This window comes from Chinchilla lanigera, unplaced genomic scaffold (genome assembly GCF_000276665.1).
Source record: "Chinchilla lanigera isolate Chin_1 unplaced genomic scaffold, ChiLan1.0 scaffold00091, whole genome shotgun sequence".
In the NCBI taxonomy this organism is placed as follows: domain Eukaryota; kingdom Metazoa; phylum Chordata; class Mammalia; order Rodentia; family Chinchillidae; genus Chinchilla; species Chinchilla lanigera.
This window is the reverse complement of record NW_004955492.1, coordinates 7,868,316-7,939,559: the sequence shown is the minus strand read 5'-3', so window position 1 is coordinate 7,939,559 and position 71,244 is coordinate 7,868,316. Positions and strand designations below refer to the sequence as shown.

At 44.0% G+C, this 71,244-nt stretch overlaps 2 protein-coding genes across 2 annotated transcripts in view; one reads left to right on the top strand and one right to left on the bottom strand.

Moving 5' to 3' along the window:
• Positions 1-17,364: 17,364 nt before the first annotated feature.
• Cog2 (component of oligomeric golgi complex 2) lies at positions 17,365-60,489 on the top strand. Its single transcript, XM_005404991.1, has 18 exons — positions 17,365-17,532; positions 28,574-28,735; positions 29,797-29,862; positions 32,495-32,575; positions 34,254-34,357; positions 37,351-37,459; positions 37,893-38,072; positions 39,810-39,934; positions 42,869-42,995; positions 45,736-45,875; positions 50,516-50,577; positions 51,747-51,898; positions 54,025-54,222; positions 55,036-55,108; positions 55,393-55,535; positions 56,995-57,134; positions 58,355-58,535; positions 59,911-60,489. Exons 1-18 carry the CDS (start codon positions 17,461-17,463, stop codon positions 60,010-60,012), a joined length of 2,217 nt encoding a protein of 738 aa, XP_005405048.1. The 5' UTR covers positions 17,365-17,460; the 3' UTR covers positions 60,013-60,489.
• Positions 60,490-64,696: 4,207 nt separating this feature from the next.
• Positions 64,697-71,244, bottom strand: part of Agt (angiotensinogen (serpin peptidase inhibitor, clade A, member 8)) — an 11,202-nt gene continuing 4,654 nt past the window's right edge. The window contains exons 3-5 of the mRNA XM_005404990.1: positions 68,315-68,582; positions 66,972-67,116; positions 64,697-66,394 (exon numbers count right to left, since the gene is read on the bottom strand). Coding sequence (XP_005405047.1) covers positions 66,203-66,394; positions 66,972-67,116; positions 68,315-68,582 — 605 coding nt within the window. The 3' untranslated portion in view covers positions 64,697-66,202. The remainder of the gene's footprint in view (positions 66,395-66,971; positions 67,117-68,314; positions 68,583-71,244) is intronic.

Below are 71,244 nucleotides of genomic sequence, written 5' to 3'. Positions count from 1 at the left end.
AGGAAGAATGATTTGGGTAATTAGATTGCCATAGTGCCAAGAAGAGAACCCTGCAGGACTTGTTTTTGTGAAACATAAAGAGAAGAAAATGATGTTTAATAAAATGCACAGGTTGGTAAATTATGCTGTGCTATTAATCTTGTAAACAGGCCTCTCAATCATATTATGTCATTAAAGCACAAAGTGACTTTCCTCCCTTCTCAGGTGGTATGACCTGCTACAAGTCAAGAATGCGACTTTTGGGAGATGAGACAAATGGCTCAGGAAGAGGGAATGGGTTACTGAGTCAAAATGAGAGAAAAACCTTTTCCCCTTAGGATTGTAACGTGTCCTAGTGAAAGTGAACAATGTCTGCCAGTGTCTAAGCAGCACAAGAATATACACAAAAAAATCCTGAGTAAATATTATGGATCCTTTTACTTTCTAAAATCTAAATTTATAAGGACTTTCTGAAATCTAATTTTTATAAGGTAATCTAAAATTACCTTATAAAAAGACAGAGCGTCATGTTTTCTAGATTTCTGTATATAAGTCATAAATTTTGTGGTGAGATTGATCACTATTTCATATTTTAATATTCTTGTAAACAATGTGTTTTGTTTTTGACGGTCACAATGAAGTGGAAGCACAGTTGTTTTTCAATAAACTTTATTTTATAAAAAAAAATAAAAAATAAAAAGACAAAACACTTACCTGTCAACTTTCTAATTATAAAGAAAGTGAACTAAATTGAGCAAGAATTTCTTTCTCTTAAGCCTAGCTATGAAAATGATTTTCATCTAGGAAAAATAAGCTGGCACCAGGCCAAAGAGTCTCCTTTCCAAAAAGCTGTGTACCAAGTCTCACCATGTAGACAGCCCCTTCTAGGCAAGGGACCCTTCCTTTAAGGAGGGCAGAGAGGTAAACAGGTGCCACTAGGCTAGCTGGGAAGTAGAGACAGGAATCAAACCTTTTCTGCAGACCTGTGCAGGAATCTGGGCCCATTGCCCCTTAGCCCTGGTCTCAGCATGCTGCCCAAGCAGCAACTCAGATGACTTCAACCTCAAAAGAGTGAGGTGAGAAAAGGCACTTAGTGTGGAAAGGTCAGACCCATCTCTGACTCTGAGGTGGGCAGATAGCCAGCTGGCTTCTGTATCTGCAAGAGGAAATGTTCCCAGCAAAGGCAGACAGGGCTCAGCTATTGCTGCATCTTGGCTTGGTACACCTCGGTTTGTCTCCTGTAAACCATTCCCATTCATAGTCATGTCATCTGCCACCCGAGTCTCATTGATGACCTCTTCCTAATATCTGCTCTGACTCTGAAGCACTGGGAGGTCTAACTGGCCTTGGGAGGAGGCAGCAACTTTGGTGGATTTCTGTGTTCTTGAGCCCTAGATTAATACTTAGCTGGTATAGATTTGTTACTGGTAGTGTTCATTGATCCCATGTGTATCAGTTATCTGTGGCTGTATAAAAATTATTCCAAAAGTTAGCAGCTTAAAGGAATAAATATTTAATTTTTAGCTCACAGTTTCTGAGGGCCAGGTATCTGGAAGCAGTTGAGCTGTGTGGTTCTCTCTCAAATTGTCCTACAAAGTACCATCAAATAGTCAGCTGGCACTGCGGGCATATGAGACTGGACAGTCCACATCCAGGTTCACTGATGTACTATTGAAAAGTCTCAGCTCTTTGCAGGCTGGTGGATGCAGAGCCTGTCTTCAGGGTGTGCTAACAGCCAGTATTAAGAGAGAGGGGGGGAGGGGCTTTAAAAAGTAGTCTTAGACTTGAAGTGGCCTCATTTCTGACCTACCTTTTGGTCATAGAGTGTGGAGAGCATTATACAGGTGTTTAATACAAGGATTCAGGGAGCTCTGTGGCTGGCTGCCACTCTGGGGCACACTTTTACCCTCACACTCTAGCATCTCTGAAATTATAATGCATCTTATAACAAATGGTGGGTCACAATTTAATTGGTACAATTCTCATTTAGAAGTGTGTCTTATAATTGTGCTGTCTTCAGGGAAACATTGAGGCTTTAAAGCAGCTTCCTGGCTCCTGTTTACTTGCCTGGCCACAGCTGCTTGTGGTACATGGACCATTGATTGCTGTCCACCACCCACTGCTCAATTCTTCTTTTCTCACTCCTGCACAATCCTTCTGAAGCACCTTCTTTGCAATGTAAACAACCACATCAGACCTAAGTGGGGCTTTCCCTGATACTCTAAAGCACTGCATCTCTCTTCCCTATGTTACTGCACCTTCTTTGATCCATTCACATGATACTTGCGGTTCTATCCTTGCAGTTGTTACCAATGGTTTGGTGTTCTTTCGCTCAATTTGGATAGAAATCACAAATTACAAAGTACGGCTAGCTTAATGTTTGTGGCTCCCAGCCCTTAGTCTTACAGCTCTCAGCAGCTCACAGCAACTTTCTGCAGCTCTTTTAGTAGCTTCTGCTGCCTCTCTAGGGCTCTTTTATTGGTGACCACAGGTCTCCACAGGTCAAATCCCATCTCCACTGATGTTGGGGGGTCTCCATCACTCTTAATTCATTGCTGTTCCACTGCTTTCTGAGCTCTTCAGAGTTGGCAGCCCCTCATGTTACCAACTCTTTTAATGCGTCTTGCTTTGCCCAACTATCCAAGATAGGAATCCTGAGTAGGTTTATAGAATCACCAAAGTGATGATTTACTGGAACCTATGCTGAACACAAGGAGGCATTGCACAAGAGGGGATCCTCTTCTACTGACCAACAGAGTTTGAGGGGGCACTGGTTGTAGAGAGGAGGGGCAGGCCATGCATAGGCAGTTTCCTGCATTTTGCAGTCATATTTGAGGATTTTCATAGTAGCGGCAGGGTCATCTAGAGATTATAGGGCTGAATCATCACGAGAGACTGCAGGACTGAGTCATCTGGGACAGGCTGGTGTCTGAAGCCTGTTTTGGCCAAACTAGATTCTCCAAGAGTGGCTATGGGCCTACTCTAGGATACTTCAGCTGTTGTGGGAGAAGCTCAGCCCAAATGAAGGTGAAGTGGCTGCTTGATTTACAGCCCCCTCATTTCCAGAGAACTAACATGGCTGAAATTGTGACTGTGGCAGCTTCAGAGGAATCTATGGTGCTGGGGAGGGGGGAGCATCCATCATGGCCTATTGGCATTTGAGAATTTTGGGGATATCAGCCCCATCCCTTCCCAAACTTTGCCCTGTCAGGTGTGGCCCTGCACAGCTCCTCAGAGAGGCACCAGCACCTGCAGTGGATCCTATTAGGGCTGCAGGAATGAGTATGGTGCTGAGGGAAGCCATTGGTGCAACCATAGAGGTGGCGGGAAGACAGCTGGAGCTTGTGACCCTGGGCCACCCTCGGGGCAGGAGAAGGGAGGGTTGTGCAGGCTGTCAGTGTGACTGCACCCTCTGGCTGTCAGAGGTAAAAGGAAGAGTTGGTGCTATCTTGTAGTAACAGTTTAGCGTTCTTCTGTGTGTGTTTTCATGTGCACATACCACATACATGCTCTGTGTGCACCATACATGTTGCAGTCTGCCTCTAGATGTCTGCTTTTTTAAACAAAATTTCTGAAACCAAAAGTGTGAATAAGGACCAAAATGTATAATAGATATTGTTAAAGAGGAACAAAATGTTTAAATGGGAAGGGGAACGAGGGAGGGGGAAGAGGAAAAGGAAGGAAGAAAATAGAAACAAAAATGGAAACAAAGCTTTTGTAAATAAGGAGGGGAAGAGGGGTTGAAAGGAGAGGTGGGAAAGGGGAAAGAGAAGAATCAAGGTATACCATGCACAGGTATAAATTCCCTATGATGAATGTTATCATTATGTATATCTATAATGTCCCAATAAAATTAATTTTAAAAAATAAAAATAAAAAATGTCTGACTCTCACCAAAACAGTGACCAATAAGAAACCTGTGTTCCTCAAGTAAAGTTTTCTGACCTACTGATGTGACCATCCAAAATGCACAGCTTTCTGCAAACATGCGTGACAACAGTTATGTCAAAGATGCAGCTAATGATAGAGCAGCTCAGCCTCCAGCTGTTCATCATGTTCATGATTGTTCTGTTCTCTGTGGTATCCGAGTTCTGAGATTTGGGCACAACTTCCATGTACCCCATGGCTCCATGGGGTGTAGACAGAGGGGCCTGGTTGACTTTCTTTTTTTTTAATTTAGTTTAAAAATAAAAGAAGAAAACCATATGAACAAACAGACATCCATTTACAAAATAGCATAAGAACAATACAAGCAATACAGAGTTACAAAGTGGTAGGAAATTAACAATGATTGCTCTATTACGTATTGATATCTTCAAAGTGGTTTCTCAGAAAAACAAATAGAGACATGCAAGATTGATCAGACAAGTAATCATTAACTGTTCCTTTCAGTAAAGTGATAGAAGTCAGTAGTACAACTATGTTAGCTATCCTGTATATACATACATACATAATTTCCCCTTCTTTCTTTCTTTTCTCTTTTCCCTCACCCCAGTTGCTCTTTACTTTTGAGAATTTTTCTTTCATTTCACAACGTCTGTCATACCTCCTAATTTTTATTCACTCTTTCAGGTGCTTACACTAGTGAGACAATACGTTGCTTATACATGGAGATCTGGTTTATTTCACTTATGAGTATGGTCTGTAGTTGTGACCATTTACCTGTAAAAGCCTCGAGTTTATCTTTCTTTATAGCTGAGTAGTATTCCATTATATAAAAGTACCACAATTTTTTTATCCATTCTTCAGTGGATGGGCATTTGGGTTGCTTCCACAATTTAGCAATTACAAATTGCGCTGCTATAAACATAGGTGCACATATATCCGTGTGATATGATGTTTTCAGATTGTCTGGGAAAATACTCAGAAGGGGAATAGATGGGTTGAATGGGACCTCTAGACCTAGTTTGCTGAGGAATCTCCAAACTGATTTCCACAGTGGTTTCACCAGTCTGCATTTCCACCAACAGAGGAGAAGAGTTGCTATTTCTCCACAGTCTCGCCGACATTTGTTATTGATTGATTTCTTAATGCTAGCCATTCTTACTGGGGTGAGATGAAATCTCCGTGTTGTTTTAATTTGCATTTCTTGAATGACTAATGATGTTGAACATTTTCTCATGTATTTATTTTCCATTTGTATTTCTTTATCTGAGAACTGTGTGTTCATCTCAGATGCCCATTTTTGGATTGTATCTTTGAATTTGTGGGGGCTAGTGTTTTAAAATTCTTTATATGTTCTACATAGAAGACCTTTGTCCAAGGGATAGTCAGCTAAAATTTTTCCCAATTTGTGGGCTTTCTTTGTACTCTGCTGGTGATTTCTTTAGATGTGCAGAAACCTTTCAGTAGGATGAGATCCCAGTTGTTGATTCTTTGAAATATTTCCCATGTGGTTTGGTTTTTGTTCATGAACTCTCTGCCTACCCCTATGTCTTCAAGATTTTTATCTACTTTCTCTTCCAATAGATTTAGTGTTTCTGGTTTAATATTGAGATCTGTAATACATTTTGACTTGAGTTTGGTGCATGGTGATAGACTTGGGTCTATTTTCAGTCTTTGGCAGGTATTAAGCCAATTTTTCCAGCACCATTTATTAAAGAGGCTATCATTCTTCCAGTGAGTTTGTTTGGCCTCTTTGTCAAAGATTAGGTGGCTGAGTGTGTTTGTGGTTGTGTCTGTTTCTTCCAAGTCTATTCCATTGATCCTCTGGTCTATTTTTTAGCCAGTACAAGGTTGATTTTATGACGGTAGCTTTGTAGTATAATTTCAGGGAAGGGATTGTGATTCCGCCTGACTTTTCTTTGTTGCCCAGGATTGCTTTGGCTATTCTGGGTCTCTTCTGGTTCCAGATGAATTTAAGGAATGTTTTCTCTAGATCTGTGACATATGCTAATGGTAGTTTAATGGAAATTGCAATGAATCTGTACAACAATTTTGGTAGTATGGCCATTTTCACAATGTTGGTTCTTCCTACCCAGGAGCAAGGAATGTTTTTCCATTTATTGAAACTCTCTTTGATCTCTTTTTTCAGAGTACTGTAGTTTTTACTGAAGAGATCTTTTACTTCTGTGGTTAGATCAATTCCTAAATATTTCAATTTCTTGGATGTTATTGTGAAAAGTATGGTTTCCTTAGTTTCTCTCTGAGTTTGTTTGTTGTTTAAGTATTGGAATGCTATTGATTTTTGGGTGTTGACTTTGTATCCAGCTACACTGCTGAAGTTGTTGATTAATTCAAGGAGTCTTCTTCTGGAGTTTTGGGGGTCTTCCATGTAAAGTATCATGTCATCTGCAAATGGTGATAATTGTACTTCTTCCTTTCCTATCCTTATTCCTTTTATTTCTCTGTCTTGTCTAATTGCTCTGTCTAATGCTTCCAGAACTAATTGCGTAAGAGTGGTGACAGTGGACATCCTTGTCTTGTTCCTGATTTTAAAGTAAAAGTTTTCAGTTTTTGTCCATTTAGTATGATGTTGGCTGTTGGTTTGTCATAGATAGCTTTGATCAGATAGAGGTAACAACCATCTATTCCTATTTTCTGTAAGGTTTTTATCATGAATGCATCCTTTTATCATGAATGATCCTCCTGCCTCTTGACTTTGTTGAAAGCTTTTTCTACATCTATTGAGATGATTACATGGTTTTTTTTTTTTTTTTTTTCTACATCTATTGAGATGATTACATGGTGTTTTTTTTTTTTTTTGGGTTTTCTCCGGTACCGGTAACCGAACTCACGACCTTGCGCTTGCCAGGCAGGCGCTTTTGCCGCTGAGCTAAATCCCCAGCCCCGATTACATGGTTTTTGTCTTTGGGTCCATTGATATGTTGTATAACATTTATTGATTTCCAAATATTGAACCATTCCTGCGTTCCTGGAATGAATTCGACTTGGTCGTGGTGTATGATTTTCTTGATGATTTCCTGCATTCTATTTGCTAGTATTTTACTGAGTATCTTTGTATCTATATTCATTAGGGAGATTGGTTTGTAGTTCTCTTTCTTGGTTGGATCTTTCTCTGCTTTTGGTATCAGTATAATACTTGCCTCCAGAAATGACTTAAGGAGAATTGCTTCCTTTTCAATTTCATTGAAGAGCTTGAGGAGGGTTGGTATTAAATCTTCTCTGAATTTCTTGTAAAATTCTACTGTGAATCCATCAGGGCCTGGGTTTTTCTTTGTTGGTAAGTTTTTAATCACATTTTCAATCTCATTAATTGATATTGGGTTGTTCAGGATTTTTATACCTTCTTGATTCAACTTTGGTAATTCATACATATCTAGGAATCTGTCTGTTTCTTCTGAGTTTTCTATCCTATTGGAGTAAAGATTTTCAAAGTAAGTATTAATGATTTCTTGACTTTCTGTAGGATCTGTAGTGATTTCAGCCTTTTCATTCCTTATTGCAGGAATATGAGTTTTTTCCTTTCTTTTTTTGAAGTACTTTTTTTTTTTTTTTTTTTTGTCTATTTGAGACAGGGTTTCGCTATGCAGTTCAGGCTGGCCTTGAGCTCACTTTGTAGCCCAGGCTGGTCTCGAACTTGCAACGATCCTCCTGCCTCAGCCTCCCGAGTGCTGGAATTACAGGCATGCGCCACCACACCCAGCTCCTTTCTTTTTTTGATAAGGTTGGCTAGGGGTTTATCAATTTTCTTTATTCTTTCAAAAACCAACTCTTTGAGTCATTTATTTTTTGGAGGGTTTTCTTTGTCTCAATTGCATTAATTTCTGCCCTGCTCTTTATAATCTCCTCCCTTCTTTGGGCTTAGGGCTTGACTTGTTCTTCTTTTTCTAAAAGTTTGAGGTGCAGCATTAGGCTATTTATTTGTTCTCTTTCTGTTTTCCTTACGTGTGAGTTCACCACTATAAATTTCCCTCTGAGGACTGCTTTCATTGCATCCCACAGATTCCAGTAAGTTGTACCTACATTTTCATTTGTTTGTAGGTATTTTTTAATTTCTTCTGTGACCCATTAGTTGTTCAGGAGGTTGTTATTTAATTCCTAAGTGTTTATGGAGTTTTTGCAGTTCCTTTTGTCATTAATTTCCAATTTCATTGCACTGTGGTCAGATAATATGCATGGGGTAATTTCATTTCTTTTGCATTTAGTTAGGTATGCTCTGTGGGTTAGAATGTGGTCTATTTTAGAGAAAGTCTCATGTGTAGTTGAGAAAAATGTGTATTGTGATGTTTTGGGGTGAAACACTCTGTATACATCTACTAAGTCCATTTGTTTGCAGATTTGGCTCAGCTCTGTTATTTCTTTGCTGACTTTTTGCCTAGTTGACCTATCTCTTTCTGTCAAAGGGGTATTGAGGTCCCCTTTTACAATAGTGTTATTAATTATTTGGGTTTTCATGTCTGTTAAGATTTGTCTTATATAGTCTGGTGCTCTGATATTTAGTGCATACAAGTTGATGATTGTTATCTCTTCTTCTTGCAGTTTTCCCCTAGCAAGTATGTAGTGACCTTCTTTATCTCTTTTGATTGTTCTCGATTTGAAGTTTACATCGTCTGCAAACATAATAGCTACACCTGCTTTTTTCTGGGTTCCTGTTGCATGAAGAATTGTTTTCCATCATTTGACTTTCAGTCTATGGATTTCCTTTTGATCAAAATGTGTTTCCTGTATATAGCATATCGTTGGATTTTGTTTCTTAATCCACTCTGCCAGTCTGTTTGTTTTGACTGGTGAATTGAGGCCATTTACATTTATGGTTATAACTGATATGTGTTGGCTTATCATTGTCATATTATTTACTTGCTGTTGGCTTCCTATTTTTTCTACCTGTTTAATTGCTTGCTTTGCTTGAGGGTTCCTTTCTATTGTTCTTGAAATTGCAGTCATTTTTTTTCCCTGTCTAGAATAGGCCTGGTTGATTTTCATCCACAAAAATAGGAGTTTTGCCTGCAAAGAGAGTTTGAAATTAAAAAAAAAATACTTAACAAAACTCTTGTAAGTGGTTTACTTTGTTATCTCACCATTTTTTAATTTGTCTAAGTAAAGTCATTTGATCTGCAGAAGGCAATTTAAAAACAAAGGGGATAAAATACATGAAGTGCAGTTATAACTGATTAGGGATTTTCTTTCAGTTCTTTGAATCATTTGTCACATGTCTGCCCAGAAGACATGCAGCCCTGGGCCATGACAGGAGCATGTCAGGAGATGGCAGCTGGCTCCCTCCATGTGGGGCCAGGGAGCAGCATATCTATCACTGGAGGCACCTGCAGGAAGGAGACATCACCTTTACCTCATGCCACATCCAAACACGCCCTGGAAATGGAACAAAGCAAAAACTGTAAAACTTACAGAAGAAAATCTACCTGGGGTAGGTAGAGGGCAAGCAGGGGACTGTTGCAGGGCTCCACATTTCAGTTCAGGGGCAGGGAGGAAGGAGTCTTGCTTTGGTTTTATGTCAAAGCTGGGTTGACTCACCTAACCCTAAACCCCTGACAGATCATTTAAACTCAACTGGCATCTTTTGTTTGCCTCAGTCAGCACCTGGAACAAGGGATGATTCATTGGTTTCTCCCTGGCTTCTGGAATACATGAGATTGATGTTCTTCAGTTTTTCTAGGCTGGGTAATAACTATGTCAGGAGAGACAAGGAGTAGTGTAGGACAATGTCTATAAAACGCTCTGAAGCCTCTGTAGGAAAAAAGCCTAAGATTCATTCAGGACACTGAGGGCAACCTCTCCTCCCAAGACCAGGCTCTGACTGTTGTGGCTGAGGGCCTGTCATTTATCTGTCTCAGTATGTCTCCCATCTTTCTGCTGCCATAATAGAACATCACAGACTAGGTAATTTATAATGAACAGAGATTTATTTCTCAGTTCTGTACATAAGGAAGTACAAGATAGAAATACTTCATCTGGCAAGAGGCTTCCTCCTGCATCTCCCATTGTGGAAGGCAGAGGAGTGAGGCTGGGAGGGAGAGAGAGACAATAGGAGTCAAACTTGTCCTTTTATCAGAACTCTCCACAATTAGCCCACTTATGAGGCAGAGCCCCATGACCTAACCCCCTCTCCAGCACTGTTGCACTGGGCACAAATCTTCTAGCACATGCACTGGGGGAACACAGTCAAAACATAGCATCTGTGTTAGTTCCTGTACTGGTGGGTGGCGTGGGAGGATGGCTACTGCTACCCAGTGTTTCTGCAGTCTGTGCCCTCTGTCTTCCTCCCCGCCTGTTTTCAGCTTCTAGGACATGAAATGGAGACTTTTGAATGAAGCGATGAAAGAACTCTCCTGTTAACTTGGTCCCTGGAGTGTCAAGAGAAACAGCTAAATATATGGAACAGGAAATGGAGACACATTCCCAGTTTAGGGATGTTAAGCCAGCCATGCCTGCACAGAGATGGCGGGGGCACTAATCATAGTCATTAGGGATGTGGCTGCAGAACACACATCAAAGGGGGCTACAGAAATGAGGGAAATAACTACATTTAGCAACAGAACTAAAACAATTATGTAGCCACCCACCAAGAAGAGCACTTGATCTCTGCTACCAGTAAGACAGAGAATCAACCAACAGAGAAAGTGCAGGGCAACTGGGCTGGACTTCTGCAAGATGAGTCTACTGGTATTGATCTTGAATGGAGCCTTAGAGAGCCTCTCAGTGGATCTCCTGCAAGGCTGCAGTGGGATCTTCCATTGCTTTTGAAGGTTCAGTTGGATCAGAACTGTCCCTCAGTTCTGCTGCAAACCTAGCACTGCTCTAAAATATAAATTCTCTTTCTAAAAATGAGAAAAAATTAACCAAAATCCATGACACACAACACTGAGAAAATACATTTCATTACAATAAATTTATCTTATAACCAAGCATTTATTTAGAATTTACTTTACAGGCAATGAATAAGAACTATAAGATAGTAAAAAATGTAAAATGAGGAGATATGTTTGACAATCTGAGTCAGAATCCAAATTATATCTGTTTTATGTTGTGCTCATTTGTATTTTGTTTCTTGAGAAAATTTTTATTGCAGAGATAAATACTTCAAATAAAAACTGACTCATAACGTTTTGCCTTGACATCTCCCTAATTTAAAGAGAAGGTGGTAGGAAACATTTGCTTCAAAGATGCACCATTGAGAATGTCTAGAATATGCTTACATTCCTAAAAGTCTTCTAGGAATTCCTCAAACTAACTCCACTGTGCTAGTCCCTCCTGCTGTTTTGCGGCTTCTTGTCCTGTCCTATAGGGTGTGGGAATCTGAGAGAAGATCTAGAGAGGAAGCCTGGGGCCCTGCCCATCTGTCTGAGCAAACAAGTACATATTCACACCATTGCCTGAGTTCGTGCTGGCTGGCACAGCCCTAGGCCTGCACAAAAATGAATTGATTACACGTGTCAACATGGTGTTGATCTTTAACTTCACACAATTGAGTAAATAACACATCTGAAGCCCCCCTTTTTGGCATTATTTCAACAGAAAATAATGAATGGACATGTAATAAGATATTAAAGTGGAAACTAAACCTACAGCGTCACAAGCTACGAGTACAAAGGTCCCGTATCCATTCAGTATAAATGAAAATGGCTACAAGCCCTCTCGCTTCTCTAGAAGAAATGTGAAAGCCAGCAATTCCTGGGCCGTTAGTGGGGACAGTGCTGCTGGTCCTGTATTATGGCAGCTATACATGTGTGCACAGACAGTATAGAGTTTTAGGGACAGAGACTAAAACCTGGCTGAGGGGAAGAGGCTGAAAAACTGTCAGGGAAGATTATACTATCTACACCTCTCAGTTAAGGCATCTATACTTTGACATAAGGAGCCATATTGACCTGAGGACTGTCCCTCCAAGGCTAGCTAATTCCTAGAGAGACTAAAGGGCTCACCAAGGGAGGCATCTTTCAGATGCAAACCAGCTATTGCATAGCTATGCCCCACCATCTCCTCTATAGGACTCTCTTGCTGTTCCTTTGCCCTAATCACTCCAGGGCTTGGTACCATCAACTGGGGACAGCCCCTGTGCCCAAAGCCCACTGAAATTACTCACCAATGAACCTCAAGCCTGCCTGCCCTCCCTCCCTCTTCCCCTCCCATGGAAACTATGGTTAAGGCTCTCTGTCTGTCCCTGACCAGCCCTAGTGCCCCTCAGGAGTTCCTTTTGGAGAGATAATCTTCTCAATAATAGGGCAGTTGTCTCCTCACCTGCTGGTTAGGTGGTTCTGTGTAATAATGAAATTCATCTGTCAAAATAAGACTTTCTGGAGGAGGCAGTGTAGAGATGACCCCTAAAGGGTGAGGGAAGGTGTTATCTTCTCACAGTAAACTGTATGTTAGTCACCGATAGCAGTTAAGTGTGAGCATCTGGAGGTGAGTGGAAGCAAAACCACCTGAGGATCCACAGAGTCACTGTGACCAGAGCACAGATACAAGAGACAGTGGATAAAGGAGGCACTGAGGGACTAGCACAGTTGGATCTGGATGACCTCGTACAGCATGCTTAGAGCACTGTGAAAGAAAGATGATGACCATGGTCCTGTGCCTGACCCCCATGTTCTCTCATCTCCCTGCTGGACACAGCCTACTACTTCCCAGGTAATTCCTGTAGTCTGACTGGGGACCACAATAGAAACCAAGATTGGTGCAGCGGACTCAAACAGGACCAGCCAGAGGTCTCCGTAGCATCGGTATAGATATGGTGGGAACCACCCATTTTCCTTCTACACAAGCTGCTGGTCCAGGAGGCTCTGACTTTGGATCTGGCAACAAGTATTCTCCGTCACACTGGAAGAGACCCTGATCCAACAGGAAAGTACCTAAACAGAGACAAGGAGACACAGACAAGGCTAGCAAAAGAAAAAGACTTGTGCTGACTTTGTGTCCTGAGTTCTTGGTCCCGAGATTCTAGTTCTTTGGCTCTTCTTGTGATGTTACAAACCCAATGGTACCTGACCCTTGCAAAAACAGAATTTATTGTGTTTGTGTGTGTTTCCTTTGGATCGGTTTACTTTGGGTCAATGTCACTTGTTACCAAAAGGTCTTAAAAAGATCTTTTGTTAAAGAAACATGGACAGCCTTAACAGAAACTGTTTTAAGTAAGAAAAGTACATAATAAGACACACATTTTCAAGTGATCCTTCCAGAGTCCACAGAGAGAATGACTGAAGTGGGGAGGAGAGAAGACATATGGCTGGAGGTGGGAGGCACGTCAGAAAGCTGTGTAGTCATTCTGGCAGAGATAGTGAGGGCCTAAAGCAGAAGGGAAGAATGGGCAGTGGGAAAAGCTTGGACAGATACACAAGAGGAAGATTCATGAGAATGTGATAAAATCTGACATTGTAAGGCTTCTAGTACACTTATTTTAGGATTTAGCATTGAAACATTTTTTAATTTGTCAGGGATTGGAGACCCTGAAATCTCATTCTGGCCTGAAATCTTATTCTGGCCTGGTTTGTAAACAGCCAGGACAATGAAAAGACAGTAAAGGATTTGTCATCCCGTGGATGGAGCGGGTAACCGTATTCTTTTGGTGTTTTTAAAAGACCAATATGGCTGCTGTGCAGAGAATGAATAGAATAAAGGTAAACATAGACACAAGGGAACTAGAATTTCTTCAATAGTTATGGAACTCCTACTACTTTCCAGATACGTAGAGATGGAACATCTCTAATAAGAGGCTGCTGACTCAGCCCTAGAAACATACTCACCCCATACTTCCCCTTTGTCTTGGTTACTTTTCTCTCATTGCTGGGACAAAATATCTGACACCCAGAATTAAGGAAGGAAAGGTTATTTCGCTTACAGTTTGTGGAGGTTTCAGTCCGTACTTGGCAGATTACAAGGCAGGGTGGCACATGGCAGAGAGCTATAGCTCATGGCGACAGAACACAGCAAAGCAACAAACACACACCAGGGCGGAATGGCCTCAAGCAGCCTCTTCCTCTCCCTTACATATGCAAACTATCCACCCCAGGGCGGGTGTAGCTCTCACACCCATAATCAAACTTTAAAACCTGTCCCATGGCCGCAAGAGACCTTGGGGGACACACAGACATAAACCATAACACCCTTCATGCCCCGAAGCCTGCTTTTCTTTTCTTTCAAGCACACCCCAACTTCTGAGCTACGTAGGTGAGTATGTTTCTAGGGATTGGAGACCCTGAAATCTCATTCTGGCCTGAAATCTTATTCTGGCCTGGTTTGTAAACAGCCAGGACAATGAAAAGACAGTAAAGGATGTGTCATCCCATGGATGGAGCGGGTAGCCATATTCCTTTGGTGTTTTTAAAAGACCAATATGTCTGCTGTGCAGAGAATGAATAGTGTACTTACATACATTTTATGACAGATCCAAGGAATAAGAATGGTAGGGGTAACATTGTTTTCTTTTTAGCTGTATAAAAAATACTATGCCATTGAAATGAACCCAAAAGGTCACATGTGTCCTCAAAGGAAAGACAAACATTGATTAGCACATTTTTCCAGTTATGGGATTCTGTGAGGCACTCTGGGCTTTTCTTGTCTGACCTATTTTGCAACTCTGAAAAATTGTAGATATCAGTGCAAATGACATAGTCTGTCTGGTAGTAAGTATACTACCATGATATTTACTAATTGATTAAGAAGGATGAAGTAGAATGCAGGACCCCCCTAACATCAATATATCTTCTAATTGAAATGGAAAATATTCAGGAATCAAACCAATTCAAATCCACTGTGGAACACAGCAGGGTAGAAACACAATATGGGAGATGTGGATCATAATTCCTGACTAAAGGGTGATATAATTTCCTGCCCCCTTGCTATTTAAAGTTATAAATACAGCCACTATTTTGTAAAACCTCCAAGCATATTTTCAAAATTGTTTGAGTCTGATTTCCTGGATTATACTCTTAACTAGTTACAAGTAATGTAGTGATCTTAGATCTATTGTCATAAACTGTCCAAGTCAGAACAGAGGCTGGGTCCATGGGGATGTGAGGCCATACACACCCTTCAGGGCAGGTACACAGTCCATTTAGAAATGGAAGTCCTCTTGCCCTTCAGTAGCAATCAGTCCACTCCAGTTCTGTTGGAAACTTTGGTTGCATTGGTATAACCATTCAGGTGAGGATCAGAATGATCACAGGATGATGATGACTGGAGAAAATGCCCACATGAATTTTCTGAGCATGATATTTCTCTTTGCAAGTTTTTAAGTGTTCGGTAGCAAACCTGCCAAAACGGGAGACCTATAAATAGGGGAGAGTGGGAAGAAAGATGGGATCTGTCAGCATGCCACTGAAAATAGGGAGCTAGGAATTTTCCAGAGATGCAAAGACAAAGAGGGTTAATATTTACTTACAAGTGAGGTGTTGGGTATATACTTTGTGAAGAAAGGAAGACAAGAAGGGATGAGAGCAAGGAATACAAGAGAGACTTAATGAGGTGGAAAATGTGTCAAAGTCCTCATGCAGAAAGGTGCAGATCCAAGAAGAGGAAGGCAACTACGGCATACAGCTGATCGTTTCTCCCTCTGGCTAGGTACTGTATATCCACCTTCTAATTTACACTTCCTCTAAAAACTGAGATAGGTGTCATTACTAGATGGGGCTCAAATACCTAGTAGTAGACAAATACCTGATCAGATTATGGGGAACTGGCAGAAGATACCTCCTGGACCCAGTGCAACCCTCAGGTGGGGTCATGAGGACATGGCAGGTGTCAGGACAATGACTGGCATGCAGTAGGCTCTGGATGTGGGCTGTTGGGCCACCTTAGAGGAGTTGTTATCTTTACTAGAGAATACAGCAGAAATGGTTTTGGTAATTTGTGTATCAGCACTGTGGGACACGAGGCCAGGCTCCCTGGGCAGGACTGATCTTTCTCTCTCACCCTTTTCTTCTCTGGGGAGCTCAGCTAGCGTGGAATTTCCTGGTGGCTCCAAGTGGCAGCACACTCGATGGAGTTCTGACCCTCCCTATCGAATCCTGGGAGGAGAATGAGCAGCAGGCACCCTTGTCCCCATATGCCACCTAATCCCTCCAGCACTATGAAGATTAGCACATCAGGCTTTTCGTGTTTAGGGTTTAATTTTGCTAAAGCCTTGGGGACCTCATCAGAAGGAAATGACACAAAGGAAAGGAAGAATTCAAGCTTTAGCACCGGAGCCCTGAAATGAGGCAGGCTCCCTAGACATCTTTCTTCATCCTTCCTCGATGCTGGGCACAGGCTGCCTGTGTTTGCAACTTGCCACTCACCAACAGTGGCCTTGTGCTGAGGCCATACCTGTCAGGGCCAGCAGAGATTGGTTATCAGCACTATTTTGTTAGGTGTGACAATGGCATTACGAGTTAGTAAAGATTTTTTTTTTTTCACAATGTACTAGGGAGCAGGTAATAGTGTGATGTTTGGAATTTGTTCTGACAAACATATACTCCAAGGTCAACAGGTGGCACCCTAAGTGAAGAGTGTAGCAGACAGGCTGGCCACTGTTGAGGCCAGGTGGTCAGTATCTGGGTGGGTCCCCGTGTTCCCTATACTGTGTACGGCTGTAAGTTTTCATAAAACTAAATATTAAACAGAAAACGAGGCTTCTTTCTTCACATCCCAGCGCACACATCATGGATTCAGGATGCGGGCCTCTCCATAAATCTTCAGTCCCATTACACACCTCGAGGAGTATCTCTCCAGCAGGCCTTATGACCTAGTGAGGAACAGCCCTCCGCGACAAACGCCCACATTGTCAGAGGATCGGGCCCCTACCTGGGGTAACTTTCACTACACAGGGCACCGCCTTCCTGCGCCTTCTGAGAGCAATCGAGGTATTAGTGAGATCTCCAAGGAGAAACCTCGGAAGGCCGGGGCGGGGGGCGCCCGGTGCATGGCAGCAGCCTGGGAGGAGCCTGGCAGATGGAGGGCCACGGGAGGGGAGCTGCGGAAGCCTTGGGCTGAAGGAAAAATGATCCTCGTGTGAGGGGGTAGTCACGGTGAAGCAGCGTCTGAGAAAAGCCATCTTGAAGCAGAACTGGGCCTGGAAGGGTGGGCAGCTCACACTGACCACAGTATGCATGTGCCCCTCCTGGGTGCGAGGAAAGTAACGGTGAACACGTTCATTTACAATCACTCTGGCTTCGAATAAGAGCGGACAGAGGATGCCTTGTACGCCTCCGCCCAATGCACGCTCCGAGGAGAGGAGGCCTGGGCGAGAGAAATACTCGCTTTGAGGATGCGCAAGCACAGAAGAGCCCCGGAGCAGCGAGCGCACGAACCTCGCCCCACTCCGGGCCCTTCCAGGCTGCTGCCAGCAGTGAAGCGCGGGGTTGCAGCGCCGCGCCCTGCCGCCGGGGGCAGCACGGCCTGTTGAGCACCGCTCCGCCACGCCGCCGTGCCGCTCTTGGCGCCTGCGGTGCGCAGCCGCCCAGCGCCGCTCGCCCATTGGCTGCCCTGACATCGCCATGTTGGCGGAAGCGGAGCGCCCGCGCGTGGAGGGGCCGGGTCGCCGCGTCCGCTGCGCACCCGCCCGTCTCCTCACCTCGCGCGGGCGGGATGGAGAGACGCAGGATGAACTTGCCCACCGGGCCGGACACGCTGTGTTTCGACAAGGACGAGTTTATGAAGGTGCGCGGCCCGGAGGGCGGGCGGCCGGGGATTCCCGGGGGAACCGGCTCTCTCGTCAGGCCGAGGGCGAAGGCCCTGCAGTTGCCTGGCCCGGGGTCTCGCGGTCCGGTCCGGTCGGCAGGCCCGGTGACCGGTGCTCGTGGCTCAGTGAGGGTGTGAGCGCGTCCCGGGGTCCACACACCTGCCTGGGGTCGGGTGGGAAAAAGCGCTGAGTCTTTTTCTGCCTGACGTTCGTGGAAAGCTGGAATGGGAGTGTGAAAGTTTGACACTTTTCAGTTTGTACGGCAGAGCCAACCATTCATCTCTTCTAAAGACACCCTACTCCTTATAAAGCATAGTCAGCTTGAAATTGTTCTGCAGAGAGCTGTAGGATGTAAATTCACAGAAAAGAAATATAAACTAAAAACATTTCCCTAATAAAAGTTGATTCGGTAACAACCTAGAAAATGTCCAGGTTTTAAATCAGAACTAGGAAGAGCTTTGCTTCTCTAGCTGAGGTAACCCTCCAGGTTGTCACCAACGACATAAAAAAATCCATTTATATTTTTTTTAAGGTTGGGATTTTTGACAACAGTAGCTGTTGTAGGATTAGAAATATCGACGTTTGGGCTCAGTAGGTGCCTGAAATGTTGAACAAGTGGATTTGTCTTATTCAGCTTTTTTGATGGCTTTTTAATCAAGTGGTAATTTTTTAATAGTTTAATTGGCTTCTGTCTTTTTGATACTTGTATTCAGATCTCATCTCCAAAGTGTAGTTTTGTGTTTATTTTGTTGTTTGTTGTTGTGTATTAAAGTAGTTAAAGCAGGCATAGACCTGTAATCTCACCGCTCTGGGATCTTGAGGCAGGAGGATTGAAAGCTCAAGCCCAGCCTGAGCGATTTAGCTAGACCTTTTCTAAAAATAAAAAAGGGTTGGGGATGTAGCTCGTGCAAAGCCCCTGGGTTCAACCCCCAGTTCTACAAAAAAAAGACAGAAAGAAAAGTGTCATATCCGGGCTCCTGTACCCATACCACTTTTCACAGATAGGACTTATCTAGAACCGCTAATAGCGTACCTGTACTTGTACAGGGATGTTTTTGCTAAACTGTTACAATAAAAAAAAGTGTAATTTGAACGGGATGCTTCAAAGAGTGAACAATCAGTTCACTCACCCATCTCATCCACCCCCTGGCTAAAAGCCACCCTTAAAGGAAGACAGGAGAATCTGAGGATCCCTGCTGGAGAGAGTGCATTGGAGGAAGAAGGATACACACAGTGATCAGGGGTCTTGTGCTCACACATGAACCTCAAAAGTGCAGAAAAGTCCAGTTTTCCACCTTTTACTTAGACTTCCTTCAGGCCCAGTGCCAGCACTCGTTCTGACTCACTGGCCACACCATCTTTCCCACACAAAGATGCCAGAACCCCTTTGGTCAACACAGCTTCAGGAAGTAGAAAACAAAAAACCAACTAAGTCATAAAACAGAGCAAATAGGAGAGTGACTGAAATGCCAACAATTCCGTGTGTAATGGCTCATAAACCTCTGAATGTGCTGTGAAATTTCAGCGTTAGTAAACACACACTTCATATTTAGAAGAAAATACAGAGAACAGCTGTTCCGTGTAAAATGTTGATTGTGTAGGTAGAACCAAAAGTTAAATGTTGTTTGAAGTTCGTATTTACTTTAGCGATATTATCTGAGTGACTATTTTGTGGCAGAAAGGATGTGGAGAGTCCTTGCTTGTCAGGGTTATATTTATACAAGCTTGGCATGGTGGTGCACACCTATAATCCCAGCGCTCAAGAGACTGAAGTGGGAGGATCTCTGTGAGTTCAAGGCCAACCTAGGGTGCATAGTTTAAGGCCAGCCAGCATAGTGAGACCCTGTTTCAAGTATATAGATACAGATATAGATGTAGATATGTGTGTATATATTTATATAGTTATGTCTCATTTAGCATGTTTTTAGTGGCATAGGTATAATCTTTTGCATGTGATAAGATAGCTATCAGATAAGTATTGGGAGAGTTGAGATTACTTGAATGCAGTCATTTGCCTGGAAACTGCTGCCATTAGTTGGCCAGATAATGGACAGCCTGCTAATGCCGTGGCAGCAGTTGTTTATTCAGGCAACAGGTGTTCATTAATACGTGGAATATGCCAGGCAGCACCATGCACATAAAGGAACAAGGTTGAGTAACGTGTGGCTTGGTTTTTGAGGTGGTGAGAAGAAGAACAAACATATGTATCCAGAAACTGCACTTAGTCTAAAGTGGCTGGAGTATAGGAGAATGTCCAGAACAAGGCTGGAAAGGTAGGTGAGGTGGGGCTACAAGTTGGAGCTGGTGTTATACAGTGTATGAGGGCTTTGGGCTCAGCACAGTGTTCACTGTGGAGTTAAAGTCAAAACAAAAAGTAATGTGGCCACACCTGTTGTATGGGCGCTGACTGGTTGTGGGAGGCTCCTTACACACTTATAGTTGACAGCCATTTGACAGGGGAAATAAGACATAAGATATCGGTAGTAGGGAGAAGCTGATGTATTAACAAGGACAAGTTGGATCCATGTACCTGAGTGTGCTGCTGAGGTCACATCATTCCCCTCTGTCTCAGCTTGTGATTTCATTCCTTTTTACAGAAAAGCAGAGGTTGTCAGATGGGCCTGATAACCACCTCACTGCTACATGTTGAAGTTCCTGTTTCTTGTGCCTGCTATGGGGTTTTCCTACGTCTTGATCACTGCCACTCATACTGGCTTCCACGCCCTCACCTTTCTTCAAGGGACGTTGTAATTCTCCCTTCTCACTGCCTCCCATGCCCTTGCCTTTCAAGCACCCCATCATCTCCCTTCCCCACATCTGCCCACTGCCACCCTATGCCTAGTTCCTGTGCCCTTGCTGTCCTCCACAAGACCATATCATTTCCCCTTCCCACTGACTTTCAGAAACTTCCACTCAGTCCTCTATCTCTGATTATTCCAATTATATCACAGTTTCAAGCTCAATATTGTATTTCTCCTCTTCCACTCACGCTCACACTAGCTTCTAGCACCATCATTGCTCTGCACATTTCTCACCAAAGAAAGCTAGTTGTCAGTCCAGCAGGACTTTTTCTGTCTTTCTGAGGAGGTTCATTTTTTGTCTTTGAGTTCAGTTTTGAACATACTGAGTTTGAGGTGCCTCAGAAACATCCCAGAAGAAGTGTCAAGAAGTTGAACTTGTGGGTTTGGAGATCCAGAGATGTATGGGCAGGTGAGTTGAATCTGCCTGTGCATTGTCAATGATGCTGCATGGGGCAGATCACTCGGAAGAGCAGATAGAAGTTTGAAACCAGTGCAGTCCAGTGTTGCTGAGCATTTTATGCTGCAGAGCATCATCATTTCTTAGCAGCTAGCCTGTTTGCAAAAGAAGTTTTTTGACCCACTTTCGTTTTTGATTCTCTAATTTTTTTTTTTTTTTTTGTATTATAAAACTTGCCATTTGAATAAACTGTTGAATTCACAGGCCTTTCAGTTATTACTTGTGATTTTTTTTTTTTAAAACAGGTAGCAAAAAGCATGATGTAAATAGATCTTTTTGTTGTTTAATTGAACTTAGTAACATTTAACATCAAATTTCTTTGAACATTTGACTGAATAGACCAATCACAGACTGGGGTTTTTTATATACAGAGTCCAGCATTTCAGGACATTAAGTTGAAAAGGTAAGCTAAAAGCATTGCATAGATTATATTAATGTTAAATTGGGATAAAGAGGAAAAAAAAACAAATCAGCTAAAACAAAGCTCATAGCGGCAAAGCGCCTGCCTGGCAAGCGCAAGGTCGTGAGTTCGGTTCCTGGTACCGGAGAAAAACAAAAAAACAAACAAACAAAACAAAGCTCACATAATTGTTAAATGTATGTTATAGGATATAAATTTCTTTGTCTTTTCAAAAATATGTTCTACAGATATGATACTCAACAAAGGATTAGGAACAAAAATGATTAACCCAGTCAAACCTAAATTCTTAGAATTGAAATATTATTTTAAGACCTTTGAAGATCATCTGCCCATAGATAAGAGTGCACTCTAGCATACATTTTTAACTCCTCACACCTATGTAATACTTGATAGCAGATTTAGAATGAGCTTTGGGATCCCAAGTTTCAGCCTCCATGTGGCAGTGGTACCACCTGCTCTGAACACAGGATTAAATTGAGGGCAAGAATTGGAGGGAGAAATCCAGGATGTTTTTGGCACACCCGCTGTCCTCTGTGTTATGTTCTCTTCCCACAGCTTTCCCCTGGCCAGCTCTTCACAGATTTGGATTTCAGCTCAGATGTTAGTTTGTAGGAGTCTTCCTTCATCATCCAAATTAGCATACCCTACTTTGTCACCTACCTTCATTGTCCCCATTTATTTTCTTTCTAGCATTTATTACCTCTCATCAGTGTTACGTTGATATATTTACCTGTTTTTGTCCTCATTTCTCTTAAGATATGTGCTCCTCAAAAACAGTCAGATTGAGTTTGTTCTCATTGCCATGTCCCTGGTATTTGGAGTAATACCTGAATTACTTGGAAAATACGCAAGTAATACTGATTGAATATACAAGGGTGTTATTGATAAAGTTCATTCTTTTGTTGTACATTTATATGCTTTAACAAATGCATGTCATGTGTCCACCATTAGAGTATCATGTACAGAAATGTTACACCTTAAAGATCACCATGTTCCATCTGTTCATTTCCCCTGTTCCTGGCAACCACTAGTTCTCAGCCATTTCCAGGATGTCATGTAGATGGAACTAGACAGTAGTCTTTTCAGATTGGCTTCTTTCACTTAGAAGTACATTTGAGATTCTTCCATGCCTTTGTGTCTTACTCAGATGATAAGGTTTTGGGGCCAGGGCAGTACTGGAGGTTGAGTCCAAGGCCTTTGCACTGAGCTATATACCCAGCTGCATTCATTCATTTACTTATTTATTTTGAGACAAGATCTTGCTAAGTCACTGTGTTTCCCAGGCTGGGCTCAAACTTGCAATCCTCCTGCCTCATTTCATTTTATTGCTGAATAATATTCTGTTATATATATTTACCAGTTTGTTCATTCATCCACCTATTGAAGGAAATCATGACTGCTTTCTGATTTCAGCAGTTACAGTAAAACTGTTATAAACCTTTATGTGCAGTTTTTAATGTGGACATATACTTTCAACTCACTTTGGTAAATACAAACGTGCACAGTTTATAAGGCTGGGTTTAGTTTGGTAAGAAACTTCAAAGATGTGAAGCTGTGTTCTAAAGTGGCTGTACCATTTTACATTTCCACCAGCAATGAATGAAAGCTCTTGTTGCTACACATCCTTGCCAGCATTTGCTGTGTAGTGCTGTCGTATTATTTAAATTTGCAATTCCCTTACAGCATGTCATGTTGAGCATCTTTGCCCATTTTTAAACTGTTGTTTGATATATTATTCCCCCTTTCCCATCACTTTGTGGTATGATTGGCAAATAAACATTGTACACATTACGATAATTTAATACATTGTGAAATGAAATGCAGCAAATTTCAAGTATGTAACGTATTAGTAACCATAGTTTCTATGCTATGTTAGCTCTCTAAAGTTTACTCATAATTGAAAGTTTGTACTGTTTGACCATATTTGCTCATTATTCCCACCTTCACTCGCAGCCCCTGATAACCACCAGAGATCTACCCTCTCTGTTTAAACGAGTTCAGCATTTTTATAGTTAGTATATTAGCTCATTCATTGTATGTCTATGTCTTACTTCTCTTAGCATAATGTCCTCCAAGTTCACCAGTGTTGTTGCACATGATTTCTTTCCTGCTATGTGTATACCACATTTTCTGAATGTGTTTGTCTGGTGGTGGACAGTTGGGTTGTTTCTGTCCTCGCAATGGTGAATAATGCTGGAGTGAACACAGAGTGCAAATGCCTCTTTGAGATAGCAGTTTCATTTCTTTTGATAAATACCTGTAGGGTTGCTGGAACATATGGTAATTATAATTTTAATTTTTTAAGGAACTTCCCCACTGTTCTTCATAACGACTGCATGATTTCTTATTGTTTTTAGTATTTTGTCATATGTTTTAGATTCTGTTTTGTTAGAAGTGTGTTTCACAAACATTTTCTCCCAACAGAGTGTTTTGTACAGCAGAGCTTTCTAATTCTGATGAAGTCCAGTGTATCAATATTTTCTGTCATGAATTGTGCTTCTGGTGTTGTGTCTGAAGAGTCATTGCCAAAGTCAAATTTACCTAGATTTTCTCCTATGTTATCTCTTACAAGATTTATGTCTTAAATTTAGGTCTGTGTTCCATTGTGATTTAATTTTTGAGAAAGGTTTAAAAAGTTGTTGTCTATGTTCATTTTTCACATGTGAATCCCTGGTTGTTCCCACACCATTTGTTGAAGACTTTGTGTTTTCTCTATTGTGTTGCCTTGTTCCTTTGTCAGAGAGGACCTTACTATTACTAATAGAAGATCTGCCTCTGGGTCCCTGTTCTGCTACATTGATCTTGTGTTCTTTTGCCAATCCTGCTACCTTAATAGCAAGAGTTGAGGGGAGGGAGTGTCAGCCCTCTGAACTTGCTTTTCTTTAGTGTTATGTTGGGTGTTCTGGGTCTTTTGCCTTTCCAAATAAACTTTGAAATCATTTTCTTGATAACCACAAATAACTTCCTGGGATTTTGATTGAGACTGCATTGGTTCTGAAGGTCGAGTTGGGAAAAACTGACATTTTAATAATATTGAGTCCTCATCCATGAATGTGGGGAATCTGCACTTTAAAAGATTTTATATTGTGTTCTTTCGTTGGAGTTGTTTTAGTTTTTCTCTTAGAGATATTGTATACAAGTTTGTTAAACTTGTACCTGAATATTTAATATTTTGTGTGTCGTAACATGAATGGCATTATATTTAAAATTTTTAATTTGGCTTGTTTATTGCTAGTCTGTAGGAAAGCAGTTAGTTTTGTTGCATTCTGCAATCTTGCTTGCTTACTATTACCACATATTAGTTTGAGGAATTTTTATTTTCTTTGGGATTTTCTACACCATCCTGTTACCTGAGCACAGTTTTATTTCTTCCTTCCCTGTCAGGTAAACCTTTACTAATTTTGAGTAGGAATGGTGAGAGGGAGCACCCCTGCCTTGTTTCCTTTCTAAGAGGAAGTCTTAAAAAAAAAAAAATAAGAGGAAGTCTTCTAGTTTCCCACTATTAATATGAAGTTAGGAACTTCCCCATTTCTAGTTTTCTGAAGGCTTTCAATGGCTTTTGACTACATTTTCTGCACCTATTAATACATTTCTGTTTTTATGTTGTATGTTGATGGATTACATTAACAAATTTTCTAATGTTGAACCAGCTTTATGTGCCTCGTTATTCGTGGGAATGAGTCCCACATAGCTGTGGTATATTATTTTTCTATCCATTGTTGGATCTGATTTGCGAATATTTTTTTGAGAATATTTTCGTCTGTGTTCATGAGAGAGATTGGTTTGTAATTTTCCTTTCTTACACTGTCTTTGATTTTGGTATTAGAGTACTGGTAGCCTCAGAATGAAGTAGGAAGTGTTCCCTCTGCTTCTATTTTCTGGAAGAGATTGTAGAAAATGATATAATTTCTTGTAGTTATATCTATAATTTCTTCCTTAAATGCTGTATCAAATTCACTAGAGACTGCAGGGTCAGTAGTGATGACCCTTTCATCTCATAGTAATGGTTTATGTATTCTCTTCCCCTACCCTCGTTACCCTGATTAACAGTTTATTATTTTATTTTTTAATTTAATTTAATTTTATTTTTGTTTTGTTTTTTTTCCCATAGCCAGAATCAAACTCACGACCTTGCACTTGCGAGGCTAAATCCCTGAGCTAAATCCCCAGCGCAACAGTTTATTATTTTAATTGATCTTTGTAAAGAATTAGCTTTTGGTTTCATTTATTCTTATGATTTCTTGATTTTTGTTGTTGTTGTTTGTCTTTTTTAAACAGAGTTTTGCTATACAGTTCAGGCTGACCTTAAACTTACTTTGTAGCCCAGGCTGGCCTCGACCCCAAAGTGATCTTCCTGCCTCCTGAGTGCTGGGATTATAGGCATGTGCCACCACAACTGGCCCTTGATTTCCTGTTTTTAATTTCATTGGTTTCTACTCTAATATTTTCTTTCTTTCTGCTTATTTTAGATTTGATTTGCTGTTTTTCTAGTTCTTGAAGATAGAAGTTTACATAATTGATTGTAATCTTAATACTTGCATTTGATGATATTTTTCCTGTTAAGCACTGGTTTTGCTACACCCACAAAATTTGCTAAGTTGTACTTGGATTTTCATTAAGTTAAAATATCATTTCTCAAAAGAGTGTTCTCATATGTGATATAGAAGTGATAATCTTCCAAGTATTTGAAGTTTTCCAGAAATATTCTGATCCTGATTTCTAATTTAATTCTGCTTGGTTTGGGACCATACTTTGTGTGGTTTTTATTTTTAAAAACTTGTTAAGGTGTGTCTTATGGCCAGATCATGGTGAATATTCCATGTGAGCTTGAAGAAGGTGTACCCTGCTGCTGTTGGAAGAAGTGCATATGTTCATTATATCCAGGTGGTCAGTAGTGGTGCAGAGACCAGCACTTTCCTTAAGGTTTTCTACCTGTTGAGTCTGTCTATTTCTCATGGAGGTGTGGTTTGTTGTTAGACACATTAAGGATTATTATTTCTCCTCGGAGAATTGACTTCTTTATTATAATACAGTATACCTCTTCGTCTTTAATAATTTTTCTTGCTCTGCAAGCTGCTTTTGCGATAATTAACAACTCTAACTTAATGATTACTGTTAGAATGTTTAAATTGATATAAATTATATACTATGAAATTCAATATTTTAATGTATGTATTTCACTGGTTTCTCAGTATATTTATTGTGTGTCTCAATACTTTTGTTGAAATATTTAAGAAACTATTGCCTAATCCAAAGTCATGAAGATTTCCACTTGTTTTCTTCTAAGAGCATTATAGTTTTAGCTCTTTTTCTTTTTTTTTTCCTCCTCTTTTTGAGACAAGGTCTCGCTATGCAGTTCAGGCTCCCTTGAGCTCACTTTGTAGCCCAGGCTGGCCTTGAACTTGTACCAACCCTCCTGTCTCAGCCTTCTGGGTACTGGGATTACAGGTGTTCGCCAACACACATGTGTTAGCTCTTATTTTTTAAGTCTTTGATCCATTTTAAGTTAAAGCTTTTGTGTATGCTGTGAGATTTAATGTCCAGTTCCATTCTCTTTCCCTCATTGTTTCTTTTCTCATCAAATAGACTTGCCACCCTTCTCAAAAATCATTTGACCATAAATGTGTGGGTTTTAGGTTATGTTTAAATGTTTAATAAATTTACAATATAAAGTAGAAATATTTATGTCAAATGAAATGTGTCTATTATAAGCCCCTGTATGTTTGGGGTTGTCACAACAAAAGCTGCTGGATGCAGAATTCAAAGGTATTCTAAATAACTTAGTTCTGAGCTATGTAACATGTTTTGTTTTGTTTTTTTAATCTCAGAATGAATGTGTCAAGTTGAGTACTAATTTTAGTGTGTAACATTTGTTCACTGGATCTGGGTTATGGCTTCATGAAGTTCAGACATGGACTGAACTTGAAATAATATTTAGCTGGAGCAGGTAAAGTGATCTTGCCAAGAGACACACACCTGTTTATACTCAGGCTGGAGTTGCAGGTCGAGTCCTTTTTGTAGTACCACATGATGGCAGGTAAATGTCTGGGGTCATCTAGGTACCTCAGGAAACAAAGTGTTCAGGCCAATTCTGGTTCCATGTAAAGCTGCAAATGGTTTTTCCGCAGGTGTCTGTGAAATTGTGATTTGATTAAAAAGTCCTCTTATCTGGTATAATCGTAGCAGGTAGCTAATGTTAAAAGTACCTGAAGAAATGTTGAATATAGACCTTACTAGTTTGTTTTAAAACATATATGTGTATGTTTATTCCTCACTGATACGGAGCCACGCTGTTCCTGAAAAATTGATTTGATTACATTTCCGTTTTGTTTTTCTATGTTGATGGAGAACCTGAAGACATTTTTGTTGACTCTGGAGTCTTTCTGGATTTGTATGATCCTCCTGCTCCCTTTCCTCATGTCCAACTCAACAAACATTTTCAGGTCTTTTCAAAGCATCTTCCTTAGTTTCCTAAAAACTTCTTTCACTTACATTTTCTTGGTTGATATAATATTTAATGAAATCACATAATCATAATATACTCAGGTGGCCTTAAGTTTGGTAACCTCATATCTGACTCTTGATCACCAAAAGGCTTACTTAATAGGAGTCAGAGTTGAGGCGAAGTAGACTATAAGTTGCTGGCTGTAAGTGGGTCCTTGCCTGCAATGCTAGAGAGCCATAAAGGGAAGCAGAGAGCAGAATCTGTGACATCTGTGTGTGGAAATTGATTAAGCTAGTCTCTTAACACCTCTCTGGCAGATCACTCAACATCTGTGTACAGTATTAATCACAAATGTATATGTTCATGAAGAGAGTCAAGTTGTATTGTTATCTGGGGAGAAGCAGTTATACAGTGGCATATTAGGTTGTGTATGTGTGTGCATGCTAGTGTGTGTGTACATGTGTGCAGAAAAAGTTCTGCAAGAAACTGAAGCACAGTGTTAAATACTCAAAACTACATATTAATAGTGCTTATCTCTAAAGCATCGAGAAAGTGTGGGTGTTTTTACTTTTATCTTTTATATAAATCTTCATTGCTTGAAAGTTTTTATTAAACATTTACTTGTAAAATTAAAAGAGGGGAGCTATTCTTTTTTTGACAAGGGCCTGCCTGAAGTGTGTCATTTTGAAAAATAAACTCCCTGTAGAAGGGGACCACAGGAAGACTTGGTGCCTGCAGGAAGTGGTGAGCACCTTGTTGCCACAGGCAGCCAGGGGGCCTTTGTCCAGCAGTGTGGGTGTGTACGGTGGCTTTTCTTTCTCTTTCTCTTCCTTTTTCTTTATATGTAACTGTGATATCACTGCAATGATTTTTCCTTTCCTGGTTAATTCTTTAGGAAGATTTTGATGTGGATCATTTTGTGTCTGACTGCCGGAAGCGAGTGCAGCTGGAAGAGCTGAGAGATGACCTGGAGCTATACTACAAGCTGCTGAAGACAGCCATGGTTGAGCTCATCAACAAGGACTATGCAGACTTCGTCAACCTCTCCACCAACCTGGTGAGCTTGACCCATAGCCCTGCCTATCACCACACCCATGTACATACTGATTCAGAGTTTTTAGAAACCTTTGAGTTGATTTTTCTCCAGAAATTTGATGTGATCACCAGTCTTATTAATAGAACTAAACTGTCGGTGTACCTTTTTGTTTTTAATTCTTATTCATGTAAGATGCATCACTTACTGTTTTTGAGTAAGAACCAAATATTAGCAAAGAGTGAAGGTGGTGGTATCGGAGTGGTTGTCTTTGTAAGCTGCTTTCAGAGTATGTACTAGGAAGTCTCACTGCTTATGCTCATTTGTAAGAGTAAATGTCTGCTATTTTAAAGGAAATGTTTAATTTACTTTCTCATACATATGCTGGCCAGAGCTAATTTGAGGGAACAGTGATCAGGATTTATCTTCTGGAGGCTTGATTTTATAAATTGTAGGGATAATTAATAATGAGCATGAGAGTTGTTTGTAAAAGTAGTTTAGAAATGCTTGAGTTTTAACACTTGCCAAAGTTTGCCTTTTAGTCTTCTTGTTTGTATTTTATTTTGCTTTTAAGTATATTTGTCCAAAGAAGTACAGAAAGTAGCTATCTCCATGAGAATTTTAAGCACCATTAAAAGTAATGAGCCATATTTGCTTTTGGGGAAATACACTTTAAGTAACTAAGATAAATGTTTCCATAGGATTAGAAACCCAGACAATTTTGTATCCATTCTGTTTATAGTGTTTTTCTCAAGAGCTATACTATTCAGACGAGATTTTATTCATCAGATGTTTCCTGTCAGCCAATTGAATTTCATAAATTAGAGACTTACAATTACGTGTTTACCTCCAGTTAAAGTTTTTTTAGTCATTAAATAATTTCATCCAAAAGCAAACAGACAGCTTTTGTTTGTTTTAACTTTTATTGTTATGATTTCTGTGTGTCTCAACAGTTGTTTTTTTTTTTTTACAGTCTACCAACAGTACTTTTGGTGAATAGTCTAGTACCACCATGATCATGACATAGACACTCACCATCACTTTTGATTGTGATGTATTTGTGCTTACTTGGTTTTTGCATTTAGGTTGGCATGGACAAAGCCCTCAACCAGCTTTCTGTGCCCTTAGGACAATTACGAGAAGAAGTTCTGGTAAGTACCCCAGATAATATTAAGCTACCATAAAGCATAATGCTTGTTTACCTCCTCCCAGAAGAATTCCTTTAAATCTTATCAGCTTATTGTTCTTTGAGTGGTCAGTGATTACAGGATTCAGCCTTTTAAAAAATTATAAATGTATTGTACTTGCAACTAAATGATTCTCTACTTTAGGTTGCAGTATATGATGCAACCTAAAAAACATGTTTGAAGTAAGGTGATAGACAGAGGTGAGGGCTTTAAAATATGGGAAGACGAGGCTGTTTGAAAATTTAGCTTGTTAGTAATCACCAGTTCATGAGCAGACTGTATTTTAACACATTCACAGCAGCTCTGATTTGAATTCACTGTCCCATCAGGTGGCTTGTACTGCTTCTCAGGGAGTCTTTGATTATAGTAATGCAAAGAAAGGCATTCATTTAGCAGACCAGATGTCATCATATTATAGTTCTTTAAGGAAAACATTAACATGGTAAAAATAATTATAGTATAGCTAATTTGTGTACCCCAGTTGTAAATGTGCTTTGTGTACATCAGCAGTGGGGTACTTGTAAGATTTCCATGTTAAAATTTAGAGAATTAATTATTGATAAACTATTCATAAAAATAAATAAACTTATTTTAATGAAATAAATTTGTTTGTTATTGTAATAATTTTTAAAATTGGTATGAATAGTATTGATTAATACTTATATTAGGGAAGTAATTATTTAAATTCAGTCAACTAAGTAGATTTAGTCCCTTTATAGATTTTTTATTAATTTTCTTAGTAGAAAGACTGATAAAAATGATTAGACTGTTTGTTCCACTAGTAGTGCAAGCTATTCAATGGGACAGTCATGCATGTATCACCAGCGATTCAAGCCAGTGAGAATGTGTTAACATTTATAATTTCACATGTATTTTTCCAAATGATACTTTATGTGTGGTTAGGTTACTAGACCAGTCTATAGAAGCTATTGAAATGCTAACTGAAGGATAATATAAAATTAATGTAGTTCCTACAGACGTGGTATTTTGACATTTCTCTGAGATGGTGTCTGCTGTCAGAATGAGATTCCCCATTCCTAAGCCATTGTGGACAGGGATTCCTTTGGGAAGGAGCATTAAAAGGGGAGTTTTGGCATCCTACCCAACAGAACACTGTGGTACCCTGTCCTGTCCACCCATCCACCCCCAGTCTGTGTCAGGGGCCCTGACTTCCAGGTGTCCTGGCATTGTTGAGGTGTCACATGCTTGATGTACTTCCCCATCATGACCTATGTGTGTCACAACCAGATCGTATACAACTTGGTTGGCCTTAACCCAACACAGTGCCTGGTGTACAGACAGCCCTGAATGTGTGTTAAGTGCATGTGAAGTGCCAGAAAGTGCAGAACAGCAGACATTTGCGTTAGACACCCACAGGAGGTCAGTCGGAAAGGATTCATATAGAAATAAGTCCTGAGGAGTGTCTTCTAGCAAGCAGTTCTAAATGTCTCTGTCTTGTTTGATTTTTTTAAAAGCTCATCAAAGTAGTTTTGTCTGGGATGGAAAGGACTGGTTTTTGTGGTCCACTGCTGGATCGCACTTGCCTCTCTGTCCAGCCTTGAGGGTAGGGTATTTCCTGAGCCATAGTCTTCAACCTTGCAGGCTTCTGTAAACTCTCCAGGAAATGAATCACTCTCCTGACTTCTGCTTTGCCTGTGGCCTGCCCTCAAAATCCTTGCCACCTGCCTGCCACCCCCCTCCACACACACCCTTTTCTCACAGCTATCTGTAGAGCCACCTCTTCACTTGTCATGTTAGACACAGATCTCTTCTTTTTTAAAGCCCAGTTCCTGAATCTATGTGAGATTCTAAGATCACTGGGGGATAAGACTGTTGCTGTCTGTTCTTCATTGTACCCTTGCTGACTTGCACAATAGCTGATAGTTTATATGTTTGTTGAATGAATGAATTCACTTTTCTGTAGAATTTTTGTGACTTTTTCTAGATGTCCCATTATCATTATTTTGGCCCTGATTCCTGATTATCCGTGCTTGGCTTACTTGATCAGTTTCCGGACATGTTTTTCTTCTTTTTATCTTGACATCCTGTTCTTGACTTGATTCCTAAATTTCCAGAAACAGTATTTGTGTTATAATCTAGCATGTTTGAGATGTGTAAAATTAGTACAAAGATCTTACCTGGGCGAAGCCCTCCTAAGTCAACCTTCCTTCTTAATTTCTACTTCTCTCCAAATGAAAGCCTGTAGAACCCACAGTGGGGGTGTGCCTTACTGTACTTGAACTTGTCTACTGTCCCTTTCATCTACCAAGAATCTCCTGTCTGTACTTGTCAGCATCCACAGGCTTTCAGGGTCCACTTTGTGCCCTTCAGGTTTCCACTGTTTAACTACCCAGTAGTATCCTTGTAGGAGCATTTTTCTTTTGACAGTGAGTCCTGCATGGCCTTGGTTTTACGTGTTAGCATGCCTCTGAATCATGAATAACATCATAGGAGTTATGTCCAATACTTTGTAATTTTGTCAGTATATGTGTGATACCGGCCTGTAGATATTAGATCTTGCAGAGTTGAATTAAATGTGTAAATTTCATGATGTTACAAAATAATTTTTAAGTCAATTTTCTTTATTCTTTTAAAGAGTCTTAGATCATCTGTCAGTGAAGGAATTCGGGCTGTAGATGAACGAATGTCTAAGCAAGAGGACATTAGGAAGAAAAAGGTATACTGTGGTATCCTCCCTTTAAAACTTTGACTTGCTCTAGCACCTTGTAGCCACCAGCACACTAGGCATGTGGCCTTACCCTTCCTGGGACCTTTGTGGTGAGGTGCATGATGTCACCATCAGTAGCTCAGCAGGGCTCGTAAGGGCAGTATCCAGCTTTTCTTACTCCTAGGCTTACTTTCTTAGTCCTGGGAATAAGAGAGGTGAGGAAAAATAATCAATTCTTTAAAGGGCAAATAAATTGCATAATCTTTTTTTGGCGGGGGTCAGTGGGACATGGTCTTGCTATGTAATTCAGACCGCCCTTGAACTCACTATGTAGCCCATGCTGGCCTCAAACTTGAAGTGATCCTCCTTCCTGTGTCTCCCTGGTGCTGAGATTATAGTCCTGCGCCACTATACTCAGCTGCAGATTCTTCTTATGCTTGAATTTGCTCATAGTAATATTAATAGTTTTAAGGAAATATGCTACATGCCAGCTAATGCTTACCATTTTCAGTCCTGTTAGTCACTGAGATAGGAAGACAGAATTTCAGAGGTAGCAAGTGGTTGCTATATTAAAATTCCTCATTTTTTCAAAGGAAGAAGCAACAGTGACTTGACAGTGAAGCACTTTAAAGTTTAGCCAGCATGTCATTTTTGCAGCCCCCTGCAGAGAAGCTATTTAGAATAGAAGGAGCTCAGAGGCAAGCACTCTCCACCCCTGCTCAGGGTGTTCCTCTACCCCATTCTGGGGAAGAAGGTGCTGCCTTTGTCTGCATTGTATTTCTTTGCATGTATTCCTGGACTGTACAGTGGTCTTGTGTTACAGTTTTATTGTCTGATTTTTTATAATCATAGCTGCATAATGGCAGAATTGGACTTAGAATTCAAGATCTTCACTCTAGCCTGTGTTCTGCCTAGTGCTTTCTAAATTTATAGTTTACCATACAGTTTTAAAACCTCAAGGGAGAGAAACCTGTTTTGGAGACCTGACTGATTCTCCTGTAGATCTCTTCCTAGCTTTCCTCTGAAGACTCAGGACATAATGTATTTCAGAAAAGATCATGAGCACAGAGGGATTAGTTGTTTATTCATGTGTACCCTGTGTCTGGAGGAATGACTTGCTTCATAACAAGTCATCCGCTCTGCTTAGTGACAAAGTTATTAGTGAATAACTCTGTTATTAATTAACTCTGTATCTTTTTGTTATAATAACTATATATCTTTTTGTTGTAATGCTCCTTAGATTCTTTGATAGTATTTGCCATAGTATCTGTCTTGTGTAGTGTCTTTCTGAATCGGCACTTGAATTGTGCTCATGTAATTGGAGAGTATAAATATGATTGGAAATTAAAACATAAAAAAGAGTCTTAAACAAATAATGTAGAGCCAGAAGAAAGGTTCATTATAATGAGGGAGGTAAAAAAGAACAAGAATGCAGAATAAAAAAGTAATAATCTGGATTGTTTTAATTATATACTTGTGATAGACTATTGAGATATGCTTGTTCTAGAAATTGAAAATTAAGAATTACATTTTTGCAGATTTAGTATGATGTAGAAATAGTAAAAATGTAAAATACTTTTAAATATTCTGTATTGACTTTTGGGGTTTGTATTTCTGTTTCTTTGAGTCAGATAACTTTAATTAAACATTATGATAACATTTTTTGGCTTAACTTTCATCTTTGTAGATGTGTGTGTTGAGGCTTATTCAAGTTATTCAATCAGTTGAGAAAATTGAAAAGATCTTAAACTCTCAAAGTTCTAAAGAAACGTCTGCATTAGAAGCAAGCAGGTAAGTGTTTTCACTAAATACCTCATACCTACACTGAAAAGTTTCTGAGTTGGGAAAAAAAAATCGAAGCCTGGCTTAGTGTCTTTAAAAGTAGCTCAAGAGAAATATACTGCATGAAATGGTACCCACTGCATACTATTACAGAGCCTGTGTGTTTGTCGGCCATAGTTCCTGTCCACCACTTTTCAAGGAATGAGGGGTAGTGTGATTTCTGTGAAAGATTTTAACTTTGGTTGGCTTTGCCTGTGGATCAGCAAAGTCCTTACCAATCCTTCAGGTGTAGAGATGGCATTTGCCTCAGGCTTTTCAATAGGTCCCAAGTATTATTTGTGTGTCTAGAGCTTCCAAATGCACTAACATCATATCATTAAGAAATACTACAGTTCCTATTTAGTTGAAAAGTATAAACAGCAGAGGAGACGCTCATAAACCAAGAGACAATGACTGTTTCCTTTGTTAGACTATAACTGTCTCACTTCCATCCTACTGTGAATCTAAAATCAGCCAGGTAGGTAGGAGATTCAGGAATAAGTGGCCTAGTATACAGATAAAAGCAGAGCGCCTTAGTGGAGTGCAAGGACCAAGGTTAATACAGCAAGCTCACTAGGTGGCCTGAGCCAAGCTGCTGCTGTTCTCTGTGGCTGAGTTTGCCATTGTGGTGTCACACTGCATTTTAGGATTTCCCCGTGCATGGGTGGACTTTCTTTCTTGGCACTGCTAGCTAGCACCTGAAATTTTAAATTTTTAGAAACACTGTGCCCCATATATCTCTGTAGGTTAAGAAGTGAAGCATCCACAGAGGAGGTAACCCTCCCTTGCTAGGTCTCTGCCTCCTCTCATGAGCAGGATGTGTCTGTGAGTGATCAGTCCCTGCTGTCTTTGTTTTTTCAGCCCTTCATGTTCATGTTTTTGCCTCTTTAGTCCCTGCATCTGCACTTGTTAGTCATCATCCATTTCCTTACTTGGATTCAGTGGAGTCTGGGTTGTCCTTAGTTACTGTGCCTCTGTTACACTGTTGACAGCGTCCTTTATTCAGTCCCCCAGTCCCCTTCCAATCTTGCCGATTCCTGCCACGTTCCTTCAATGGACTGTAGGACCCCCTTGGATGCCAGCTGTCCTGGGGTGCTGTTGTCAGTACTCCATTCCTTACCAGCGTCTTTGGGCAACCTTGTCCAACCTCACAGTCCTGACCACCCTGGGATGCTGACTCTTCTCTCCACACAAGCATCTCTAGCCTTGCACGTCTGACCACCAGTCTCCTGCTGTCTTGGAGGACCACATTCTGTTCTGGATAGGGACTGAACTCATTGTGTTCTTTACCTGCCTTTTGCCACTGGCAAAAATGTGTCACTCCACTGTTCTGTTCCTTGCCTCAGGAAATGGTGCCTGCATTGTCCCTGTTCCCAGGCTAGTGGTCTTGGGGGGTCACTTTCTCCAATGGTTCCTTTCTGTCTCTTAGTAGGCAGATCCTGGAGTGTTTGCTGCTGGGTTGCCTGCAGGTTAGATGTCTGTCTCTTCCTCTTCATTTCCCTGCTCAGGCATGGCTCCTCAATGACCCTCATCTCAGTGCCCTCATTGCAGCTCCAGATGGTCTTGCAGGTTTGCCTGATCATATCTCATCTCTGCTCAGAATCAGTCAGTACTTAAATGTTGAACTCCCCGGTGGCTTACTCTTCAGCAGGTCTCCTGCATCCTTCTGAGGGAAGGTCAGACATCATGACTGTGAGGAATGGCTATTTCTGTCTGTGCAGTTCCTTTGGTATGTCTTCAAGGTAGCAGGCTCAGTGCCCTTCCTTGGTCTTCGTTGCCTTCAGGGGCTTTCCTTTGACTCAGATGGGCAAATACGGTGGTAGAGAAGGTAACCAGAACATGTTAGTGCAGAGTAAACACCTATCTGCTACGTCAGGAAACATACATTATGAGTAATAAATCCACCCCAGGCTCTTTAGGAGAGAGCTGAGAACATTCCAGACAGAGTCATGCTGGGTAGCTGCTCTCCTGTGGCTCTGAACTAAACACAGAACTGTACAGACACTGGTGTCTTTATGTGGCATCTCCTGTGTCTTTATGCTGTGGATATTTCCTTGCTCATGGAAATATGCGACTCTTCCACTAGAGAACCTTCTACACTTCTCTCCTTTGCTGCTTCACTTAACAGTGGTTATGCTTCTTGATGTGTTTTAGAGGAAAGCACATTTATTGCACTTGGTGGCAGATACACAGTGAATGTCTTCTCACTCTAAGCATGGAGACTGTGACATAATTTTAAAGTAAGCTGTTACTGTTTAAATTTAGGTCTATTTTAAGAGATTTTACTTACTGCTCTTGGTGGGTCCGTCTTACTTACTGATACAGCATGACTGATATTTCACAGATGTTAGAAGTAAGTCAGACTTTGATACTCAACTGCTTTGAAACTTATGGATGTTAGTACTTGACTCGTTTTTATGTCAAAATTGTGTCCTGGTACTTGTTTGGTACTTGATACACAAGCTAGAACATGTCAGTGTCCATTGCCTCATGACTTGCAACATTTTTCAGCCCAACTTGGTTAGTACCCATCATTTTTGGTACTTCTTGGTCTTCGCAGAACCAGTGAGCACAAATACCAGGATATGGCTGTATTTTAGAATGGAGAACGAGCAGGTAGAGAAGTAGGAGAGGACTCAGGTGAGTAGAAGGAGGAGAAAGAGAAAAGGGAGGTAAGGAGCAAGATGGGAGTCCAGCATGTGGCCACCGTACTGTACAGATGGCCCTGCTTCTGCTGGGCCTGTGGCTTGAGACTAGGCAGTACCTGTTGACTACCCACCAGTCCTGGAACTTGTGGCACAAGGTGGGCTTACGGCACAGAAGGCTGATCTTGACCTTGTGACAAGGTGGACATGGAAAAACAAACTCTGGGAAAGCTGGACATGATGGTTGTGAACCATGACCTTGCTCTTTAGGAAGTGAATACCTGTAAAACTGAGTTCTGTGATTGTCATCCCATACAGCCCACTCCTGACTGGACAGGTCCTGGAGAGAATCGCCACAGAGTTCAACCAGCTGCAGTTCCACGCGGTACAGAGCAAGGGCATGCCTCTCCTAGACACAGTTCGGCCTGTGAGTGCTGCCTGGAGCTTTCTTGTGTGCTGTTGAGGAACTTGAGAAATAATTTTGGTTTAATCTCAGAACACATTGTACATGTGTGGACTCAGCCACATGTTCTAAATTATAGAACAACATTCATTTCTAAACTTTTTATAATTTGACATATTATATAGTATAGTCAGATTTAATTTTTCCAAAGCCTTTGACTAGGCTTGAAATCTATAATATTTATCAGAAAGATTTCCTTTGTAGCTCCAGAAGAAATTTGCTTTTTCTCATTGTGTAATCTGTCTAAATTCTTCCATGATGAACCAGAGATCTGTTTATAGAGATGGGGATGGGGAGAGATTTCCTTACCCAAGGAAATGTGACTGTGACCTACCTGTGACTCTGGGGAGTAAGACACCAGTGAGATTCAGAAGCTGCTTGTCGTTTGTTCCCATAGCGCATAGCTGGCATCACAGCCATGCTGCAGCAGTCCCTGGAGGGCCTCCTGCTAGAAGGCCTCCAGACCTCCAGTGTGGACATTGTACGGCACTGCCTGCGCACTTACGCCACCATCGACAAGACAAGGGACGCCGAAGCTTTGGTGGGGCAGGTGCTGGTGAAACCCTACATAGATGAGGTTTGTGTGCTGGGTAGCTGCTCTGATTGCACTGTCTGCTGGGTTGGAGTGAGGTGTGCCTGAGGCATTATTGGGAAGTCCTAGTTACTACAGGGCCAGTTGCAAGAACAGGGGTCCTTGGACATAGTTGGTGTACTGTAATGTGTAGCTCAGGTACGGTCTCCACTTCAGGACAAGAGTTTTGCCCAGCAAGGTGCATGTCCAAACTATCTTTAGTCCATTATGCAGACTCTGAGACCACTGTCTTGTGGGTGGAGTAAACCAAGGAAGCATATGACAGTGCCGCCTCACATGAGGTGGCACAGAGAGCTGTGAGCATGGAAGGTTTATGAATGGGACCTGCAATGTGCACCCACAGACCTTCAGGGAATGGTGACATTGGGCCCAGTGCTTGAGTAGTAGGGAAGAGTCTGTTAGACCAGGATGGTAGGGGGCAGTATTCAGAGATGAAGGGTTTTAATAGCAAGTTAGAGGGTGGCATTTGGCTACCCAGTGCCCCTCACTCATTATACAGGTAAAGGATAGGAGTAAGTGTGCTCTGCCAGGAACAGCCAGAGGGCAGGTTATACTGCACAAAGCTTTGTGTTTGGAGCAAAAAGTTCTGATGTGCAGAAGCAGCATGTCCTGTGGGTGAACTAGTAGAAGTCATGAGGCCTGTCCTTGGCATGGGAGGTGTTTTTCCAGTAAGAACTGCACAGAGAAACTCCTGTGACTTCAAAGTGAAAATCTTTAATTTTTTAAAGGGAGAAATTGAATCCCAAAAATAAAAATGAAATTTGGGGGTTAAGTCTGGACTTATTAGGATTACTAAAATGACTTTCAGTTTTCTATGTTGATATCTTCCTATGTTCCATACCTATCTCAGGGAGGGGAAAAAGAAAAATTGTTTGAATTATTTATCAGTAGGTAAAATTATTTTAGTAATTATTTATGTCTTTTTCCCCCATTGAACTGAATGTGATATATTAAAGAAATGTTGAACATTTGTGGCATATTAAGTAAATCACAGCTCCATTTATTTAAACTTGTATACTTACCCTGTGGTGTATCACCTATTGACTCCCAGCCTTAGGACCAAAAACTAAAAAAATATATTTTTTTGATTTTTCTGTCTGATACCTCCCCGAGTCTGAATTATGACAGGAAGTAGTCCAGGGTCAAAGCACTGAGGGATGTGGTAGAGAACCCTGTGCTCTGACTTAAGTCATTTTTAAAGAGGTAATATTTTCACTCAAGATCATCTGGAAGCAGGTAAATGTGAGTTTATCAACCCCAGTCAGCATCTTAGCTGGCTTGCATCTCCCCGGGCTGTCAAAACTGTCTAGCCAAATTTAGAAACTAGCTCAAATGTGACATAATTTTTATTTTACTGTTCCTAAAACACGCGAGTTGAGGAGGACAGTGGCCATGAGGAATGTGTTTTGTTTTGTTTGGTTTCGTTTGGTTTCATTTTGGTTTCTTTTAGAGCTGGGAATTGAATCCAGGACTTCCACATTAAGCATTGTCTCTGACCTTCTTTTTTTCCCCTAGTTTTTATTTTGAAACAGGGTCCCACTTAGTTGCCTAGGCTGGGCTCAAACTTGCTATCTTTCTGCCTCAGCCTCCCAGAGCATGTGGTTTAAGTTGTGTACCACCATGCCTGGCTGAAGAAGTATATTTCTAAGTGTTTTTTCTTTAGTATATCATCTGTACTTCTCTTTTACATGCTTCTTTTAAAAATGCTATTCCCTTTCCTAGGTGATTATCGAGCACTTCGTTGAGTCCCACCCCAATGGCCTTCAGGTCATGTATAACAAGCTCCTGGACTTTGTTCCCCACCACTGCTGCCTTCTCCGAGAAGTCACAGGAGGCGCTGTCTCGAGGTAACCCTCTGGGTGTCCTGCCTTCACCCCTTTCAACCTCAACTCACCTTTGAGCACCTGCACTGGCCACTGCTAGTGCACAGCCGGTACGAGACTTGCTCCCATGGACAGGTCCCTGGTGAGCCTTGACTCTCCTCCTGCCTCTTGGTGTGGTGAGGAAGGTGCCATCAGATTGTCCCACTGAAGAGCCTGGGCCTGAGGCTGTATCTTTGAATGTAGATCCTGTCCTTTGTTCCTTCTTGGGCCTCTCACTGAATCCACCATCCGGTCACAGTTACATTCTTTCCATGATTCTGTATCATCCTGTACCAGTGGCAGTTCAGTTTCAACAGACTGTACTCAGGATAAGGTCATCTTCAGTTTCTCCTCTCAGGTCAGTTTTCATGACTTCCCCTGCTTTTATAAATGTACCATTTCAGTGGTCCCAGTCTGTTATCATCTCTTCTTCAGAAAAGCAGGGTCTCCAAGCTATTCTCCCTTTTCTACTCCCTGTTTCAGAAATCCTGAGATCATTAGACTGTGTCTTTTTCCTAATGCTTGTGTGGCTTCTCAGTGCTCATGGGGAAGACTCAGGCTCCTGGGCAGAGCAGAGAATGCTCCTCCTGATCTGGTCCTGGCATCTCTTCACCAAGAATTCTGCTGTGGAAGTTGCCCTCCCTACCTCTGGTGCTCTGGCCATGGTGCTGGCCACCTTTCTCCAACACCTTTGCACCTGCCACCTTCTGTGTTCTTGTTGCCCTTGCCCTTGCTGTTTCCTTTGTCTCCCTATGGAGCTGCTATTCCACAGGAAGACCCAGCTGAACCATCACTTCCTTGAAGAGACCATGTTTTATCCTGATATTCATCATTAATTGTGTCCAAGACACACTGCCTTTGCTTCTGCTCTGGGTCGAGCTTTATCTAATAGAGGGTCACCTCCTGCCGTACCTGTTCTTCCTCACCTTGTGACACATTTCTTGAACACAGTAGCTGCCTAGTAGTGCTTGCAAAATGAGAGTTCAGGAATTTTCAGTGATAAGGGAAATAAGGTCCTTGTGTTCACAGAGCAAGTAACGTACTTGGTATTAAATTTCTTTTAGAAAATGCAGCATGCAGAATGATTAATATTCTGCTTGAGCTTTGAATTACCCTCTATGTGTTCCTGTATCATTACAGATGAAGCTTTATTTTGCATCTTTAGCTTGGTAATCATGAAAATGTAGTTGGATTTGGATTTGGGAATAAGAACTTAGTAGAAGTCATGATACAGAATTAAAGAAGTGACAGTTGTGAGGCATCCAGTAATGAAATTTGACAAAGCTAGCCTTGATCCTCAAATGTCAAGTTTCAAAGCTTTGGAAGTTCTTTGTCAACAGTTCTCAGTGTGACAGAATTTGCGCAGAGGCCTCAGACACTTGGGGACTCTTAAGTCGTACCAGCCTGGTTATACTCCAGCCTGTCCCAGTGCTGCGTGGGCTTTGTGTGCCCCTGCCATCCCTTGCTCCACTCCTAGGGCTCAGTGTTTCCCTTGTCCTTGTCTGGTTTTTTCCACACAGCGTGCTCCACAAACATCCAGGATCTAGAGGCTTGTTCTCCTCATCAGTCATATTGTCACCTGTTAATCTTGCAGGACTTAAATTTGGGGAGTGGTCTTTAATTAGACATTTACTTTGTGAATGCAGAGATTCATCATTTGACGTTGATTATACTGTTGTATCTGTAAGTCTTCAGTTTCATTCTTTTCTAGATGCCTTATACCAGCCCCCATGGAAAATCTGATGACCCAGTGTGTGGGGTCCTCAGAGGGCAGGTATCTTCCCTCGCCACCTCCCCCTCTGTAGTTTTCCTCCTTGCTCAGGTGAAGCTGTGATAAGATTATTGGACGCTACTCCTAGACAAAGAAACAGTGCTTTCCTGATGACCTATCTAGATACCTTCTGCTGAGCAGGAAAATTATAAAACCCTTTTTTCAGTGTATTTTAATACCTACTGGAATTTTAAGTCCCAAAGTGATATGGCAGCTTAGCTATACAACTCCCAGGTTTGCTAAGGTAAGATTAAACTGCTCACCACCTTTAAAGAAAATTTTCTTAAAATTGAGCATATTTTGTCTAGATATGTGTCATGCCCATTTTTAGGAGAAAAACACGTGTGTGTGGGTTATGTATTTTGCCTAAGACCTGCCACGTAACTCAGGTTTGCTGACTCTGAAGTGTGTGCTTTTATCTAAGTGCTAAGTTTTTTAAATAAAAGTCCAGCATGCCACCAGACATGGTGGCACATACCTGTAATCCTAGCACTCAGGAGGCTGAGGCAGGAGGATTGCTGAGAGTTTAAGGCCAGCCTGGGCTACTTAGTGAGTTCAAAGCCAGCCTGAACTGTATAATGAAACCTTGTCTCAAAAAGAAATCCAACATCCGTTGTTAAAAATGGCAAAAGAAAACATACACACACAGAGTGCATTAATTTGAGTTTTGTTGTATCAAAATTTGTGTAAAAGTCATAGAATTTTAGAACTGAAAATAGTCTTCAAGGTAGAGAAATAAGCATGAAGCTTTAGTGACAGAAAGCGTGCATCATTTGCAGACCTCTTGTGGTGTCAAGCTTGAACACAGAAGTTGCTTTTCCTGTGGTAAAAAACACTTGGGCAGCAGCTTTTGTAAATGGAGAGCTGTGCCAGTGCATGCAGTGACTTTGCCTTATCTTTGACACTGGTGTGGGAGTTAGACTCCATGAAATGTGTCAGGTTCAAAATGACACCAGGATCCAGGAGTGCAGTAGCACCTCCAGTATAGAAATAAGCTAGTTGACACATCTGGTCTTTAAAAAAAGTTGGAATAAGTTTAGACTGAGAACTTTTTAGTACAATAAAAGAGAAGCAACACTATGGAAATTTCCTTTTTGTAATTAGAAGATTAGGATGAACTTGACCAAGATTTTTCTCTTGTTTTACAGTGAAAAGGGCACCACTGTTCCTGGGTATGACTTCTTGGTGAACTCTGTCTGGCCAGAAATAGCAAAAGGACTAGAAGAAAAACTCCCCTCACTCTTCAATCCTGGGGACCCTGATGTGTTTCACCAGGTAACTTCCCATCTTCTTGGTTCATGAAGATGTTAACCCAAGACTTTGGGGAAGTCATGTTCTCTTCTGTACAGTCTTGGCTCTGTGCTTTATTAAAAACAAAAATTTGAGTTGCTAAGTAAATATTTTTCCTAAAACACACGCATTATTTTATTCAAGTTGGGTTTTGTTTTTTTTTTTTAAAGATGTAACATTTTTATTTTATTGCTAAGAGCACTTTATATTCCCTCTTAGCCTTTTTTTTTTTTTTTTTGGTACTGGGAATCAAACTCAGGACCTTGCGCTTGCCAGGCAGGCGCTTATGCCACTGAGCTATATCCCCAACCCCTGTTTTATCCAAGTTGTGATCTCTGAGACTTTCAGGCATAGGAATATTTCTCTTTTAGAATGTAAAGTGTACTTCGGTCTAGATAACAACTGTGATTAGATAGTTACATTATTTTCTAACTTACTTTATTTAAAAAGTCCTAAGGATCTATGAAGTCATTATCTTTTCATTTGTTTTCCATGAAAAAAATTAAGTTTATACATCTTTACTATATAATTTGAAGGAAAACAACATTGATTGGATTTTTAAATGTGTTAAATGTCATTTACAGTTTTAAAAATTAGGAAGGCTTGGATTTGGGGGTAGAGTTTCTTTGTGGTGGTTTTTTTTGTTTGTTTGTTTGTTTTTGATACTAGAGATTGAACCCAGGACACTGAGCTACATTGCTAGCCCTTTTTAAATTTTTTTATTTTGAGACTTTTTATTTTTTTATTTTAACTACCTAGACCGTACCTTTGATCTCCCTGCTTTAGCCTCCTAGAGTGCTGGGGTTATAGGCATGTTGTGATTAAAAAACTTTCGTACTTGAGATTTTAAAAGCACATTCAATGCTCTTTTCCCCGGTGTGGCCTCTTAGCTATGCCCATGGTATGGCTGAGCATGGGGCAGATGCCTGAACCCCACCTCCACCTCCTTGCTGTGTGGTGCTATCTATTCATTTGTGCTTCTCTCTCACTTCTGTAGCACCTGCTCCTAGGACCCTTGATTTCCTTCCCCTCACCTTTTGCACCTGCTGCATCTGGGTGACATGTGGGACCTATCTACTAGCACACTGATGCCTCCACAGTTGCATCTGATCTCTTTCACTTGTGCACCCAGTTTCCATTTATCATAGTTGTCAATTCTAGTTCTCTTTGCTTTTTTTTATAGTCACCCTCTTTAATTTGCTTCTTAACTTTAAATGCTTAGAGAGGCACAAGGTAAACATGCAGAGTTTGGAGCTAAGTAGACTTCAAAACAGTTTAGACAACAATTTGAAGCTTTATTGTCCCAGAAATACCCCTTGTCTGTTCTCTGATTGTCCCATGTTATAGCATATTAAATAATAGGATGACTTGTTTTTGATAAATGGTGTAACAATTTCTGTGACTTTCAAAGTAGGACTTTTTAAATTAGATACCATGAGTAGGGTAAAATGCTAGGTTAAGGCTGAGCTGCTGAGGGAGCTTCATGGTTTGCTGTGCTGTGTAAAGGGTCACATTGACTGTGTTCACTCAGAAGATGTTTCCACTCAGAAAGAACCATTCTAATAGAGCAGTGACTTCACAGTGCTCAACCAGTATTCAGTGTCTGTGGCTATACTTCACATAGTTCTGCATCACTTTCTTTCAAGACAAACTTTCAGCTTCAGCCTTAATGTAGCACATTCCTGTGCAGAGGGAAGTAGCCTTGTATTCCTTTAGCATCCACATATGCAGAGATGGAGGTTTATTCCAAAAGTGGGAATAGAGCCTTTCAACACCTCAGTTGCACGTACCTGTGCCACCCTTGGATTATGAGGAATGTTGCCCAAGTCTAGTTGCCACCACTTTAAAGCCTGTGGTTTTGACTGCACTGAAATTCCCTTCTGAGCACAGGCCTCTACATATTCGGGGTCATGGTTTGGTGACCTGAGTTGAGCCACCCACCTCACCTGAGAAGTACTATAAAAAGTCCAACAGTGACTTTGGTAGAGTCTAGGACTGGAGGAACAGAGAACCCAAAGGAAGATGGTGCAGCCAGCTGTAGGTGACTGGGGGTCTGCTTCGTCTGCTGCTTGGTTTGTCATTGGGGCAGCTTCTACCTGACCCTTGCAGAAAAGGAACGATGATCAAGGCAGTAGTTTTGGGTTTTCGGTTGTATTAGTTAGTCCCCCTGAGAGTTTTCATGACTCATCTATAAAATGGATATGATACTCTCTTTCTTTGTTTCCTTTAAGAAGTTTTCTTAGCCAGACCTGGTAGCATATTTCTGTCATTGTAGCACTCAGAAGGCTGAAGCAGGAGGATCACTGTGAGTTCAAAGCCAGCCTGGGTTATAGTGAGACCCTGTCTCAAAAAAAAAAAAAAAAAAAACTTTGTTTTTTCTTCTCTTTCTGGAGAGGCAGTGAATTATACCACTTAATCCACTGTCTTGATTCTGGTGAATGGAGTTGGGTGCCCTGGAATATGAGCGCTATCATGTAACTAGCACTGAACTTAGAATAGTGCACCTGGATTTCAGACAGGCTTTGCCATGTAAGACCATAAGCCTGTCACCAGCTGCTCTGGATGTTACCTCATCCCTAAGTGGGGATGTTAGGTGGAAGGTTCTCCAAGGTCTCTGTCAACTGTAGAACTATGATTCTGCATGTTGACTTACCTTGATTATAGTTTCCAATGTGTGCTCCTGGTTAGCTTACTGATAATGACAATTCCACTGTTCTTGTTTTAGAAATACACGATAAGTATGGATTTTGTAAGAAGATTTGAACGACAGTGTGGGTCCCAGGCCAGTGTGAAAAGACTAAGAGCACATCCTGCCTATCATAGCTTCAATAATAAGTGGAACTTGCCTGTTTATTTTCAAATAAGGTCAGTCCTTTGCTCAATATCTCCTAGCCCCTAAACAGAGTCTTAGTGCTGGTACAGAAGGTTGGCTTCTTCTCTGGGGCTATCACATTCTTTAGGAGGCAGAATTGACACAGGAAGTGTCGCAGGTGCCAAGCTGACAAAATGACATCTTGTTCTGATAATGGGAAAGAGCTCTGTACTTAGGGTAAGCTGGTCTCCAGGCCTGGCTTCCTTCCCACCCATCATCCCCCATTTGTGGCAAAGACCAGAGAATGCAGGAGTTTGATAGTAGCTCACTCTTCCCTTTCCACACCTCACCTCTGCCTCAGATAATCCCATAGCAGTTAGGGTCTCTGAGCCTCAGTGTTTGCTCCCTCACAGAGCAGGGGAGCTCAGCTGTGGTGTCCCCCACCTGTCAGCTTCTCAGGAGCCTGGTTGGCATTGTGATGCTTGTTCTGTGGTCTGGAAAGCAGTGCTGTCTTTCTCTCAGACCCTCAGCCTTGTGACCCCAAGCGCAGTCACCTGATCCTGCCAGTTCCTGGGTACTTCCAGAGCCTCACATGCCTGCCTGGCCCTGTCAGCCATTCTAGCTGTTATCAGGCCTAAAGCAGTCCTGACACTTGGCCAGTGCCCAGGGCAAACTTTTATCTTTACCAGATTTGCTTTAAGTATTCAAAGGGATTGGCTCGCTTTTCTCTGTAAGCTACTTGACTTAAAATCTATGAAAAACTTTAAAATAATGTTTGACTGTGAGGTGTGTTTTATGAAGTGAGTTTTTCCATGTAAAAAATAAATTCAAGTAGGACTTCATAGAACTTATAGTTATAGGACTTCATAGAACTTACAGAAAAACTTCATAGTTTTTCCATGTAAAGAATAAATTCAAGTAGGAGTTCATAGAACTTTTCATTTTTCCTGGATGTTGGATTGTTTACTCTGAGGATGACTGAAGATATGCAGACACAGCTAGGGGTCACAGTGGCACTGTTGCAGTACTTCAGGGTCATTTAAAGGGGACCTGAGAACAAGGTGCTAGTGTTTTGACATTTTCATGAGATAAAGTAACATTGCCCCCTCAGGACCAGTGTACCCTCTTGGATCTGTTGTGCCCACACCCTGGTTTTCCGTAGGGAAAAGGCAGCCTCCGCCTGCAGCTCACCACTGTTCTGCACTGTCCCAGAGAACCTGTGTATGCACAGCAGTGGCTCTCATGGACATGTTGGAAATACTGTAGGATTCAGGTTTTTTAGAGAAAGGGAGGAAACGCACAGGTGACTAAAACAGCCTCAGACTGTGGTCATGCAGTGGCAACCTAGAAATTGTAGACAAATAAGCACTAAGGGCTAAGGGTTAGTTTGTTGTATTTCTAGAATGTTCTTCAGAGCATCTACATGTCTATGCTGTCCATGTGGCACTCAGCATGCTGAGCACAACAGGGCTTCTCCTGTCTGTTGAGGTGTAGTCAGCCCCCCTCCCCACCCCTAAACCCTCACCTGGCAGTGGACACGCACCTTGCTGTCTCTGGAGCCTTGCAGCAGAGGGGAAGGTAATACCCACTGCAGTTGTTATTTTATATTTATACTTGATATTTTCTGTAGCCCTGTGATGTTCGTGGAGGGATATGAACAGGAATTTAGAAATGTTTACATCTGGGGTTTCCTCTCTTATTTAGATCCTTTTAAGAGTAGAGTGACTTTGGGATACATCAAGAAACCAGAGCACAGCTCTTTACAATTCCCCACAGGTCACCTCTCCTTTTGCTGCTTTCCAAGAAATGTGATCTTTGTTGTGCAAGGGGCTCCTGGCCAGGAGACACTGTTACACCACATGACTACCATTCCGCATCCCTGCATCCTCACACATGCCCACAGATAGGCCAGCCACTGTGGGAGATGCAAAAATACTAAGGCCTTGCTGCCTTTGTTTCTTTTGTTTGAGAATCACCATAAATGTTCACATAACTTAGTGCCCCAGGTGTTCCCCTGATTCTGAATTATATACCTGCTTCCCTGCCATTTCTTCACATCACACTGTCAGCTTTGGTGCTGTGTTCCATCCCATGGACTGTGCCCCACTTACATAACTACACCTCACTTTGGGCTACATAGGTTTAGCCCAGTCCTTTGTGGCTACAGATGGTACCAAGCTAGCCAGAGGCCTTTACTGGGATCACCTAAGTTTTGTGCAGATTTTTTTTTTTTATTTTAAAGAGTAAGAGAAGGATAACAATAATTGGGGGGCTTACCAAATTACAAAGTGGTAGGAAATTATCAATGGTTATTGTTTTACATATTGTTATCTACAAGATAGTTTCTCAGGAAAACAAATAGACAAATAATAGTAAGTTACAGACAAAAGAGGTAGGAGATGATCAATAGTTGTTGTACTCTACTTAGGTATCTTCGAAAGAAAAGAAATAGAACTATACATGAGTGACCTATTGAATAATCATTAACTATTCTCAATGGTTGTTGTAGGAAACACATAATAATAAACATGCATCCATTTATGAAATAGGATAGGAACAATACAAATATTACAGAGTTATGGATAGATTAGTAGAAAAATATCAATGACTGCTGTAATACATGTTGGTATCTTCGAAGTGGTTTCTCAGGAAGACAGAGATACGCAAGAAGGATCTAACAAGTAGTTACAGCCTAAGGGTTGTCAAAAATCAAGTGAGCCGTCTGGGGCCAAAGCCATTTTTTGTAGCATTTTCTCTCTAGCCTTCCATCGCTTTGGGACCCCACAACCAGTTAGTGTCCTCTCCCCAACTGTCAGCACAGGCAGCAGGAATCCTTTTGCAGACTTCTCCGGGGCTCCAGCACAGCCTGTACTGTCAGGGGAAGAATGGCTTCCAGGGAGTCTCTGCGTGTATTGTGCAAGGTCCTCCTGGTTTACAGCTTCCGAGCGGTTCTCATGATCCCAGTCCACTGGACCACTGACTCCATGGGCTTAGTCTGCATTCTCATGTTCTCCGAGTCCTTGTTCCACAGCTGCTCCTCTGCTGACTCTAGACCTTTCTGGTTCTCAGTGGCAGGAGCAAGAGTGGCCCATTGTATAGCATGTATTCCCAGGGGTTTTTCCATGTTTGAATGATTCACACACGTCCTTAGGTGGGCATCTGCAGCTGGTGCATGGTGGGCCAATTGTGTCATTGTTTCTCTGTGTCATGATAGTTCTCAGCAGAGAACTATCACTTGAGCAGCAGCGGCCTGCCTGAAGGCCGGCACGCCACAGCGCTCTCGGCGGCATGGCTCCCCGTGCGCTGGGGGCCCTCCCTGCGGGGGCCTACGAGGCAGGAAGTGAGCCAGCCGGAAGACAGACGCTCCCCACCCGGGACTCCCCGTGTGCCGGGGGCCCTCCCTCTGGGGGCCTACGAGGCAGGGAGCGAGCTGCCAGTCGGAAGACTGGCGCTCCCCGCCCTTGGCTCTTGTGTAGATTTTGGAAAAGATCCCCAGGGGGCCAGAGGTCAAGCTCTGGTGGTTTTTGTGAGCTCTAGCACAAACTGACCCCTTTCTTCTGGTCCTTGTGCTTAGGGTCACCACCTCACTTGCTCTTCCTCACTTTCTGCTCCCACTTTTCTCTCCATCATGTGTTCCTGTACTCTTAACGTGCAGGTTGCAAAGACTACCTGTCTGTGGGCATCACTGGGCAGCAGTCTGATCCTTTTCCTTGCACAGAATAGATGGGCAGCTGGAGAGATGAGCAGCTCTAGCATCAGCACAGACCTCATGTCCTCAGCTGTATTGTGTGAAGTAATTGCTCTTTCACTCCAGTCTGCACACTGCTTTTTAAAAGCACGTGTACTATCAAAACTCCCTTAGATAAAGTAATTTTAACATGAGTCAGAATTTACTGTTAGCAAAGGAGCTAACCATTGAAAAAAGAGAGTGCTGATACAAGGATACAAAGATGGGAAAGTCACAAAATTGGGAAATAGGATGCCGGAGGAAGTGGCCAGCTTTAAAATAGCTACATTCTGCATAGTCGTGGAAATACAAGGTCTGTGTTAGTCCTGTGAACACTCCCAACGCAGTTATAGATTGAGGTCTGTGATGGACCATCTGTCCTCTGGGAAAGCAAACCTGTCCAGGAAACAGTGTGGCTGCTGAGCAGCAGTGACCAGCAGGGTAGGGGCGGGGGCACACAGAGAACTGGTAGATTCCAAGGCACTGAGTGGAGAGTTCTACGTTTAACTGGCTGCCTCAAGGGTTTTTATCAGGCTGCAAACACAGATGCCAAACACAGCTTTTCCAGTTCTTCATTTGGGGTGTTTCTTTCCCTGTGTAGTACTAATGCAGGTGGATTGGAAGTACCACTTGTGTGACCTTGGGGTAATTTGGTTTACAGCCAGCAGGGACTTTCCCCAAGGCCCTTAACATGGCATTGTGTTCATTTCAGAATCTTGGAGTTACGATTCAGACTATATGCAGTAGCAAAAAACCCTACCCAACAGTGAATTAGTCAAGATAGTTTATTTCTCAGTGAAGATAAAAAACCAGCTTGGGAGAATAGGCATCCTGAAGCTGGCTGTGTGTCCCTGGGAATGAGAGCTGTCCGCGAGTGGGGGGTGCCCTGTGACTGGGAAGCAGGGAGGGTGGGTGAGGAAAGATGCCTGGCAGAGCTCTCAGCACTGACTTGTGTTCTCTTCTCAGGTTTAGAGAAGTGGCGGGATCCTTGGAAGCTGCACTAGCAGACGGGCTGGAAGACGCCCCAGGTAACCTCCTTAGTGAGAGTGGAAACAGCAGGCGTCCTTGAGGTTAGCTAGGCTCACCAGCCAGCTAGACCTTGGTTTCCAAGAATGCTCACCGTTCCCCATCATAAAGTAAGCTGGACCTGAAGGGCCCTTAGTTTAACTTCTTTTATTTTGCTTTGTTTTGTTTTGTGGTGCTGGGGATCAAGCCCAAGGCTTCACATATGCTAGGCAATCACTCCATCACTGAGCTGTACTCCAGCCCAACTTCTTTTATTTTTATAAAGCTATAAGAAACCAAATCTTCGACTCATTGAGATTTTTGCTTTATAGAGATGATTAGAAGGATGCTTTATGGAATAGGAAGGAAGCACACCTTCTTTTCCATCCTGAATGTAACATGCCAGCTCTTTAGCCCTGTTGTGCTCACACAGTCCCTTCTCTGCAGCAGATCGCTGCTTCCCTCCCACTTGTGGAGTTGGGACACGTGCTTGTGCCTCTGTTCTCTGACCTTGGTCTCTGGCCCCTTGTCCTAGGGCACTGGGTAGATAGGGATTGTATCTATATAGATTTGGAGAACATGTGTGCATACCAGGCAGCTTCAGTGGTTTTGTATCATGTTATGGCCACTCCTCATGACCACTGATACAGAGTGGGGCTGCTTCTATAGTCACATAGAAACTGAGTTCCATAGCTGAAGTGCCTGCTCTCCTCACGCACTTAAGCGCACCGTCTGACCACCCTTCTCAGCTTTGAAGGCAGGTTCTGTCTGTCATTGCCGAAAGTGGTCATGTGTAGTTGACTTCTTCCATATATAGCAGCTATCTTGAGGAAGATACAAATGACATAGGACAATTCAGAACTAAAATATAAGCCCTTGAGAATGACTGCCACTTGAACTTGTGTTTGTTGATTTGGTGTAAAGTATTTGTTAAATAAGAAATTTCAGGATGCTTTGTATGTTTGACATTCTCCAACATGCCTGGGAGGTGTTATCAGGAAAACTATCAGACATGTTGCATTATAAATGTAGGAAATGGCCATGTCGTCTTTCATGGCCTCCAGTAGCAGCTGTGCTGACCACACTGTCCTTCCAAATGCCTGCTTTTATTTTTGCGTTGTACACTGGAATTCTACAGGAGATTAAAGTCCATAAGGGATTGAAACTCCCTAAGTCCATGGTTTTTCTCTAGCTGGAAGTCCGTATTGCCTTTTGGCTTCTCACAGAACATGGAGCAGCCTGAGGAAGTGCTGGTCGGATGAGATGTTCTTGCCTTTGCTGGCACATCGTCTGTGGAGACTCACGCTGCAGATTTTGGCACGATTCTCCGTGTTTGTCAATGAGGTAAGCACTAGCCCTCAGCTCCTCACTGACCAGGATGGATAAGAATTAAAGATACATTTAGCTAGATACTCAAATGAAGTTTTAAAAATGTCTATAGTCGCCACAGGCTAATTCCATGGACAGCAACAGCTGGTGTCCAGCTGTGTTTCAGTCCTGCTCTGGTGGGTATCTGTCCCTTACGAGTCCATTTTCCCTTCTCAAAACAAGAATCTTTGAGGTCCTTTTAATTAAAACAAATACTCATTTTAATGAAAATGATTAGAGAGCAAAATATATATATTAAACACATTATTTGGAAGTTTAAAAAAGGTATATCATGGAAATAAAAAGGTGATTAACGTGTTTTCTTAGGATATCATTTTCCCTTTTTGCATTTCTGTTTGACATGTTTCTGCAAGCTTGTGGCTTGTACCACTGGTGGTACAAATGGATCTAATCAAAGGTAATGGTCTTTTTACTAATGAAATTAGTTTAAAACCGCCCAATGGGCAATCATGCATGTACCACCAGTGGGTCAAGCTTCCCTGGCACAAGACATACAAATTTTAGTCCCATCATGAACACGTTGACATACATGGAAAGCCCAAGGTTCCTGGTCCACAGGAACATTGCTGCTGCTGCTGCCGCTACTCAGTCCACAGCACCAGCTTTGCTAGATCTCTGCAGAGCTGCCATCTCCCAGGGCAGTCTCAGTGACAGACACTCTTGTAAAGCAGTCATCATGGTGCAGAGAATGTGAGAAAAGGTATACGAAGGATGGCACTGTGCAGAAATGCCCCCGCTAAAGGGAGTGCAGAGACGACTTAGCCATGCTTCCACCCATCGGATGGGCAGAGTGGTGGCTTTGGAGCTAGGCAGGGTTGGGCCTTGGCTCTAGCCAGACTCTTTGGGCTTGGGCACAATATAGTGGATCTCCAAAATTTACAAGGGTTATATAATATTCCTAGAGCACCCAGGAATTGTGAAAAACCATGAATTTCAGATAATGGTCAGAAAATGCCTAGAAGTTCCTATTTTTATAGTTTAAACCCTAAATATGCTGTGTCTCCCACAGTTATAGAACTTAATTTAATAAAATACTGTATTCATAAAGTCTTAGGTGATGTAGGGCATCTCAGGGATCTTAGAGCCTTAAAAAGAACAAAACTGAGAACATTCAATAGCGACCTGTTATGAAGCAGGAATGCTGGTGCATCTGCTTGAGATGGGTTATGGGGCAGCAGCCAGTCAACAGCAAGCAGAACTGAATAACACTGTTGGATTGGCTACTTGCAAACTTCACACCAAAAACACAATTGCAGGGATATTGAGGTTTCCAAGAACAATTATTAGTTAGGTTCTAAGGAAAAGTCCTTGAACGACTGAGGCCGCAAACTGAACCGCAGTTCATAGGGGTATGCCGTAATCTTCATGACTGGGATTCTGCATCTGTAAAACGGGAAAATGGTGTCTATTCTGAGAATTTATTTGTGGACTGAAGCACTCAGCAGATACCTAAGTGTTGAGAGCTCAGTGGAAGTTAGTTCTGTTTTCCCTCTGTTCAGGAGTCTTCTTAACAGGCTGTCTTGCAGTCCTAGGGACAGCAGCACCAGTGAGTCCTGCACCCATCAGGCCTTGCAGTCTCGCTAGCTGGTCATTCCTCTCGGTTTCTCTCCAGTGATTACTTTGTCTTACATATTCATTATCCCATCTTTCTCTTGATGCATATGTAATTTGGTTTTTCCCTTTAACAAGTGACACTTTGTTATTTGTATTAGTTGAAGCATAATGAAAGCTACATTGTGGTTTTTTTACTCTGGTTATAACTAAGTTTATTTAATAAATTTGGTATGTTACTTACCTACTACAGTTAATTTTTTAAAAATCTGTGATATTCCAGAAACTGATTTCGCTGTGATTTGGGGACTGTTTATTTTTATTTACCCCTAGAAGTTAGACATGGGGGCAAGAAGGGTAGGTGTGCATGAGGCTACACTCTCCAGAGATGTAAAGGCAGGTTCTTCCCTTAGTACATTTCCAGTGTGACTCTGCAGATGGCTATGGTCATGTGCTGGGCTGTTGAGCTATATATACATTCATGTGTGTTATTAGTGTGGGAGCATCTTGCCACCAAGACCCTTTTTCAGCTTTCTCACAGGCCCATTTCTAATGAAAGTACCAAGGAGATCAAAAAACCTTTGGTGGCTAGTGGCAAAGACACTTCCACTGCCCAGGGAGGTGGCGAAGACCAGGGAAGTGCTTCTTCAGACATGAGGTCGGCGGTGTCCATTTCCAGCACTCAACTCGTGTACATGGTTGTAGACCTGGACAGGCTACAGGAGCAGGTGAGCCTGTGTCCCAAAGAGTCCTCACTGTGAGGTCAGTGTTTCAGAGTCCTATACATCAAAGGCAGAGCTGTTCGTCCTTGTGGGCTTTAGACTGGGGCCATGGCTGCCCAGAGGAGACCATCTTGGGCCTTCGTGGCTGGTGTTTGCCCTCATCCTTCGCGGGTCCTCCTCTCATGCCAGACCCTGACACCATGCCAGCCCGTTACCCCTGCTGCTTTCCAGCAGTGCCTGCTCCACTATGTGTGTTTTTTTCTCAGTGGCTGAGGTCTGCTCAGGCATGCCTGAGGTGGGCTGGATTTTAGTTAGTTTGATTCACTGAGCAAAATGCTCTTTTAATACTTGATAGTTGAATGAATGTCAACATATTAAAAGTTCTGTTTTCTCTGCTTAGGGTCCAGGTGTTTTTGCTTTTATCATTAAGAGAACTTTTCAGGACAGATTTTAGTGTTTATGTCCTCTAATTCGTGAGTGACTCCGCTTTCTACAAGTTGAATGTTTTGTGTGCTTGAGAAGATGCATCTGTGTGTTTTGAACAAGAGTGTAGTCTTTACTGTGAGCTGTGTGGAATCACAGAGAACCATAGAATAGATTTGTGCTCCTCTCTGGGCCTGTTAGTAGCCTGACAGTACCCGTGGCTCCCATGCTGCTGACATCTCTTGTGGGAGCCCTGAGCATTGCTTTCTCTAGATGGATATTATTGAATGTCTCAGTTTCAGTGCTACACTCATTAATGGTAGTCTGAGTTTGTAGATTTGCCTCTTTTTGATTTATAAGTGATAACTGAATAGATATCCTGTGTATGTTTTCCAGCTCCCAGAACTCTTGGAGACTATCAGACCAAAACTTGAAATGATTGGCTTTAAGAATTTTTCTTCTATCTCAGGTAAACCTGAATCTTTACACTCAGCAAATCTTTGGAAAAAAAAAAATTTAATAAAACCTCAGAGATGGGATATATATAACATTTTCTTCTCTAGTTGTAAATCCTTGTTTGTTTTTATATTCTGGTCTGTTGTTTTAACTCCTTTTAAATAAATCTTTTGCTTAATTCTAATGATTTGATTTGCTTTGTTATAGTACCCTCTTCTCAATACTATGATAGTATTTAAAATAAAGCTTATATCTGCTTGGAACAGAGAGCTTAAACCCATCTTCCTGCCTCCACAGCAGCCCTGGAGGACTCGCAGAGCACCTTGTCGGCCTGTGTGCCTGTCCTGAGCCACAGGATCACGCAGGACCTCAGTGAGTCTTGCTTCAGTTACCTGAGAAGTGCCCTGGAGGTCCCCAGGCTTTACCGAAGAACCAATAAGGTCAGGATTCAATCCCTAGCACTGCAAAAAAAAGTTAGAGGCATCTTCTAAGATTAAAAAAAAAGTGCTGCACACAGGTGATCAAAGGCAGATTTTTCTGTTTATTCTTACAGAACAGTGATTTAGGGTATTCTGTTTTTCCAACTGAACATTCATTTTCATGCACTTGATCTCATTTCATTCTAAGTCTTAGATAATTCTCCCTTTTAATTTTTTTCTCGAGTTGTAGATTTTTGATGTAAGTTAATGCCTTTTAGTTAGTTTGCTACCAAAACTCATTCTCAGGAGCTGTGAAAATGGTTTATGGCCAAGCTATTGCTTCCGTCCTCAGTGTAGGGGCTGTCTTCTGACTATGCTGTCCTTTCGGCCGTGCTGGTCAGTGCGGGGACCCCATCTCTGTGGCTTTGCTCTCCCCTCTGCTGGGATGCTGTGCATGCAGTTAAGTGGCTCCTTCCCAGACTGCCGTTACTGCTGTGTGGCTCTTTCTCTTTTTGTGTTAGGATCTGAGAGGTGCAATAGAATTACCACTTCTAGCAAAAGGAACTTCCTGATTTTCTATTTCTGGTTTGATATGAAGGTCCTACTTGAGAGTAGGAGGGAGAGAGACCTATCTTGTATTGCCAAATAGGTTTTTTTTCTTTTTTCCATTTTGGTACTGGAAATTGGGATTCAAAGCCTTTATACTGAGCTGCATCCCCATCCTTTTTTTTTTTTTTTTTTCCATTTTGAGACAGGATCCCACAACTATGCCTCGGCTGGGTTCAGCTCCCAGATACATTCTGTATATTTATTGAGAATTCACACTGTAGATCAGACTGTATGCTGAACTCTTTGCAGACTCTCACTGCTCCTCCTGTGAAGTGGGTGCTGTATCTTTATTTATGGATGAAGAAACCAAAGCTAAGAAAAATTAAGTCACTCACAGGGTCCTTACTTCTCAAATGGTGGCTTATTGATAAACTATGTTGGCACTCCCTGGTGGGAGTTTCTTAGAAATGCACCCTTGCTGGGTGTGGTGGCACACACGTATAATTTGGAGGCTGAGGTAGGAAGATTGTTGAGAGTTCAAGGCTAGCCTGAACTACATAGCAATACCCTGTCTCAAAAACCAAAAGAAAAAAATGCAGCCTCATAACTCATCCCCTTCTCACACTCCCATCCTTACTGAAGAATCAGAACCTGGATTTAAAAGGATCACTGGGTGACTACTGTGGACAGGAAATTTTGGGAAGCAGTGCCCCAGAGAAATGGAGCTGGAGGTGCAGGACCACACCTGAACCAGCCTGGCTGCAGGCATTGTCCTGTCCTGTTCTTCCCCTCACTCGCCCTCTAGGCATTTTGAGAGAGGTAGATGTTACACTGTTTCAGAACTGGAACAGTAGTATCCTTTTGAGCCTGAGGGTTTGGTAACCTTCTCCTTCTCTTTTTCTGTCTGTAACCCCTACCTGTATTATTGCAGGAGGTCCCAACCACAGCCTCCTCCTATGTGGACAGTGCACTGAAGCCATTTTACCAGCTTCAGAGTGGTCACAGGGATAAGGTGAAGCCCACAGTAATGCACCAGTGGCTGGAAGGAGCTCTCTCTGAGAGCACTCACAAGTAAGTGGCCTTTGAGCGGGCTGTCTGCACCTTAGGGAGGCTGAGGCATCACAGGGCTGTGTGTATTGACTATAAGAGCGTCACAGCACTGTCTGGCACTGGATGAGGTGTCATGTGGTCATTTGATCTGTCTTCTTCCCCTTCTCTTTCCACTGTCCTCCAGCTCTGCAGGCTTCTTCTTCAGTGTGGACCATAGCCAGGGGCCAGCATCTCCCAGCCACCGCCTTTACTGCCCCTGCCTCCCTCTGCCTTGTCCAGGTCCTTTCTCCTCAGCTCTGTTAGTCCAGCACAGCTCTGGTCACACCAGGCAATGAAAGGGCCTCCCTTCCTCAGGCTCCCCAGACGAGACCTCTGTAATCGAGATGGGAAAATGTACATTTTAGAGCATAATTACAATTCACAGTTCCTGAAGCTCCCCAAATCCTGGAACATCTCTTTCCGTCGAGTCCATCCTGCCCCAGTGCCAGCACTAGCATTGAATCATGCCAAGAAGAGTATTATTCAGGGCTGACAGTGAAGCTCAGTGGGAGAGCACTTGTCCAGCATGTGTGAGGCCTTGGGTTTCATCCCTAGCACTGCCTACAAAACAAAGTGATTCTACTTCATTATTGACTTAATTATTAACTTTGCAGTAGTGTTTCATTATTTCCAGTACTCAGGAGTTAAGCAGACATTGGTGGTCAGTTAGACTGTAATAGCAATGCATAGTACTCTTCTTGTGGACAGACTTAATTCTCTATGTCACATGACCAGCTTGTAGATAAAGTCTGGAAATACAGCTCTGTAATTTGAGAGAATTACAGAGAGAATTATTGAGAGAATTATTATTCTCTAATATTTTGAGAATATTTGGAGAGCAATAAGCTGTATTTAACATGCTGAGATTCTTTTATGCTGTAAACGGCCAGTGTGGAAAGAAGCTGTGACTTCATTCAGTCTGGAATGTGCTGCAAATTCCACCCAGTGTGTGAAAGATACTGACCTGTCCATTTCTCTTAGTGCTCAGGATTAAAAATCTGAGCAAAATTTGTGCGTGCATCTCACATTCTCAGGGAATGCCATGCCCTTATGACCCTTTCTTAAAATCTCAAGAAACATTGTGTACTGTAGTTGTGCTTTACTAGAGATGTGTTTTTCTTTAAAATTTCCTTTTTTGTTCACAAAGCCAGTGTCCCTGGTGTTAAGACTTCTCTCACCAGTCACCTTGTCTTGTGCCCAAGATACTGTGAGACTGTGTCAGATGTCCTAAACTCCGTGAAGAAGATGGAGGAGAGCCTGAAGAGATTGAAGCAAGCCAGGAGAGCCCCTACCACCAGCACCGTAGGCCCCAGTGTCGGCATGAGTGATGATGACAAGATCCGGCTACAGCTGGCCTTGGACGTGGAATACCTGGGAGAGCAGGTACGCCTTGGAGGAGCTGAGTCCAGGGCCCAGGGTGCTGTTGCCGGAGCTTATGAGAGGCAGGCCTGGGTTCCTCTGAAGGCCAAAGTTCTGCAGTAGGAACCAGGAGAAGGGAGAAAGGTGCCAGATGTTCCCCTCGATGACACTGGTGGGCCCTTGTGCTGTGAGCATCTGCTGGGGTCATGTGTACATGCTCACGTGCTGCTGTGAGCCCAAAACAGGACCTGTCGTGGTCCACAGAGGCCTGGTGTGTGAACGACACCAAGGAGAGCTGAAGGCCTCCCCCACCTGTGTTGTGAGGGATGAGGTGTGTGCACAGCTTCTTTAATTCCTCGCCTGGGTTCTGTCAGTTTTTTATAAAACACAGATTTTAGAGTGAAGGTAGCATCATGTGGCTGCTGTTGGTTGCAGGCCATCAGTAGGGGATGATGTGGGTAGCATGAACAGAAGAGATGTCCTCAGTATCACAGAACTTCCAGATGTCTGAAGCTGCTGCTTTCCATGAAGCAGTCGCCCCTCAGGGAAGGCCTTTGCAGAGAAAGGAGGGGAGGTAGTGCGGTATCCTGAGAAGCCACTTGCCTTCTGGTGCTGAGCAGCGTCTTGCACATGTCAGGGCCATCTGTGAAAGTCTTAAGTTCATTCCATCCTAGGTGAATTGAGAGATGCCTCCTGCCAAAGTTGCCTGCTATGTTTCTTTATTTCAAAAGAGAAGCATAAAATTCTTTTCACAAGCAAGAAAGCTTGCTATAGAGCCATGAAGAGCAAATAAGCGAAAGAACAGAGTGAGGGGGAGAGGGGAAAGGGGCTCCTACAGGCCCCGGCCCTAGGGCCGGATGCTGAGTCATGCCGGCGCCTGCCTCGCCAGGCCTGTGTGGCCACTGTTTTTAAACACAAGCAGGAACATTGTGTGCTGAGTCTTGGCTGCCAGAGTCAGCTCAGTAGCTGCTGTGCCAAGAGTGTTTCCCGGCCATCGGGTTCTCAGAGAAGGCTGTTGGTGGCCAGCTGAGAAAGTGGGAGCTCAGGCCAGTGCTTTTGTGGAGGTTCACCATTCACTTTAAAAGTGGTTTACTTTTAAAATTTCTTTTAGTGTGAATTTTCTTTTCTAACATTTTTTTAAGACCCACAAAAAGAGGCTTTTATCCTGGTCAGAGTGAGATAAATTAACAGACTGGCTTCTTAGCATGCAAAGTGTTTGACCCCAAAACATAAATAAGTCCTTTGCTCTAAAGAGAAATTGTCCTGTAGGCCTTTGGGAGCCCTGGCTTTCCGGCCCAGTGGAGGGTAGGTGGAGAATTTTGTTCTGGTTTTTGTAAGGGTCTTTTTCACGTTTAGTTTAAATCGTACTCATATGGTTCACTCTCCTGGCCCTACACAGATTCAGAAGATGGGCCTGCAGACAAGCAGCATCAAAAGCTTCGAGGCCCTCACTGAGCTTGTGGCAGCCGCCAGGGACCAGGCAGCAGCTGAGCAGCCCTGAGCGCCCTGGAAGCCTGGGAGGAAGGAAAGTGGCTCTGTCCTCAGCATCACTGACAGCACCCGCTCCCCTCTCAACACGCTTGGGTCTTCCGTCACCCAAAAAGAACAAAACCTTTTCCATTGTATGGAAGATAGTTTTTAAAGACATTTGAAACTTTTTACTATAGTTTACAGAACAGATTATTTTATTTTTATTGTAAATCTTAGTATGAAAGAGCTGATTTCTAAAATAGGACTGAAGTGCATATCCAGGTATGGATAGGAAGCTGTCTTCCAGCCCTGTGGCAGGAGGGGCACCTGGTGCTACAGCCCAGCAAGGAAACATCTCTGCCAGGACGACTGCAGCCCTGGGCTTCCCAGACACCGGTGACGCAGAACCGTACCAAGGATCCTGCTTGCTCATCGCCTGACCTCTGTCATGATCAGAGCTAGTAGGAAAGATTTATTTCCTAAATAAAAGCAGCGTCTGCCACAGGCATATGCCTTTCATCTGTGATTGTCAGCACAGTGAGGTGCACCCATCATTTGCACTCTGTACTAACACAGTCCGTGCCAGAGAAGTGCCTCCTTCAGCAGGACCAGAGGGTCCTGTCCACATAGAACCTTGCTATAGCACGTGGGACCTCTGTCCCATGAAAGAATGACAAGGCATCTTCCACAGAAGCCAGTGGACTCCACCCCACAGGCAGCTCACTCTGACAGGGGAGGCTGGAGTGCTGTGGGAGGCCCCAAGAGTGGAGTTGGTTTACTCGCACATATAGTGCCTAGCCAGCACATCCTTCAATCCAGGCTTCCCCCATCAGAGACCTGGAAATCCCCTGTGCCCTCCACTTCACTGTTCTTGCCTCTTGTGAAGCCCGAGGAACATAGTTTATTAGACCCCCAACTCTAGCATCATTTCCATCGTACAAATACAGTGGACCATAAAGCAGGCAGGAGTGTCCCAGGCCCACCCTGCAGCATCCTGCAGCCCTCCCTCTCTCTCTCCCTGGTGCCAGCATCCATATAGATGCCAGTGGTCGAGAATGGGCCCAGGTGCTGCCAGTGGTCCAGAATGGCCCCAGGCTGGGGCCTGGGGCTGATGTGGTCACAGCACTGCTTTCTGAGTCCCCACAAGGGTGGCATAGCCTCACTGTCATGGTATCTGCTTCTGGCTGCAGATACAATCTTCTAAGTTTGGGAATGCTTATCTGTGGCTTTCCCCAGAACAGCTCTCCTTTTTCTGATTCGATTTTAATAGCTTTGCTTTAAAGAATCACCAAGTGAATCTTAAAGTAGTATAGTACTTTCTGCTGTAAAAGAGTACTTGTTTTCAACATTAACATATGGACAAAATGGTCGCAGGTACCAGTTCATTTCTTGTTGGTGTACCAGACATGGGGGCAGCCAGGAAGTCACATGGGGACCCTAGCTTCTTGGAAGTCTACCATTTCCATCCTGCTTCTAGGTTCACCCTGGGGCCACCTGTGTTTCCTTCCTGTGTGGGCAGATTAACTACCCTGGAACGTGTCCTCGCAGTTCTGAAAACAGAAGTGCACAGGTGCTCTGCCTCCAGTCTGCCTCCACTCCACATGGCCTCCTGGGATTTCTGACACTTCAGGACGCCTGTCTGAATCCATACAGGGTTTGGGACCCATGCAGTCCATCCAGAGTGATCTCACCAGCAGATCCCTGACCTGATTATGCCACAGAGCCCTTTGCCCAGCGCAGGCCTACGCTGAGGTTCCAGGGCTTGGACATGATGTGTCTTGGAAACAGCCATCCAGCCCACCTGCTCTCCACTTATCTGACTAGGGTGGAAGAAGAATTGAAGCAGCCCACAAAGTGACTGTGGCCCAGCTTGGGTGACATGTAGCATTCCCAACCTCCAGTGTCTGCAGTTCAGTCTTGGGGATTGAGAACAAGTCCAGCTATGGGTCCCGGGAAAGATGAGAAAGTGAATTTGGAGTGGCTTCGTATATTCGCACGTATCCCACCTGCTCCGTGCAGTTGGCCAGAGGGCTGGGGTGACCCTGGGATGCAAGGCAGTGCTGAATGCACCACTGTGCCCCTCTGAAGCCTGCCATGAAGCTCCAGTACTAGGTTGCATGTGAGTTGTCCCTGGCCGTGGTCTAGGTCTCTTGCCAAAATCTCAGCCTCAAAGTGGCTGTCGTTGCTGAATAGTCACCTTGTCACTCCAGGAAGACTTAGAATTTAGTAAAGAAATGTCTTGGAGAAGCAGACCCCTAGATGTAATACTTTCATGTTAAATTTTAACACAAACCTGCAATGTTTTGGTGTTCTGTGCCCTCACATTGTTCCTGATATAACATCCCACTTACAGGGGCACAGTGCGCAGCCCAAGAAGAATCTGGCAGCACAGTGCTCTGGCATTCTCCCCTCAGGTTGAAGAGTCAGCTGCCCACTGCCTTTCCAAATAAATACAGATCCTCTGGGCACACTCTTGTAATCCCAGCTCTCTGAGGCTGAGGCAGAAGGAGCACAGGTTCAAGCCATCTTCCAAAGCCTTAGCGGCTTAGCAAGACTGTCCCAAAATAAAAATAGGTTTGGGGATGTAGCTTAATGTGAAGGCCCTGGGTTCAATCTCATCTCTCTCTCTCCCTCCCTCCCTCTCTCTCTCTCACACACACACCACAGATCTTTGGCTCCCTGGCCACAGCAGCTGTCTGGAGTTACTGGGGTAACTACAAAGTCATAGTTCTCATTCCAGGACCACCCTGGTAACGACTCTAGGACCAACTAGAGTAGATGACTCTCAGTTCACTATTGAGCCCCAGTGCTGGCGCTCAAGTGTTTAAGTAGAAGCAGTATGCTGGGAAATTGGAAATTGGAAAGAGGAGCTCAGAAATGGTCAGCCCGCTCTTAGACAGACTCCACCCACAGGGGCTGTAGAAAGCGAGTTTGGAGATGTGTCGTCTACCGAGAGTTTAAAGCAAGTGGAGCCCCATTGGCTGTAACCCTTCCAGAAGGCTGTGCAACCAGAAGGCTGTGGGTAGAGCAGATTTTGTGTACTATTTAATGTGGCACAACTTGATGCTGACATGTTCCTAGGCCTCCTGTCAGAATACAGATTCTGGGTCAGAATGCCTGAGACCTTCCCTTCTACCGAACACAGGGCTGCCCTCCTGTGACCCAGGGCCTCTCTGTGAGTAGTGGTCCCCGTGCTTCAACCCTGTCAAGACACAACACCTGCAACCATTTAGAGTGCCTGGGTAGTGGCACCCACCCCAGCCTGGCCCTTAGAGGACAAGAGGGAGATAAGCCCTATAGACCTGGGGACAGTGGGTCATGGTGAGGGACAATAGACCTTGTGGCGGTGGCAGGACCCCGGCCCACACAAACAGTGGGGACTCTGGTTGCCTGCATTTGTCAGGCACGTGGAGAAGACAACAGGATCCTTGGGCCACAGCTAGTGTCCCAAGCCAAGCCAGTGGTGGGACTGCACGCCCCACCACCAGCTACAGGCAGTTAGGAAGACTGAGCACCCTGGCCAGCTCTTCCACTGGAGGAAGGGACAGGCCTCAAGAGGAAGAGTGTGGCACATCCTTGGTGCTGCTGACAGAGCAGGAAGGAGGGTGCCAGGCCCCAAAAGCAGAGTCTCATCCCCAGCTTTAAACAGGCACAGGGCCACATGTACCCCCAAGGGTGGCCGATTCATGCCCCCCCATGCCAGCCCTGTGCATACCTGGTCAGTGTCCCCATAAAGGGGGCTGAAAGCTCTGTGGGGTGGCCTGGGGACACCAAGGGTGGAGGGGGAGCCGCAGGTGCACAGGGAGTTTTGGCAGGAAGTCACCACAAGCTCAGTGGCTTAAGATAGTTGAGACATAAGCCTTCCAGGGCTGAAGTCCAAGGGACTCCCTGGGTGTGGGCAAAGGACTTGAGGGAGGACCGCCCCTCCCCTGTCTTCTGATTGTTGGCCTATATCCTCAACTAGCACTTGTCTTCTCTCCTATTGTGGTTTGTATCCCCCAGGTGTTCCCCTAGATGTCCCCCAAGAGCGGCGTGGGGTCATAGGTGGGGTTTTTCAGAGGTGACTGAATCTAGAGTGTGATGCAGGGATCAAGGGTATGTGGTTGCTAAGTTAGCACTGATTGGTTTGGCACAGTGGGGTGGATATGGGCGTGGTCATGGGAAGCCCTCCCTGGATGTGAGTACTACCTGCCCTGAACAGAATATAAAGGACAAAGAGAGCTGCTGTGGTTACTATTTGCTTGCTACTTGCTACTTTGCTGCTTTGCTGCCTTCTGCCTGCCATGAACTGTTTCTTCTCTGTGATGCCCCTCTGCCATGCTGTCCTGCCTCAGAGCCAGCTGATTATGGTCTGAAATCTCTACAAACTGAGCCAAATCTTTCCTCCTTTAGCTGGGTGTCCGGTATTTTGTCTCAACAATGGGAAAAGTAACTAAGATGTCTCCCATCTGCCATTATACCATCGTTAGTCACTGTTTTCAGCGCTTGCCCTGCATTCCTCTTATAAGGACATTTGTGATTAGGCCCACCCACATAACCCAGTATTGTCCTCACTTCTAGAGCTATACTCCTGTCTTCAAACCCCTTTGTCACATAAGGGACCAGGACAGGTTGTAGGGGTCAGGGCCTTCACAGTGGCCTCAGCATGGCAGTGCATACCCCCATTCTGCCATCCTTACACAGAACAGGACTTCCCAACATTGGGCGCTGTGACATCTTTTAGTAGTGGTTAATTTATTGATTGTATCCATCTCAGCATTTTCTCTTTTACACATCAGGGCAGTCAAGCCTGGAGAGGCTGAGGACCTGGCCCCTGGTCACACAGCAGTACATAGGGTGGATCCACATCTGGACCCAGGACCTGCCCTATGCTTCTAGGTCAGACTGGGCCACACCCACAGGGCAGAGAGGACAAGCTGTCTCAGTGAATCAGAGCCAGTGAGGAACATCCAAGGATAGGGAAGGCCCTGGGGAGAAGCTGAAATTCTGAGGACGGTCAAGAGGGGGCAGTATATGTCCTCACAGCTGCTGGGGTCCACACTGGCCCCAGGCAGTTCCAAGGGGGGCACAGTCGGCATGCCTGTGTGGTGGCGCATGGCAGGCAGGGCCCACACTCTAGTTGAAGCCAGGGAGGCTACACATATGTGGTGGCCTGGGATCCCCGTGTGGGAGCCTCGGCCTGGCTCTGCCCAGCGACCAGCATGCTGCACTGCTCACCCACTCCAGCATGTGTGTCAGGAGGAAGGCAGAGCACATGACACTCAGGAGGAAGCATAGCCTGTCACTGTGGCAGCCAGGTGCCCTCCCCTCAGCTCATCCCAGAATTAGAGGCTGTGGGTCTAACCCCATCAATTGGAACAGGCAGACACCAGCAAAAGGAAAGGCAAATATGTGTCTATGAAGCTTGTCCTCTCTCCCCCACCTCCTGCATCATATGAAGCGCTCTCAGACCCATGTCCTGGGTGGAGGATGTCCTCGTTCCCATCTCTCTCCTGGGTCTCTGTGTGGACAAGATCCACAAGATCCACCTGGCCATCCACAGATGATCGTGCCCATCAGAGCAGAGATGGCCAGGAAGCTCTGCAAGGATGACCAAGTGCTGGTCCGGCTCTCCAGAAGCCCAGCAAGGGCCTTGAGAGTGCTCTGTCAGCTGAGTGGCACATCTCTGTGTTGCTAAGAATCCTCTTACTGTTACATTTGTTAACCACACGGGGGTAATCACCCATGGTACATTCTAGAGATGTCTTAGTTACATTCTAGCTAAATTCAGATGCCTGCGTCTTTTGTCTTTTTCAAAAATCACAGGAAAGATAAACATTATTTTGGAAATCCCGTGAGGGTCATGGTCACACTCAATGAGCTAAATATAAACCCAAGGGAATAAAACAAAATGTGTGTTTTAATTTTAAAACCCAATCAAAAGCAAACTCTTTCTAGTTTCACAAACAGGTTGGTCATTTCCCATTCTTTCCCGAACAACGGGCCTGTGCTAACTACCAGCTTCTGGCTCGCACCCCCACCCGCCAAGCAGCCTGGCTTGGGAGGCTGATTCTGTTGCTCGTTATTCACAGCACTGTGTACAGAGGACTGCTGTCACCCAGCATTACTCTGGGAAGGAAAGGAGGAGGACCAGGGGTGATAGTCACTGACACGGCAGGGGGCTCTGCTGCCAGCTTTGTCCCACATCCAGCAAGCGGCCCCATAGGGCACCCTCCCTGATCTCACGCCACACTCAGGGGGTTGTCCACACGGCCCAGGAAGTGCAGGGCGCCTGCCTCCCTCTCGTAGACAGCGAACAGGAAGGGGCTGCTGAGGGTCACTTCCAAGGCCTCAGGCGTGCTTGGCTGGAGGGTAGACTCCGTGGGATGCTTCCTATCATCCGCTTTGAGTTCAAAAAGGACGCCATTCAGCACCTGTAAAGCAGTGGACATTTGCCTGTCTCCCAAGGGCTGTAGGGCTTCACCCACACGGAGGGCATGGGACAGCTCATCCCTGGAGGAGAACCTGTTCCACCTGCCCAGAAGACATGCTTCATGTGGGCACTGAACACCCCATGCCTAATCACATACATCTCTACCTGCCACCCTACTGACCCTGGGAGTTTTGCCTTTCTCTGCTGCAGCTAACCCTGTGCAGAGGACCCATGTCCTGGAAGTGACCTGCTCTCTACAGCACACACTCAGTGCCTGGGATGTGCAGGGCATCCTTGGCACTGCAGACAGGCCTTGTTTTCAGTGCTGGTGATACAGTGTCTCCAGCGAGCCAGAGGACAGGGCACTGACCGGGGCACTGGCACCCTCCTCATCCTGGCCCAGCTCTGCCACAGGACCCAGGAGACTCAGGCCAAGCAGGCTGACAGGTCAGGGCTGCACCACAGTAGGTAGTGGAGTGAACCCGGCAGGGTACTGCTTTTCCCTGTCCCCACTGTCTTCAGCCCTGCTGGCCCAACCCACCCCTCCCATTGGACACGTGAGCCCGGTCCCCACCGACCTCTCCCAGTGTCAGGTTGGTGTCACTGATCCCATCTAGGTTGGCGTTAGTATCCAGCAAGGTGGCCAGCTTGGCCCGGGCCAGCAGCTCCTGCAGGTCATAGGATGCTCTCAGCTCCAACTGGGGCAAGGTCAGACGCATAGCCCTGGGGGATGACATGGTTAGAGGTCCTGGAAATCACATCTACTGCAAGGATCTGGGGCCCACAGCCAGGGCCCCCTGCACTGTCCCTAAAGAAGGGGTGTCCAGCCCCTCATACAGCCAAACATCCTCACCCTTGAGAAAAACCTTAGCACCAAACAGTGGAACCTTCAGGTTGTTTGAAATAGTACCAGAATGACTAGGAACCTCTGCTGCTGGAGACTTCGCTGACTGTGAACAACTGGCTGCTCTCTCTCCCCAAGTATTCTTGTGCTGGCTGCACGTCGGGTGGTTCCGAAAAGAGCTAAGAAGGACCACTGTCTAAAGTCAAGAGAGGTGTTACACTGGCTGTCTCCAGGGCTCTTGGAATAGAGATGGGTTGAGGAAGGGATGACGGCAACAGCCTGTGTGGCATGTTGTCACATAGTGTGCATGCAGAGGTGGTGGATGCACAAAGCGTGTGTGCACACATGGGTGTTGGGCAACTGTGAAGAGGAGGGGAGCTCGCGTGGGACAGCTCTGCTGAACCCTGAAGACACAGGGTCAGCGGCTGCAGCAAATACTGAGTGGGGCAGGAGCAGGGAATGGGGAGCCTGGGCATAATGAAGTTCTGTTCCACAAAATGAGAACATTCTGGAGGTGGACAGTGGTGACGGTGGCACTGTGACTACACTTAATGCCACCTCTCTGAACGCTTTGAGAACTCAAAGTTGACATCAGGATGCCACCTATATCTTGGGAGCAGGCTGCGGTCCACCAGTCTGGATCTGACGTGCAGGCTGAGGGCAGTGCTCTGGAAGGGACCATGCTCTTGTCACTGCAGGAGCAGAGCCAGCACTGCCCGTGCCCCTATTGGCCTCACACAACCAGCTCTGGTTCAGGGGCAGCTCCTACAAGAAGTCGCCAGTCTCACAGGAGCGCACAGCCCCCTACAACGTATTCCAAGATGCTCTGGGTGCCTTGGATCTGTTCTGTGTGGGTGTGGGACCAGGGCAGGTTGGGGTGTTTCTGTCCCTGCAAAACCGGGGTGCAAATACTGCCTGTGAGAAGTATACTTCCCCTCCTATGCCAGCACTTGATAGTGCATTGGAGACACAACTGAGACCATCCAGCCCAGCCAGCCAGGTGGTGCCAGAGCCGCTCCGCCTAGGGTAGAGGGCCAGCACAGTACCACAGCTTTCCAGTGGAGCAGGGGTTCCTACCGGGGAGACAGGTTATTTATCTGTGCCAGGAAGTCGTGGTTGAAGGTGAGGGCCACAACTCGGTCCAGGTTGGAGGTGCAGTGGGGCTGGATCAGCAGCAAGGCGGCGCTCTTGCCCATGGGCACACGCGTCACGGAGAAGTTGTTCTGTGTGTCGCTCCAGTGATAGAAGGTGCCGGAACCCGACATCATAGGGACAGACACCGAAGTACTGTTGTCCACCCAGAACATCTGAGGCTCAGCCAGCAAGGAAAAGCCCTTCATCCTCCCTGAAACCAGACAAAGCCGGAGGGGGCGGGGAGGTCAGTGGGCAGCAGGCCAGGGAAAGGGCAGTTAGGCAGGCTACGGCGGGCCACTCCGACCTACTCCCATCTCAGCCCCTTCCCTGCCTGCTGGGTCAGCTTTGTCCTGGCCACAGACAATGCCTGTCCAGAGCCCTGTGTGGTCCAGCCACCGAGTTCACCACAGCACTCAGCCACTGCTGAAGACCTGCTGGGCCACCCCCCAGACCTGAGCTTGTGATGCCACCTCAAGACTGAGCCGTACCACCTGCCTACATCACTCCAAACCCAGGTCTCCCCTGCTCCCAAGCTTCTAGTTTGCCATACTCATTATTATTTTTTTAAATAGACATTTTTAAAGTGCTGTGTTAGGTTCACAACATTGAGCAGAAAAAGTGCAGAAATTTTTCATATAACTCCCGCCTGCCACCATCAACATCTTACACCACACCAGTCTGTTTGCTATGACTCTGTGTGTGTGTATGCGTGTGTGTGGTGCTGGGGCTGAAGCTCAGGGCCTTGCACATGCCAGGTAAGCACTTACCACTGAGACGCACTCCTGGCCTCCAGATTTGTTACACCTGAGTCTACATGGTCATTCGCTGTCACCCAAAGCCCTCAGTTCACACAGGGGCTCGCTCATGGTATTGGGCACACTGCGCAGCTGGATAATATGCAACAACGTGTGTCTACCACTGTGGTACCACACATGGTCATCTCACCGCTTTAAGGACCCCTGTCCACGTCCGGCTGTGACAGACCCTCAGCAGTCCTCAGTCCCAGGTCCCCACCCTCCTCCCAAAGTTGTGGATCAAGCCAGCACCCAGGGTTCAGAATGAAGGCATCACTTCTCAGCATCCCTGGACATGAGTGACAGCATGAAGAGACATACAACCCTGCTGTGACCCCAGACCTGAGCGTGGGCCTTGTGCCGGGCCCACACACACACAGGCTGATGAGGTGGAGAGCCAGGAGCCTGCAATTCAGGCTGAGCTGACCCGCTCGGTTGCACAGAGGACAGCTGTTAGTGTGGGGTCTCTCTGCCCCCCAGTCCTGCCCTGACCTTATTCCTGCACACTCACTCATGCTGGAAGGGATCGTTGTGTGAAGAGGGGTTGACCAGTGATTGACTCCAGAGGGGGCTCAGAGGGCAGGTTCCTGCGGTCCTGAGTCAGGTCCCCAAGCTGAAGGTGGGGTCACTAGGAGTGGATGTGGGTCCTGGCAAGAAGAGGCTGGATAAAGCCCTTACTGGGGCCCAGGTCTTGTGGAGGTAGAAGGGCATGGTCCTCCATCCTCAGAGCCCTGGGGAGACAAGAGCCACTCCCAATGGCCATGTGAGAAAGAACCTGGGTGTCCCTCACCCTGTTCCCAGGGAACCTCAGCAGAGGCTTTTTATTTTAAAAAGGAAAGGCCTGGACTTTCTCCCCCAGCTAGTGAAACAAAAACAGGATGTGCCGAGAGATGCTGGACTTTGTCATGCGGATGGCGCCCTCTTGTCCCTGTCTGACCCTGACTTGCCAGCCCCATCCAGAGGTTAAGCCAATCCCTGTGGTTCACCCCAGCTGGTGCCTTGGAGCCTGCCAAGCCCAGGGGGCACCGAGTACTGGCAAAGGGCACCTGTGGCCTCGGCCCAACACCCTGAGTCACACACACCCTGCTGAGGAGGCCCACAGCTCCTAAGACAGCCTGCTCATCTACAGAAGGACAAACTGGCACAGGAGGATCTCCATCTGATGAGAACTGAGACCCGAAGGTCAGCACAGAAGGTGGGGGTAGGCAGCTGCCTAGTGCTCTGAGTCTGACTTCCTCTTCCTCTTCTTCACTTCCTTCCTCTTCCTCTTCTCCAGCTCTGCTTCCTCTCCAGCCTGGACTGTGAGGTTGGACCTGCTTCCCAGGTGAGACTCCCTTCCTAACTCCAGAGGCTGTCTTGCCTGCACCGCTGGGGACCACTCTTTCTCAAGGAGTCTTGAGGACGGCAGGCTCATCCCCCAGTTCCCCTCTGCCCTGCACAGGGTGGGCCTCCCTCTGCCCGCAGGATGGTACCTGACATCTACCCCAGCCTATTCATTCCTGGCTCCCAAAAGCAGACACAAGGTCTTTGCAGAGACTCGAGGATATTATCATGGTGGGAAATCATCAGGCACAACCCACTTTGCTCTATCCCTATTGGGGTAGAGTCCAGTGGCTGCCTGGGTGGCACTCCGACCACCAGATGTACTTCTTTCTGCTGAACCTTGTCAACACTCCCCTCCCCAGCAAGCCACCTATCAAATTACAGATCCGGTGCACATCCCTGTGACCTTGTGCCCGGGCTGTCGCATGCATGACCTTTGGATGTCCGCCCTGCCTACACATGGTCCCCGCTGCGGGCTGCAGGGATGGTTCCGAGCAGGACTCCCCTCTTCGGTTCCCCCCAGGCTCAAACTCCCTCCTTGCCACAACACAAGCAGATTCATCCTGTGCTCTGGCTGAGCCAGCTGCTCCATCCTCACTTCCACCCTGACCCCACAGCCTTTCCTCAGATGATCCACTTTGCTTCTCCCTGGGCCCTTCAAGCTCCCCTGCCCCCTGTTCTGTAGTGGCCTTTATTTTCTGAGCTCTTTCACTGCCCTTGGAGTCACTCCTTGCTTGTCTTTAACTGTGACCTTGG

Excerpts from the sequence above, each read along its gene's own strand:
- Cog2 (XM_005404991.1), top strand. The coding sequence starts at position 17,461 with ATGGAGAGACGCAGGATGAACTTGCCCACCGGGCCGGACACGCTGTGT. Across the intron at positions 29,863-32,494 it reads AATTACGAGAAGAAGTTCTG|AGTCTTAGATCATCTGTCAG; the intron begins GTAAGTACCCCA and ends ATTCTTTTAAAG. Across the intron at positions 57,135-58,354 it reads CTCTCTGAGAGCACTCACAA|ATACTGTGAGACTGTGTCAG; the intron begins GTAAGTGGCCTT and ends CTTGTGCCCAAG.